Source organism: Rhinatrema bivittatum, chromosome 14, assembly GCF_901001135.1.
Source record: "Rhinatrema bivittatum chromosome 14, aRhiBiv1.1, whole genome shotgun sequence".
NCBI classification, from domain to species: domain Eukaryota; kingdom Metazoa; phylum Chordata; class Amphibia; order Gymnophiona; family Rhinatrematidae; genus Rhinatrema; species Rhinatrema bivittatum.
The window spans coordinates 15,416,589-15,488,677 of record NC_042628.1 but is presented as its reverse complement, the minus strand read 5'-3'; positions in this window follow the sequence as shown (position 1 = coordinate 15,488,677).

Genomic DNA, 72,089 nt, shown 5'->3' with positions numbered 1-72,089 from the left:
TCTAAACTCCCTTTCCATGATCTGTAGGCAAATCTGACATATTTTTAAATATGTAAGATAAGGCTACCAGCTTTCCTCCCACAATTTTTATCCTAACTCCTTCCAGATTGTTATACTTCTTTTTTCAAATCAGGCAATATTTATTCTGCTTGCTACTGAGTCTGGCACTGGATTGGGATTATGCAGAATAAGGAAAGGCAAATGAGTTCAAATTGCACTCCACCCTCCACAATCAACTCAGCTGAGTCTGCCCAGACCTAATAACTACTGCAGATCTGTTTGTCTGAACATGGCGGTCAAGACAAATTTGACAGTGAGAGCATTGACAATGGGTTTTCATTTCTAACAGCTGCAACAGCTGGAACAGCTGTGGCCTGAAAGCATCATGCCATGAAAAGAAAAAAACGTCACCACCAACGCACAAACTTCAGATGAGAAGCAGCGCGTGGTGGAAATCTGAGCCAGGCTGAAGTGGCATAGAGTCAGCTGCTTCCAACATACAGCAATAATGGTATTTAAATTAGGAAGTCAATTAACATCTTTTCAGGGAAAAACCAAATTAGAACTTGATCTGGCTGAGACACAACTTTAGTCGTTCTGTGGTTGGCGCAATTTTCTCAGCACCAGATATCACCCGTGTCATCTCTTTATTCTATTCATAGATGCCACTCAATTTCAATATATGCACAAGAAATAAAAAGTTCAGTTTCATTTTAAGTTTGGAAAGTTGGAACAGTCCATGCATCCAAAGCTGGATAATACGTTTCCAAACTGCAAAAAAAAAAAAAAAAACATTTAAAAACATTTATATTTATTTTCTCCCCTCTAATTTTAGACTACTTTCTGAAGGGTAGGAGGTTTTCATGCACGTGGTGTGTCTGTGTGTGTATATATCTCTCTCTCACCAATAACTTGCCCGTTCAGTATCTCATTGACCCCAAATTTTCAGGACATGTGGGGGAGGGGTGTGCCAGAAGAAGCTGAACTTGGGTATTTTTTTTTTCTGGATGCACGTAGGCGTGCACGGCCTGAGAAAGTGGGCTGCATTAGTTTGGCGGGGAACATGTGGCTTTTTTAAAACAAATTTTTTGGAAGTAAAATGACCGTTATCTTACACTTGGTATTAGAGTAGGCTTCTATCCTTTTTCTGTCTTTGTTTCTCCAGCTGATTTCTTCTGCTTCCTTGGGCTTACAGCTCATTTGGAACCTCCATTCCCAGTTACCCAGGAATTTTACTCTGATCGCTTCCTCTCTGACCTCCCGTCTAGCCCAAGCAGTGACGGCGCCCTGGCAGAGGGGCATGGGCCTCACTTCCCTCCATTAGTCAGCTCAGACGGGCTCTTCTGAAAGCCAATAGCCGCCACGCTGGAGCGACAGTAGGGATTATTTTCCTCTCGGTGGGACTGTGATCACTGCTTCGCCACATCCCTAGCCCTTACCAGGCCCCCAGGAGTGGAAAAGCTCAGTCCAGGAACCAGATCAAAGTTTCCCTGGATTTCAGGTTAGCCACTGAAACTCTTTTATTTTTCCCGACCTTTATAAAGCGCCTCCATCGTAATGCAAATTTACAGCAGGGTTTCCAACCTACTCAACCCGTGCCAGGAAGGGAAATATTCAAACAGGCTGCGCGTGCCTTGTACCTGAAAACTGTAGGCCGAATTTTCAAAGCGAACTCAGGCGCGTAAGTCCGCTATGAGAATTTTGCTCCTTGTCTCAGGAGGCGTGTAATGATCTGTGTGTATATTTATGTGAATACTTTCCAAAACTGGAAAATATGCGCTTAAAAAATCCTTTCCCCACCCTGACTCTGTCCCTGCCTACCCCGGAACCCCTCTCACAAGTGCGAGTAAAACTTCGTGCAGAGTCGGGTTTTTGCCTACCCTTTTACCCGCACATTCCCCCAGTTGATTTTTTTTTTAAAAGCCTGACTAAAGCGGGGTTTTTATGCACGTACAGGGGTTTGAAAAATCAAACCCAACAAGGGCTTTTGAAAATCCTTTGAAGAAAGCTGCATTAATCATCTACAAACAATGGAGGTGGAACACTTCAGGAGGTCCCGAAGATACAGCTCTAATCTTTGTCTAGAAAAAAAAAAAATCTGAGTAGTATGCTGTAATTTTCTTCAGCCTTTAATTAATCAGTCTCCTAATTCTTTCAGCGTTCTGATTAGGGAAATGCACCCTTTTGCCTTTTACTATTAAAAAAAAACAAAACTGATCTATAAAAAAAAACACTCAGCTGGCTAACATAACTGCAGACACACAATGCAAAATACAAGAGGGGAGAGGGGTGCGGCTGTGTGCAGCTCTCCTCGCGCTTCTACCAGCAGACAGATTGGAACCGGGTCTGGAGCACAATCCCTGGCTGCTGATATTTTTTTGGCATTTTACCTGCTTTGCGTTGTGATTTTTGCCTCCGCTTACAAGGGAACATTAAATAACATGAAGCCATGTCTCATCGGTCTGCAGGGGGAAATATTAAACACAGAAGCTAAGTTACTAAACATTTCTGGAGCTTTAATTGCCGAATTTAAACTAGGATCTTTGTCCTCTGTAAAGTTTACATTAACTGAGAGATAAAACAATGAATAGAATTTTGGGCCGTTGTCGCTCCTCATCGTTGGTCATTGATGCAGTGTTCTGAGCTGACCGTACGATCAGGCTTTGTGGACCAGGTCCACAAAATTGTCCCTCCGCTCCCTGGAACTCTTCTTGCACCCTTGGTCCCCTGGCCACTTCGTGCAGTGGTGGTAGGAGCACCCCCCCCCCCCCCCCCAGAGCTCCTGCTTTAGCCGATACCATTTTCAGAAATGCACAGGCCGAGCCCAGGCGCACCTTGGTGCCTACCATGTGAAAAAGGCAAAGATGTGTCTGATTTTGAAAATGTTGCCAGCTGGAGCAGGAGCCCTGTTGGTGGTCCTGCCATCACTGGATCACCAAGGCTTTCAAGTAGGGGGGGGGTCAGTGGTCCAGAGATGGGAAAGTGGGGCCCAGGCATTGGGGGTGGCAGAATGGGTATGGGCTTGAGGACTGGTGGCGGGACCAGGACTAGAACAACTTTATATTATTTTTTTTAAATGGTAGCCACTTCACAGTGTGGAGAGGAGTGGAGGATGGACATGAGATAAAAATACTACATATATAATAACATTTATTCATATAAATAAAAAAAACCCAACAAATATAAATTTCAAAGTGCCATATATACCCCTTAGTTGGAATCAGGGCAGTGAGAGCAGGCAATTCTATTTCTTTGTCAGAAGATGGCAGCAGCAATATGAATCCTGGGTCTGCACAGAGAGCTATTTCTCTGTTTAAGCCAACCTGTGGCCTCCTAGTGTCTGATTGGTGCTAGCTATGCTGATTGGCTGTTAGAGAGAGCCAATGAGCATGCATCTTAGTCTTGCATGCTGAGACAGAGAAGAGCCGCTGAAGCTGCCTTGCAGGCACTATTGACTTTCTTCAGATAATTCAATCACATAAGTGGGAGATCTTAAGGTTTGTTGATTATGCGGGTGAGTTGTCAATTATGAGGCAAAAACCTAATTATGTGGTTTCTTCAGCCTCAGAATCTCAGGAGCCTAGGGGGCACCAGCACCGACGCTCATGCAAAATCATAAAAGCATAGAAAATGACAGCAGAAAATGAACAAATGGTCCATCCAGTCTGTCCAGCAAGCTTATGGTAGCATCTGCCACGCCATACAGGTCACCCCTATACCCTTGTTGGTTGTTATCTGAGTCCAATTTACCTCCTGCCGTTGAAGCAGAGAGCAATGCTGGAGTTACATCAGAAGTATCAGGCTTATTGGTTAAGGGTAGTAACCGCCACACTAGCAAGTTACCCCCATGCACTCTTTTCCTCATTTCCATCCTCTAACCTTTAGGAATCCACAGTGTTTATCCCATGCCCCTTTCAAATCTTTCACTGTTTTAGTCTTCACCACCTCCTCCTGTTGGTTCTGAGTCGTCCTCACTGGAGTTTCATTTTGTGACCCCTAGTTCTACCGATTTCTTTCTAATGGAAAAGGTTTGTTGATTGTGCATCATTAAAACCTTTCAGGTATCTGAAGTTCTGTATCATATCCCCTCTTTACCTCCTCTCATCCAGGGTATACATATTTAAGTTCTTCAATCTCTCCTCATAAGTCTTTTGATGGAGACTCCCCACCATTTTGGTGGCCCTTCTCTGGACCGCCTCCATCCTGTCTCTGTCCCTTTTGAGATAAGGTCTCCAGAGCTGAACACAGTACTCCAGGTGAGACTTCACCAATGACCTGTACAAGCGTGTTATCTCACCTCCTTTTTCTTATTCCTCTCTCTATGCAGCCCAGCGTTCTTCTGGCTTTAGCTACCGCCTCGTCACACTGCCTCGACGTCTTCAGATCACTAGACACTATCACCCCAAGGTCCCTCTCCTGCTCTGTGCACAACAGCCCTTCACTCCCCCCCATCACATACAGCTCTTTTGGATTGCCACCCCCCAGCTGTAGGACTCTGCACTTCTTGGCATTGAATCCCATCCGCCATATCTGCGATCACTGTTCAAGCTTCCTTAAATCACGTCTCATTCTCTCCGCTCCTTACTTAGCAAATGCAATTTCGCAACAACTATACTTTGTTTTAGTTTTTAGAATTGCAATTATTATGGTGGTGGAAAAGGATGCCTTGGGCTGGCTATTACTACCTTTTATTTTATTCAAACAAAATGAAAAATAAAATGAATTTTATTAATTTTTCAATTGTTTTCTATTGTTTTATTACAGTTAAACCTCACCAACACTTACCTCCAGGATTAAGAATGAAAAAATAGCAGCCTGGGTAGGGTTGCTTTTGGAACGCTCACCCCCTCTGTGTGGGGGGGAAGGATGGAGCCACACATTGTGGCCGTGCAATCAGGCTGCAGCATGGCCTGCTGGGACTTCTGGGTTTGCCTTTTCTTAGCTGCCACATCGGGCAGATGGGCAAAGAAATATAACGGAGGGGACTGGATAGTGCACAGCTGGCCACTCGTGCCTCTGTCCTCCCGCCACACTGCTGCAGGTCTGTCTTGGTGCCCTCTTGACTTGGCGCCCTGGGCAGTCGGTCATCTTCATGAAAGTCCTGCCTAACTCCCTTTCTTTTTCCTGATAATTTTGCTTGTCCTTCCTTTGCCTGAAATTTTTGTAATTTGCAAACTGTTAACCTCTTTACATTTACCATTTTTGCTATCTTCTTAGAGAAGCTTATCCGTGATGACTCCTCTCCCCTTCATTAACCTGCCTTATAGAGAGGTTTGTTGACTTCTCTCATTGCTCCTTTAGAAGCATTAATTGTTCCTCTGTCCCCTTCAGATCCTTACTTCCTCAATGCTATCTTGAAATGAGCCCTCCAGGATCCCAGGACCATAATCCTAGTATGATTCAGCTCAGGTCTAATATTGAACCGTATGATACGATGATCATTAGACCCTAAATTTTCCCTTACCATGAACTCGGTGACACTGTCTCCATTTATCCTTGCCTCAAAGACTGCCTGTAACTACAAACTGAAATAATTCCTATGGGAAGTCAGGCTTGTTCTGAAATAATTGCTTTTAAACTCTCCCTGCTTCCTCCTGTTAGCCCCTTAAAATTTTCTCACTTTCATAAAACAAATTGTGTTTGCCTTTATTAGCAAGAAGTTCAGCCTCCACAGTGCAGAAAGAGAGCTGTGATCAATGCATCTTTCATTTTTTATTCTACAGAAGAGAGACAATTATTTCTAAAATAGACTGTGCATCAAAACTACCAGGGACTGAATGTTCTCCACCATTTCAACAAACCAGCTTTTTCTCGATACAAATAGTTAGAGGTCGATATTCAAAGGCTTATCTGGTGACTTTTCAAGTTACCCAGACAAAACCTGAGATATTTCTCCCCCACTGTCCTGCTACTTTTTGTCCCGTTAACTCTTTACCGGCACAAAAGTTAGCCAGGTAAAAAGAAACAGTGGTAGAACCGTTCCCAGAGCATGGCTACATTTTAGCTGCTGAGCGCTGATATTCAGTGAAAAAAAAAAAAATGCCTGCCACATAGTTACAGCGAGAACTTTATAGGGACGTGCTTTCGTTGGAATACAAACAGGAAATTTCCTTTATTTCGAAAATGAAGCAAAAAAAAAAAACGATAGGATACTTTGATTGATATTGATGAAACTGTAAGATTTTGCACCTTTATTTTTGTTTATTATGTGTGAGTAAAAGGTACCCAAAGAGTTTGTCCCCAAGTGGACAATCTGAAAATTATCCTGTGTTATGCAGCTAAAAGACCCCGCATAGACTGATATGGGGGTTAAACGATGGCATAAAATATGCATGTTAGCGGTATGCCTACTATGCACGTTAAGGTGAATTTTTAAAAATTTCTGTGCTTAAAAATTAGCATACATGCACGTAAGCAGCCTCTACTTCCATATTCCGTATTTTATAAACATCACAATAAGCGTGTATTTTACTTTCACGTACACATACTCACACAAAAAAGGGGCAGTCTAGGGGGGTTCCTGGAGTGGGGCTAACACTTATATTCATAAGTTGCTATTTTATAAGACACACGTACATTTGCCAACCTACTTGCATATTTACACCTGCTAATTATCTGTCGTAAGTGATGTTAAATGCATTTATTATGTAGAAATGACTGGGTGGGAGGTCTGGGTGAACTAGGGGGGGAGTTCAGGGTGAGGAACCAGGAAGGTCTTGATGACTTGGAGGACTGGATGAACTAGTGGACTCATTGGTAAACTGGTTAATTTCTTGATTGTGCGCATGTTTTAAAATTGCCTGACTTGTGCAAGTAAGTCCTACTTTTTCCGTGCATATATTTTTAAAATAGATAGGAAACGTACAAACGTTCAATGCATTGATATACATAGTTTCAATGCATTGTATGTATTTGCACATAAGCCTACATACGCGCCTATTTTGTGATGTAAATATTTGAGTATTTATAATGCACACATGTGATACATGCAGGTTATAAAATACTGTGGTAAAACTATGTGCAGCCATGTAAGCTGCCATGCCCTGCACAGCTGTTTGAAAGTTGTCATCGTTATGTTTACTATTGTACCGTGCTCCTCGTTCCCATGTAACCAAAGGCATTAGGGATATGCAATCTTTTGAATTGAATTTGGACATTTGAATGAAAATTTTGATTTTATTGTGATTCAATTTTATGGAAGACATTAACAATTGCACCAGCCTCAATCTGCTGGCACCATTTCCAATAGCAGTAGTAGTGGAGCAGGAATAACCTAGGATCGCTCTTGCCTTGGAAAAAAAAAAAAATCAACTACATGGTAAAAGCATCCAGGGATGGAGGAGGCCCTGGCTATTTTCTTTTTGGCTGAGGACTCATTATTTATTTTCGCTTTGTTTTCCATTTTCTTTTTTTTTTTTAAATTTGCGTTTGTTTTATTCTTTGGTAAGGAAGCTCTGGTTTCCTTACCAGCAGGAATCTACCTAACTAGTTGGGGAGGTTCAGAGCTATTCAGTAAAAAAAAGAGATGTTTGTGTTACTTCTCCCATTTGGGAGCTGCGGCTGTTTATCGCCACCAGGAACCATCTTAGGCCTAGATTCATCAAAATGCTATCATTTTCGCATGGATAACGTCCGTGATGAGAAATAGCGGCACGGCTATGATAATTTTAGAATGACTGCACCATGTGTTATGTTAGCACTTTGCATATTATAATGTGAGTTAAAGTTTTTACACCCCATGATACTTGTTGAAGTGGAGAGAGAGAGAGAGAGACTCTTTATAAGGCCAGTTCATAGTAGTCAACTATTTAAATCACTATAGGAGGGCCAGCTAGTATTCGCCTGCACCCAGGGGCACGCAAGAAGAGAAATGGACCCTATGAGGATTGGGATTTACGATCTGATAAAAAGTATTGGAATTTTATTCTAACCACTCCACAATGGGGGAGGGCGGAGGAGCTGGGATAAAACTGGAAGCTTGAAGGAGGAGTAAGCTTTCTTCAAAAGCTGAGTAACTGGAGAAGAGGTCAGGATATGGATTTCTAAGGAACTGAATTCCAGTAAATTTAAAGACTTTGCTGGAAGAGTGAGGTCACAAGTTTATGCATCTTTCTGCTGCCTACATGTCGATTGACTTTATTTAAGACTCGGATTTGAGAGCTGCAAATATTCTTCAGTCATCTAACCACATTGCTTCTCAGTGTGCTTTTTGGGATGCAAAAGACCGGGACTGTCATGAGTGCTGAGTTCAGAGAAGGAAAAAGGGCTTGTGCTGGGGGCTAATGCAGAAGGGCCTTGAGGTTAAGCCTCTCCCCCACAGGGAGATCTGGATGAGGAGAACTGAGAGCAGACACGGTCCATCTCTCTTCTTGTGTGCCCCTGGGCGCAGTCTGAGGCATCCATCCAGTCCAGGGATTACACTTTTTTGTTTTAAAGAAAGGGTGAAACAAGAAACAAAATGAAAGAAAAAAAATGTCTGTGCTGACTCCTAAAAAGTTTGCATGCACTTCACTGACTTAGGAGATTTTGGTTCTATTTTTACCTTGGGTATGAAGTATGTAAGCCTTAGAAAAATTACTTCTCACTATATTAGGACCTGTTTTAATAGAAAGGGAGGAAGACATTCCTTTAGAAACAGGACTCAGAAAATGCATGCATAGCTGCAATAAAACATTCAAAATGCTTAAAGTTACAATGTCCCCTTCTTATTTGTAGCTTCTCGTGCACGAGTCTAGCGTGGCATTGCTTGGGTAGCTCACTTCACTGGCCTAAAATGACATTCTTAGAAAATACTATAAAAAATTAAAAAAAAACAAATATTGGCCTTCTAATTTAGAAAAGTGGCAGTCATATTTCTATATGATAACACAGACAATCTGGTCTCCTAAGTACCTATAATGAGGTTATAGAGAGCCAGAAAGTCTAGTAATTTAGCCAATTTAAGTCTGGGAAACCAAATGCAATGTTTACTGAATGCATGCAGAGGCATAAATGTACAGATAATCTGTTTTTGTACTCAGTTATTTTGCTGTGAATTCTGATGCAACATCTGTAACATTTATCAGTAGTAGGGATGTGCTGCTTGCTTTTCATCTCAGTTAGAATGCACTAATTTTTTGTGACCTGGCTTGGCCACTGTTGGAAACAGGATACTGGGCTTGTTGGACCTTTTCTCTGAACCAGTATGACAAGTCTTATGTTCTTATCCCAAAACCCGACCCCTACTTTCTCTCTCTCTCCATCCCCAGTTATGTTATTGTCCCCATCCCCTACCCATTCAAACACCTCTCCCTACTTCCCCACTGTCTCTTTAGTAACATCCTCCTCTCCCTGTCCCCCAGCACTGGTCACTGCAAGGAGGATGCAGACAGCACATCGGGCTATCCTCCTCCTCCTCTACTGGCCAGGCCTGACTGTCGCTTTCAAGTGTGGAGCTGTATAATCAAATCTAAAACCAGGCTGTATGCAGTTAAAATCAGGCAATGGGAGATAAAGTGATTTGCTCAAGGTCACCAGGGATGTCACTGTATTGGAGGTGGAATATGAACCCTTGTTTTTCAGATTCTTAGCCCATTGCTCTAAACACTAGACCAGTCTTTCTCCATCAGAAATCCGTGATAATTACAAAGTAGATAACAGTTGAGATTTGCCCAGGCAAGGGAATCCTCTGTTTTCTTTTGCTTAACAAATTGCACTAAAGTCGCCAAGCTACATAAATCAGTAACTTGCAATCCGATTAGTTTTCATGTTATCCCTGGGGTAAGAGTGAGCGGGGCAGTAATCTGAGGAACTATTTCTTTACAGAAATGGTAATGGCCACCTGGAACCCCCCCTCCTCATGGCGGCGATGGGAGCCGAGTTAAGCAAACATGGGACAAGCACAGGGCACCTCTGAGGAAGGAAGCAGCGATGGCCTTTGTCTGCTGACATGTTTTAGGTTTCCATGTAAAGCTCAGAACAGAACGTGCAACGCATTACAGCAGGTGATTACGTTCTGCAACATTTAGCCTATCATTAATTCTCTTCTAGAACACCAGTGATAGAAATAGCTTTTTAGACCCGAATCGGTCAATTGAACTGGCTGGTTCCTGATTTCTGGCAAGTAAGCACAAACCAGAACTGAACGTATAAAAAGTAAAAGCAGGGTCTCCGGCTGGCCAGTCACTCACTGGCAGTTTCGTCTGCTTCGGCGCAGGAGACTGCGGGAGCTTGGCTTAGATATAAACACGTTCCTAAACCCATAATTGCAGCTCGCAGAGCCAAATTACCAGCCGCTGGCACACCATCACTTTGTTTATGCAGCACGATTTAGGTGGCCGTCTAGAGATCACTAAGGCCCAGAGAGATCTCCGTAAAAAAAAAAAAGGGGGACATTTTGCCCTGGCGGCCATGCATGGATGGGGCACCCAAAGTACTGTAGTGTTGTACCCTAATCAACATGACCGTTGTCATTTTATGAAGAAGAAAAGCAATTCAGTCGAAGGGAGAAGGTGTTTTCTAATGTTTTGGCATGTTCTGGATGGGGATTTTTGTTCTGTTTTTATGATGTTGTATTTAATGATTTAGATTGTTATGTAGCTTGTGTTAATAGGATCATCACTGTAATCCACAGTGAGGGTGGGTTCACCCATAAAAAGGCATGAGTAAACTGACATTACATTTCATTTTGACCTTCCAGAAACTGTTCGTGCTTTGCAGCTTGCTAAATCATTGCCTCATTTTTTTTTTTACTGTATAAAGCTTTTCCATACAGAGGTTTTAGTACTGTTTATGTCTCCATTAAAAAAAAAACCAAAAAAAAACCATTTTCTCTCACTTGAGGTGGTTTCATAAATTCTGCTTGAAAAAATTGTGATGCTACAGCAGCTTTTTGAGAGATCTACATTTTGCTGTTATCACTGCACATAATTTTTGTAGAGAGTCTTTTTGGTACATATCCATTATATTCTATACAGCCTTGCTGAATTACAGTAAGTGAGAGAATATTGAAATAGGGTGGTATAGTAGTAAGTGAAGTGTGAAATGTTGACGACTTCTTGCACCGATGCCCTCATTAAGAGCAGGTTCTTCCCTGCTCTTTTCTATAGGGGACCAATATCATTAGAGTGACTTTGCATGTCTGAAAAAGGATAATGAGATGTATGCTTGCTTTAATGAAGATGATGTGTGTTTTTATTCCATGACTCGGAGCCGGCTCAGACCAACATGCTTCACTATCGGCCCTGTTAACCAAAGTGCAGTGTACGTACCACTGGGAAAACTGCTGCAGGATTTGCTAAACTGTAGGACGGAGTAGTTTTCCATGTATTGCTGTGGCTGGGAACTTCAAATATTTCTGTCCGCAGCAATGTGCTGTGGCAGGCCCCCATCCCATGGCTCACCATGTTTGAAAGGGGGTGGCTCAGCTGTGCGCACCTGCCTGCTAAATTAGGCTCCCGCCTACGCGCGCATATGTTATGAAACTGCCCCGTCTCTCGGCATGTGCCGACGCGTAAGTGTACACGTTGTTGTCCCTATTTTGCCGGTTTTCTGGCACGTTAAGATTTTGTTTTTACGGCTGAGGCAAAACAGGGAGGTGAGATTCAGCTACAAGCCATCTGTTTTAATACGGGCGCCGAGCAGCATCTGTGAAGTTTTTGATGACAACATTGTGCACGAAATATCAAAGCCCTTCGGTGCTTGAAAGTGCCGCAATGGGACTGAAGCGTGCGTCTAAACATGGCAGAAGCCAGGAGCATTCTGGAGGGGGTAATATTTTATTCCTGGTCAGCAGTACCTTCTGATTTGTTCTAACAGTTTCATCTTTCCAGCACAAGGAAGCGGTACTGACATGACACAAACACCGTTTGACAGGTGTAGTCCACGTTAGTAACAACTGTATTAGGCTGCTGCGCGATGAAGCGCGATAGTTCCGTCGGGGGCTGCGGTATTTCAGGAGATTAATACACTACAGTCAGAAAAATAAAATAAGAAAAAGGAAAGTGAGGTGCTTAGAGAAAAAGAACAGGTACTTTAATTCAAATGACATTATATTTCTTTGAGGTTTATCAGAGTTTATTACGTAATTTCTCATCTTCAAGCATAATTTGACAACATTTGCGTTAATCACTTCACATGGATTACTCTACACCTAGGGGACCTTTGTTTTTGGTTTTTATTTCATTTTTCCTGGGGATGTTATTGGTGCCGAGTCACTTTTTCTACCGATTTCCTCTGGGGAAAAATAAAATAAAAACTGAAAATGAAGATCCCAATCCACAACTTATTTTATCTATCGCAAGCCATATCCCCTGGGAGTTTTCCAGCTCTGACAAACTCTTACATCATTCACTGCAACAGTACAAAACCTGAATGGAGCTGGTCTAGCTGTACTGAGAAAGGACTTTTTCCCTTTCAGTGCCTATGGACAAAAATCTTTTTTGACCAAGGCCCTGAATTTTTTTTGTTGTTGTTGTTTTGTTTCCTTTTGGACCCAGTGGTTTCTTGCTTTGATTTCCAGCTCAGTCAGAGTCTGCCTGCATTGAGCCTCCATTAGCAAATCCTACTTTATATTCCCATTCCTAACTCTGATCAGCTATCACATGGCGATCGTCCTCAGCTAGAGGCCACGAACCAGGACGCCATCCAGGACCTGGCTAAGATGGTAACTTTGAAACAAGCCCGCGGGCACACGTGCGCGCATTATGGGGGTAATTTTCAAAGGAGTTACGCATGTAAATGTGACATACTATTGTAGCAATTTTCAAAAGCTATTTACTCGAGTAAAGTGCACTTACTTGAGTAAATCCTATGGACAATTCAATGGCATATATTGTAGCAATTTTGAAAAGCCCACTTACTTGAGTAAAGTGTATTTACTCGAGCAAAAACCAGTTTTGCTCGAGTAAATGCTTTTGAAAATCTGGCCCAAATGCTAGCTCGCACCCAGAGATGCGGCCATTTTATAACATACGCATGGTGTAAACATGCGCATGGTGTAAAATAGGCCGTACGCGTGCACATGTGCGTACAATTTTAAGTAAGCACGCGCCTGGCACACAAATGCCACTTCTGCTGCATAAGTGGGGGGGGGGGGGGGGGGGAGGTAGGGGGCCACACACACGATGACGCAATTACCAGTTTTCCCAGTTGGTTCCCAGTTTGCTCAGGTAAGGGATAGGACTTCCCAACCGCTCTAGTTAAATAGCCTCCTTTCCCCCCCTTAAAACCCCGCTGACTTGCCTAAATTATTTTGTTTGAAAGCTTACACCTCAGCCATAGCAGAAGTAAAATTACGTGGCAGAGGACCATTTACAGGCTCATCTCTTGGTCAGGCCCTGACATAGCCATGCCCTGTCCAGACCATGGCCCTTCTTCTAAACGTTTTATTTTCGCCCCCGCAGCATACTCGGGCCGCTTTTTAAAATCCGCTCGGCGCACGCCGGCCCCCGCTTGTGCACGTTTCTCCCGGTTTTGGCGCACGCCGGGCTTTTAAAATTCACCTATAAGTCTGGCCACTAGTTGTCACCATTGAGAAACGGCCAAGAACATTTCCTCAGTTCTTAAAGGAGATGCGCGTGCCTGTTTTTTGGTTTTATTACATCCACGTTTCTTTTTAATTGTAATTTCTTTAATTTGTTATTGAATAAAGTTCAACAAACAAGTTGTGGATGATGATTTCTTAGTGGACATTTTTTGACTAATTTTTCAGAGTTAAATGGACTAAATACTTCATGTTATTGTTACCAATTTGGACGAATAGGCTTGCAATCTTACGTTCTGGCCATGTCCTCCCTCCACTCTTATTACTCAGTGTAGCAGTATTTCCAAGGGTTGTAGCATGTCCGAGTGCGTCACTTCAGACGGCGGTGGGGCAAAATTCCCAATACACAAATCAGTTGGCAATTGCCAACACCATACATAGCTATTCAGCGCCAAGTTCATTTTGAGAACTCAGGTGAAAATCGGCTCTTACATTTTAAATAAATACCTTTGAAAAATCTGGGTCATAAAATAGGAAAAAATTGTTTCAGTGACTTCAATCAATGTTTCTGAATTATTATAAAGTTATGGGTGAATTTTAAAAGCCCAGCATGTGCCAAAGCGTTGCACTGGTGGACGTTACGTGGGATTTTAAAAGGCGCCCGAGTACGCGCGAACCTCCCCATATGCACACAAATAAGATGTTGGGGGAAAAAAAGGGGGCGGGGCATGGGCATTCCAGGACTTTAACATGAAATGCGTGTGTAAGTAATTTATGCGCACAAGCGCGTGCCGGGATCCCTTGCCGCGTAACTTTACTACTGCTCTGGACGGCATGTAAGTAATAACATTTTAAAATATGGGCTAGTCAGTGGGGGCTTAAGGGTTGGCCCTAACAGGGTAAAAGGGAAGCTATTTAACTAGAGGGGTTAGGAAGTCCTATCTATTACCTGGGAAACTGGTAATGGCGTTGGCTTGCGTGCCTTATAAAATTAGAGGTGGCATTTGGGCGCACGTGTGCACGTCCATATAAACTTTTGTGCAGACGTCCGTGCGTTCAGGCTATTTTATGCATATGTGCATATACGTGCGTATGTTATAAAATGGCTGCATCCTTTTGCGCCCAAGCAGCTGTTTAAATGTTTCCTTCCCTGCATCTAAGGCTACTATGAAAATACATTTTTTTTTTTTGGAACCAGACAGGGATTGGGTTTTCTTAAGGAGATATTTTTGTCCCTTGAATGATTTATTTTTAAATATGAGTTTTTTCTTCTGTATCACACTCGACTCAGAAAAAGAGGAAAAGCTTTGGATAAAGCCCCAAGTTTTCCAGCTAGGGGCTCATTTTCTTCTCAGTTTTCCTTGATACACCAGGGATATTGCAACCGTTTCTTTAGGTCTGAACAACTGGAAGAATTTTTGACTCATAAACGTACACAGACCATTCTATCACTTTTAGCTATGCCTGGGTTCTGTGTGGATTTCATTTTTTGTTTTTCTCCCACAGGGTTATTGCCTTTTGCTGTGAATTAATAGTAATAATTATTGTTTTTCCTTCACTGCTTGTCTTGTGAATATTTTTAGTACAAGATTTAGATTTTTTTTTATTTCTTATGTAGGTTTTTTTTTCCCTAAGCTTTGATGTGTATGTGTTTTTGATAGAGATGTATTATCTTCAGTAATGAGATGTAAAATTTAATGCATATTAAATATATAGAATATAAACAATAATTATTTTTCTTGTTTACTGCATGTGCTACTTGAAACATTTTGTTTTTCAAAAAAAAGTAGAAAAAAAATCTTAAACAGAAAACTAACAAGCATCAGACAGGCCAGAAAAATATGAGTCCCTGATACCATATACAGTGTATTCTATACATCTGAGAAACTATAATATATTCCCAGCAGTGACTGTTAATCTAAAATTCACAAACGCCGCAATTAACTGACTACTAGTTCAACTGAGAGCATGCGAAGTGGTAGCTCAGTACCTTGGAGATGTTTTCCCCAGGCGGCTATGAGGAGCAGGATAGAATTATGCTGGCATATGGAAATATATCGATCGTTCATTAATCCTAGAAAGATACTGCCATAGGGAATCAATCCTGTAACAACACAAAATTGTTGCTGCAGGTGAATGTTGTAATCGGTGCTTATCCACCAGTCATGGGTTTTGTCTTGGCGGCAGAAGATGAAAGGTCCCACAACATCCATTGCCCACTCCATTTTTTCGTTTTCCTTTTTACGTTCTTTTTTTCACCTTTTTGTGTGTTTTTTTTCATATACTCTCCTTCATTTTCAGTTTGTTTGAAAAGAAACAAGTCTCTTGTTTTGCCCATTAGTTGTAACAAATGCACATCCCTAATCCTTAACTCACCATCATCGTAGATATTAACAATTGAAATAGGCAAGGTAAGTAAATTACAAAGGGGTGCGGGTAAAGATATGCCAAGAACGATCAGATTTTCCAAATTCATGAACCTGTGGAATAGTTGACCAGGTTCAACACGTATGTGTGAAAATGGGCTTTGAATTTGCCTGTTGCAGAGTTTGATGCAGTTTTGCAAATTACTGTGGTTTGCATTGGATTTACAAAAATAATAACATCTTTGCCAAACTAATTCAATGATTAAACAAACCAGTTTGTATCTGGTTTAGTTCCTCACATCCCAACATGTTTTTCAGTCTTATCTATTTATTTATTTATTTAATTCTTTTCTATGCCGACATTCATGACACATGTCATATCATATCGGTTTTGGAAATACTTTGAGAACTTTATGTTGCGGAAATGGACCCTTGGGTCAAGGGGGAGTTGGCACAATCTGCAGGGAGGAGCCCTGCAGATCCCCATTGTTGGCAGGTAGGGCTGGCTGAAGCAGAGGCCCAATTGGAGCTTCACCAATACCAGCCCTTGTTCCCCTTAGGTTGAGCTCTTGGGTGCCGGGGCCAGCTGGACATGTGCGGGCCTCTGTGGAGGTGAAGATTTGTTGCATAGAAGATGGGCCGCTTGGCAATAGTGATCATAATATGATCAAATTTGATTTAATGACTGGAAAAGGGACAGTGTGCAAATCCAAGGCTCTCGTGCTAAACTTTCAAAAGGGAAACTTTGATAAAATGAGAAAAATTGTTAGAAAAAAACTGAAAGGAGCAGCTACAAAAGTAAAAAATGTCCAAGAGGCGTGGTCATTGTTAAAAATACCATTCTAGAAGCACAGTCCAGATGTATTCCACACATTAAGAAAGGTGGAAAGAAGGCAAAACGATTACCGGCATGGTTAAAAGGGGAGGTGAAAGAAGCTATTTTAGCCAAAAGATCTTCATTCAAAAATTGGAAGAAGGATCCAACAGAAGAAAATAGGATAAAGCATAAACGTTGGCAAGTTAAATGTAAGACATTGATAAGACAGGCTAAGAGAGAATTTGAAAAGAAGTTGGCTGTAGAGGCAAAAACTCACAGTAAAAACTTTTTTAAATATATCCGAAGCAGAAAGCCTGTGAGGGAGTCAGTTGGACCGTTAGATGATCGAGGGGTTAAAGGGGCACTTAGAGAAGATAAGGCCATCGCGGAAAGATTAAATGATTTCTTTGCTTCGGTGTTTACTGAAGAGGATGTTGGGGAGGTACCCGTAATGGAGAAGGTTTTCATGGGTAATGATTCAGATGGACTGAATCAAATCACGGTGAACCTAGAAGATGTGGTAGGCCTGATTGACAAACTGAAGAGTAGTAAATCACCTGGACCGGATGGTATACACCCCAGAGTTCTGAAGGAACTAAAAAATGAAATTTCAGACCTATTAGTAACTTATCATTAAAATCATCCATTGTACCTGAAGACTGGAGGATAGCAAATGTAACCGCAATATTTAAAAAGGGCTCCAGGGGCGATCCGGGAAACTACAGACCGGTTAGCCTGACTTCAGTGCCAGGAAAAATAGTGGAAAGTGTTCTAAACATCAAAATCACAGAACATATAGAAAGACATGGTTTAATGGAACAAAGTCAGCATGGCTTTACCCAGGGCAAGTCTTGCCTCACAAATCTGCTTCACTTTTTTGAAGGAGTTAATAAACATGTGGATAAAGGTGAACCGGTAGATATAGTATACTTGGATTTTCAGAAAGCGTTTGACAAAGTTCCTCATGAGAGGCTTCTAGGAAAAGTAAAAAGTCATGGGATAGGTGGCGATGTCCTTTCGTGGATTGCAAACTGGCTAAAAGACAGGAAACAGAGAGTAGGATTAAATGGGCAATTTTCTCAGTGGAAGGGAGTGGACAGTGGAGTGCCTCAGGGATCTGTATTGGGACCCTTACTGTTCAATATATTTATAAATGATCTGGAAAGAAATACGACGAGTGAGATAATCAAATTTGCAGATGACACAAAATTGTGCAGAGTAGCTAAATCACAAGCAGATTGTGATAAATTGCAGGAAGACCTTGTGAGACTGGAAAATTGGGCATCCAAATGGCAGATGAAATTTAATGTGGATAAGTGCAAGGTGATGCATATAGGGAAAAATAACCCATGCTATAATTACACGATGTTGGGTTCCATATTAGGTGCTACAACCCAAGAAAGAGATCTAGGTGTCATAGTGGATAACACATTGAAATCGTCGGTTCAGTGTGCTGCGGCAGTCAAAAAAGCAAACAGAATGTTGGGAATTATTAGAAAAGGAATGATGAATAAAACGGAAAATGTCATAATGCCTCTGTATCGCTCCATGGTGAGACCGCACCTTGAATACTGTGTACAATTCTGGTCGCCGCATCTCAAAAAAGATATAATTGCGATGGAGAAGGTACAGAGAAGGGCTACCAAAATGATAAGGGGAATGGAACAACTCCCCTATGAGGAAAGACTAAAGAGGTTAGGACTTTTCAGCTTGGAGAAGAGACGACTGAGGGGGGATATGATAGAGGTGTTTAAAATCATGAGAGGTCTAGAACGGGTAGATGTGAATCGGTTATTTACTCTTTCGGATAGTAGAAGGACTAGGAGACACTCCATGAAGTTAGCATGGGGCACATTTAAAACTAATCGGAGAAAGTTCTTTTTTACTCAACGCACAATTAAACTCTGGAATTTGTTGCCAGAGAATGTGGTTAGTGCAGTTAGTATAGCTGTGTTTAAAAAAGGATTGGATAAGTTCTTGGAGGAGAAGTCCATTACCTGCTATTAAGTTCACTTAGAGAATAGCCACTGCCATTAGCAATGGTTACATGGAATAGACTTAGTTTTTGGGTACTTGCCAGGTTCTTATGGCCTGGATTGGCCACTGTTGGAAACAGGATGCTGGGCTTGATGGACCCTTGGTCTGACCCAGTATGGCATTTTCTTATGTTCTTATGTTCTTATGTAGCAGGCCAGCACAGTAAGAGAAAGTGGTCAGAACAGGTGGCAGGCAATCAGAGTCAGATTCAGGCTGTGGTCAGAGACAAGTGTTGATCTCTCAGAACCGAGGTTCAGGCAGTGGTCTGGACAAGCGGAGTTCAATCAATAACGATAAACAGGTAGTGGTCAGTGGCAGGCGGAGGTCAAGCAGTGTCAAGGTCCAATCTGAGGTCAAGCCAGAAGCACAATCCAAAGAGAGAAGGAACGAAGAGGAGGAAGAAAGACGAGGGACCACAGGAGCAAGACGAGATGCTGAAGATAGACGAAGGGGAGACTGACCACAAAGATACGAACTGAGAACACAAACCAGACTGCCAAGGAACCAGGAATAAGACACCAGAACTCAGGAACAAGACACAGAAGAATCAGGAATCAGGAAACTGAAAGCAGGACGGCAGAGGCAATGCACTTCTCCAATGGGTCGACCTATTGCCGAGGTGAGGAAGTCAAGGTTTAGAGGCTTTTTATAGACCTTAACTGGCTGATGTCATCAATGGGACCACAGAATTTCCCACCACAGTTGCTTTAAATTTCTGCTTGAGGCGTGTGCGCCTGAGGAGGTCAGCACCAGGCAGGAGCTAGTAGTGGCATTGGCCACACAGAAGAGAGTGGCAGCGTCCGGAGGCCTGGTGGTTTTGGACTGGTGGCCTCCCGCTGTGTTGAGATGTTGGCAAGCAAAGCCCTTGGGGGGGTCCTGGCAGGAGGTGATGTGGCTGGGGTAAATCAGCAAACTTCCAAACACAACAGATTATAGGTTCAGGTTAGAGAAGGTTGATAGTGAACAAATGTTGGATCAGATCAGCTCTGTAGAAAACCAATTTTCAGCAAATACTGATGATGCTAAGTGGGAGGGGGAAAAATGGTTGTGGTAACTTTCAAACTGGCGCACAGGTGCACACCTGTGCATGTGGAGCAGCCGTGCCCAGGGACACCTCTATTTTATAACTTCCGCATGTACTGTACCTGCATGCAAGTTATAAAATAGCCTGGCCGCTCACACATGCGCACCTAATTTTAATTGGGTGTGCGCATGGGCACACAAATGTCATTTCTACCACATAAGTAGGGGGATTTTCTAAGGGGGTGCACACCCACGCCATTCCCAGTTTATTAATTCATCCCCCAGTTCACCCAGTTAACAACTAGATTCTCCAACCCCCCCCCCCCTGTTTGATAGCCTATACTCCCCCCAGTTACCCCAGACCCTTTTAAACCCCTCAGAAATAGCTTGATCCTTTTATTTTATAACTCACACATCATCCATATATTAGAAGTTAAGTTACGTGGCAGGGAATTTTCCTTAGGGGTGAAAATGTGAATACATATTTCATTAAATTGTGGTTTATCTGTGGCAAAAAAAAAAGAACGTTTAAGTAGTAACAACGAATCCCAGTGAACTCTTGCTTGCATGAAAGTAATGCCAGCTAATGCTGTAGAAACTGTGAAAAAAAGTTTCCATGAATTTGATGAAATCCATAATTATATACCCATCTTCCCATCAGCTGAGGCCTTTATTTAGCACGTTCCCCTCTAATCATCTAGAAGTGCCTATCTGCAGTTCAGGCGCCTGGTGCTGAAGTCAAAAAATGAACGTAACCAATTCCTCTTACTCTCTTCTCAACCGGCAACCGACCAAACTGCTCAAGAAATAAAATATATATGCCAGGCTTTCTATCCCTCCTCATTGGCCTAAGCACAGCATCGAGAGAGGTTAATTGACAATTTAATGAAATATGCCGCAGTGTTTTCTGTGACACATTGTGTTAAATCGAGTTAAATGGGAGCTATTTTTTTTCTCATTGGGAACAATGACTTCTGCTGGTGTAATAAATTGTGTTATACTCTGCCAACTCAGTCACTAAACAGCCTCGCCAATTTTAAATTAGCCCTTGTTGCTGCTGTAGGAAGTGCAGAGTAGCAAAAGGGGGCTTGCTTTCTGTGTGTTTTACACCCAAGATACTACACTGTTGTTTGCAGGTGCCTATGGGGTATTGAACCAAAAATAATTCCTGGGAGTCTGTCTAGAAGACCCCAGTTCTCAAACCTAACTCCATTTATAGAATGATTTCTTATTTGGAGGGAAATTTTCCTAAGCCGTTTCCCTGGATAAGTGTTGATTTACCTGGGTAAAAGGGCCATTTGATCACCCGTAACCCAGATGATAGGACATGAGGTGCTCTACAGTGCACATATATTGAGCTGCATTAGGCAGAGGCGTTCCCACGGGCAACGTTTAGGTCGAGGGAGAAATTAATTAATGCCCATTGATTGTATTTTCAAATCTATGGGGGTAATTCTCAAATGGGTTTACATGCCCAACAAAAGCATCCATTGTAGCAATTATCAAAAGCCGATTTACGTGATTAGAGGTGAATTTTAAAAGCCAGGCGCGTGCCAAAATCACGAGATGGGCCCGCGTGCAGCCTATGCGTGTATCCACCTGATTTTAGAAGGCACGCACAAGTCCCGATACGCGAATATCTCGCATCGGAGAAAAAAGGGTCAGAATGTGGGCAGGGCGTGGGTGTTCCGAGGCAGGCCCAATAGATGTGCGCACAAGTATCTACGTCCTGGGCATGTACCCAGGAATATTTGAGCATAAAGTTACTTCTCCTATGGAGGAGGTGTAAGAGTAAATAAAAAAATTTGCAGGCGTCTATGAAGTGTTTGAGGGGTCTAGAATAACTGGAGGGAGTGCAGTCTAAAGAACCAGGGTGGTTTGGAGGGTCTAGCTGTAGACTGGGCAAACTGGTGGAGGAACTGGTAACATAGAAACATAGAAATGATGACAGAAAAAGACAAATGGTCCATCCAACCGGCCCAGCAAGCTTCCAAAGGTAGTTATTTACCGTGCTGTGCAGGTTACCCCCATGTATCAGTCAGTTTTGCTTGATGTGCTTTGCTTATGGACTTGGCTTCAAAAGCAATCACGTGTTTTTTTCCTTAATGTCTGCGCATCAGTACTCCAGACTATAAAAGCATCATGGCTCATGTTGATTGTCTCTGAATCCAAATTATTCTTTCCTTTCACTCCCCACCCCCCTCCTTTGAAGCAGAGAGCGATGTTGTAGTTGCGTCAAAAGCATCAAGGCTTATTGGTTAAGGGTAGTAATCCCATGCCTTCTGTTAACAGTAGCAATTGCTGCTCTGTGCTGGTTACCCCCCATGCTTAGTTCCCCAGACCGTAAAAGTCGGGGCCCTCATTGGTTATGTCTGAATCCAATTCCCCCTTTTCTCCCTGCCATTAAAGCAGAGAAGAATGTTGGAGTTGCATCAAAAGTATCAAGACTTATTGGTTAAGGCTAGTAACCAAGTTACCCCCATGCACAGTTTCTTTGTTTCCTGTAGGACTTGGCCGTAGAAGCAGTCCTGTGCTTTTTCCCTCGTATCCCAGATCATGGAAATCAGGTTGTCGTCTGAATCCAATTCCTCTTTTCCCCCTGCCATCAAAGCGGGGAGCAATGTTGCACTTGCATTAAAAGCATCAACGCATACGGGCGATTTCGGAGCGGCCTCGGAGGGAACGGAGGCAGGCTGAGCGGCTCGGTGCATGCAGGCTGCCCAAAATCGGCAGCCTTGCGCGCGCCGATCCAGGATTTTATAAGATACGCGCGGCTATGCGCGTATCTTATAAAATCCAGCGTACTTTTGTTCGCGCCTGCTGCGCGAACAAAAGTACGTGATCGCGCTCTTTTTTAAAATCTACCCCATATTGTTTAAGGGTAATAATCTCCATGCCTTCTGCTAAGGTGAAACTGGTCATGGTATGGATACGCAGCTATTATAAAATTCCTTCACTTGTGCAGCTCATAGCTGACGTTATGCAGCTGTGTGCACATGCTGTACAATTAGGAACACACATTCATGTGCCAGGGCTATTGTACAACATGCGTGCTGGATATAAATTGCTGCATATCTGGCTGCATGCCCATGTAAGAACATAAGAACATGCCATAATGGGTCAGACCAAGGGTCCATCAAGCCCAGCATCCTGTTTCCAACAGTGGCCAATCCACATGCATATGTGTGCTCGTAGGCCCATTCATTCTTCTTTTGTTTTTTTCTCTTCAAACAAAATGAAATAAAACAGGACATTTTGCTGAAATTATCTGTTTCATTAAAAATGAAAGCACATCCCTACTCTTTGAGATCTGCCGGTTAATTCCTTGGCTGCTATCAGAGACAGGATACTGGGATTGATGGAAATGCTCTGACCCAGCATGGCACACTCTAATAATTCTAAGATTTCACAGTGTCTTCTCCTTGAGAGGATAACTTTAAAACGTGCTCGTGCATTTTATATCGTGTGTACAAATGCATGTGCATGATGTAAAATATGCAAAAACTACCCTACAACATTTATGCATACTTAAGAGATACGCGGAAAGTATTTTCAACATAGCCAGATAAGTTTCGACTTATCCACCAAAGTCAGAAAAGGCATTGCCTATACAATTAAGTAGCACTTTCAATGACTTATCCGGCTATGTAAGACAGCTGGATAAGTTTGAAGAAAGCACTACTTAGCCAGATAAGTAAGAAAGCTGGATAAGTAGCATTTGAAGACTTATCCGGCCATCTTACTTAGCCAGATAAGTAACACTTTTTAAGACTTAGGCGGATAAGTGTTACGCTTCTACTACATGCTTGTATTTGTACTTCTAATTTTAAACATTTATGTGTGGAGATTTCACAAGCATATTTTTCTTAGCACTTGGCTTTTACCGATGCAAAACCATGAATTTTAATGTTACACGAGAAGGAAATTACCAGTTTCACTAATATGCCCACCAGTTTGCCCAGTCATCTCTGGTCCTCGAGACTCTCCTGGTTCTTCAGCCTGAACTTCTCCCAGTTTACCCACACCCCTCACCTGTCATTATCTGGCAATAAATGCCAGATAATTAGCTGGTGTAAATATATGCAAGTTACAGACTTACGTGCATGGCTTTTACAGGTTCTAAAATAGCAACTTATACATGTAAATGTTGACCCTGACTGGGAATGCCCTTGGACTGCCCCTTTTTTGCACATGTAATTTTGCTTGTGCATGCTTTCCTTGCACATATATGTTTGGGTTTATGCTATTTTACATGGGTAAGTGCTAATTTTTATATGCACAACGTTTTGAAAATTCACCTATGGGGTGGATTTATTAACAATGGTTACAATTTGAAAATGCCTAAAATACATTTCAGTATGGTGTTACATACATACCAGTAACAATTCAGGAAAGATGATTCAAAGACCTGGGCTCAAGTATCTATAGGTTCATATAGAGAGGGGAAACAGCCAAGGATCAAATTGAGCTCACTACAATTACCATAATGAGATGGGAGACTTCAGGAAATGGAGTCTTGCAGAACAATTATTATAGTTAACCGAGCACTCAAAGGAAATTTCGAGTATGAACATGGCATTGGTTGAGGAGGAAGCAGAGGGCATGCCCCTCTACAACTCCATGAAAGAGACTCAAATGTATGGAATACATAATTGAGCCTACCACTGCAACATGCAAAATAGTGGTGGAATTAGAGGAGAGGAACTGGGACTTGAAAAGTATTGCTGATTAAATTGCTAATGGGCTTTTCAGAAAACTTAATCTTGAATGCAACACCACAGCGTGATGTCTGGAATTTGATGTGTCTAGATGGCTTGTATGAAAGCAGATCTTTTAAGGATAAACATGAACTAAAAAAATCTGAAGCAAGGAAGGAATTTATCATTCTGCCAATATTTACAAGTCAAGGCTACAGGACTGTCTCAAAATGTGCTCAGATTTCACAGTTTTCAAAGCCATTTAACCAGGTGAAATGCAAGCTACCTGGGTGAATTGGCTGTCTGAAAGTTGCCCTCCATCATTCTGGCTGTGTGCATACTGTTCCATTACACATTTACATTTAGCTGGACTGTGAGGAGGCATTCTGAGAGGCAGGTTTAGGTCAGCGAAGGAAAATAATGCACATAGTTTGGATTTCAATTTAAATAAATAAATAAATGTGTAACCCCATTGTTCAGGGACTGCCTGGAATAAGGGAGCACACTGATGTCTCCAGGGACGCTTTTACTCCCAGATTTTGTTCTTCTCACATTTGCCCTGGGTGCTGGGGTTCAATCTGGCGTGGAGGAAGATTCAACCTCTGGGGGCTCTTGGCTCACTCGGGCAGGTACCAGAACACAGTCTCTCAGTCTCTCATTGGTTGCTCGCATAGGTGTACTCGCTATTCTGATATCCTTGCTTGAGGGCACATTTAACTCTGAAGAAAGACGCTGGACACTCCTGTGGGGTGTTCATTCAATAAAAGATTTACTGCAATCAAAACACTTGAAGCGCAATCCATAAAAACAATTCTCCAATTTATCTTCACAAAAAAGTAAACAGTCCAAAGGTACCTCTTTTATAAGCTAAGTCAGTGTCCTTTAGGATGGCAAGCACTAAGTAAAGATACACCACTCCTGAGTGATAGAGAGTTGGTTTCTAGTGGGGTTGGGATTTCCTGTCTCTTTGTCTGCTGGAAACAGCTGGATATCTGGTGGTAGAAAGTCCCAAAAAGTGCTCAAAATCCAAAATCTCTACTTTTTCAGTGGGCAGGAACAAGTGTCAAAAAACGTCTCCAAAAACAACAGGAACAAAACTCTCTAGAAAATACTTCTCTCTTCTTCTCTATCAAGTCAACGCTGTCCCTCTCTTATCCCCGACCTCTCAAAGCAGGGGTGACAATTCTCCTTAGATGGGAGCAGGATCACAAAAAAAGAGCAATACTTGCAGAAAAACAAACAGCTCTCTCAAAAACTCCTCTTCCACTCCTCCAAGACAATCCTTCCAAACCTGGGGAATACTGGCAAGGGAACATAAGAACATAAGAAAATGCCATACTGGGTCAGACCAAGGGTCCATCAAGCCCAGCATCCTGTTTCCAACAGGGGCCAATCCAGGCCACAAGAACCTGGCAAGTACCCAAAAACTAAGTCTATTCCATGTAACCATTGCTAATGGCAGTGACTATTCTCTAGGTGAACTTAATAGCAGGTAATGGACTTCTCCTCCAAGAACTTATCCAATCCTTTTTTAAACACAGCTATACTAACTGCACTAACCACATCCTCTGGCAACAAATTCCAGAGTTTAATTGTGCGTTGAGTAAAAAAGACTTTCTCCGATTAGTTTTAAATGTGCCCCATGCTAACTTCATGGAGTGCCCCCTAGTCTTTCTACTATCCGAAAGAGCCGAAAAGTTAACTATAGCTCCTGAGTTGTCGCTAACTTTTCGGCAAATAACACAGCTTGCATTATTTTTTGCAAGCTACATTATTGGATTTTCACGGAATTTGCTATACATGAATAGCTTTGCATGCATTTGACAATTTTATGTATTCATAGGAGTTCATTACAATAGGGGTGGGGGGTTTTTGGAGAATAAGTGATATTGCTAATATTGACATGATATGGGTATATCATGAGATGAATTGCATTTTTCGCCTATTATAACCTATCCCAGCTTAATAAATATATCCATAGTCAAGTCTGTCTGGCAAGCTATATGCCTCTTCTGTTCATCTGATTGGTGCAGTGGGTTGGTGGTGATGGTGGGGAGCAGTCTGTAAAGACCACCGAGACCTAAGAAGCTGGAAGTTTAGCTAAAAATTGTGCTAGTGTTAGTGGTTGATTATTGTGGAACCTTGTGTTTGTAAAGGGACTGGAGGATGGAGAATGAAGGTCAATGGAAGAAGCTGACAAAAACCTGTCAGGTAAAAAATGACATCCTGCAGGCTATCACAGTCTGTGGCTGGCAGCTGGGATATACCCTTGGTAATTTGGACAACAATGGGATAGTAACTTTTAAACCGGCTCACAAGCACGCATGTGTGTACATTCATCAGCTTGCGCCCAGGGATGCAACTATTTTATAACATACGCACATAAATGCGGGCATGTTATAAACTAGTCTGGCCACATGCACACGTGCGCTGAATTTTAAATAGGTGCATGCCTATGCATACAAATTTGGTTGCATAGAAAATAGGCATCTCAGGAGACGGTTTTAAAAAGTACGTTTATAACTTGCTTATTGATAACTCACATAGCTCATATCATTGTTTTTGAAACAGGTAAATTTGACCGCATAACAACATGGCATTCAAATGGGTTGTTTTCCACATGCTTAAGAGTCCACACTTAACTACGCGGTTAGGTCCCTTACTGGAAATGCACTCATTAACATGAAGTCCAGTTGCCTCCGACTACATCCTGATGACCCCTGTTGTTGGAATTCCTACGCCACAACTTTTTCTAGGTATAAAAGCCACTATAACTTGGCATGAGGAGAGGAAACTCTTCCCCCTTTTAATGCAGGACAGGCTTCCGATTGCAATGGTCACTTTTATATGTTAACCACAATAGATCAAATGTAGAGCAAATACGCATAAGTATCCTTAGTCTTCAAATGAAACTTCAGTCAATGTTGTAGGTGCCAAGCAACTCAATTGCTTAATAGGCAGTTGTTTAGAAGTAAGACAAACGTTGGTCCCCTGACACGGACTGTGTTTCGCTACTCCAGCTGCGTCAGGAGGGACAAGAGCCCAAAACTATGAATAAATAGAGAGAGAGGTAAAGGCAAGGATCCAGAACGATACAAATAGGCTACATCATGTACACTCAAGACAGTATATGAAAGACAATGTAAGGGACCTGAAGGAGACAAAGAAAGTAATCAAGAAAACAAAAAGTCAGGCGGAAGCAAGGATTGCCAAAGAGGTAAAGCAAGGTGACAAAACATTTTTCAGATATATCAGAGAAAGAAGAAAGGTCCGAAGTGGTATAGTGAAATTGAAAGGTGAAAAGGATCAATGTGTGGAGAGAGATGAAGAAATGTCGGAAATATAAAACAAATACTTCAGTTCAGTGTTCACTAAAGAAGGCCCTGGAGAAGGACCGTCGCTTGTTAACAAGACTGTGGATGGGAGTGGGGATGGACAAAACTCCGTTTACAGAAGAGAATGTATGGGAAGATCTAGGAAAACTGAAAGTGGACAAGGCCATGGGGCCGGATGAAGTTCAACCTAGGATATAGAGGGAGCTCAGAGATGTGTTGGCGGGTCCACTGCAAGACCTGTTCAATAGATCCCTGGAAATGGGAATGGTTTTCAGTGATTGGAGAAGAGCGGTGGTGGTTCTGCTTCACAAGTGTGGTAGCAGAGGGGAGGTTGAAAACTAGAGGCCGGTTAGCCTCACCTCGGTGGTGGGAAAATTAATGCAGATTCTGATGAAGGAAAGGATAGTGAACTATCTACAGTCAGGAGGATTGCTGGACCTGAGACAACTTGGATTCACCAGGGGAAGGTCCTGTCAGACACATCTGATTTATTTTTTTTATTGTGTGATTAGAGAATTGGATCGAGGAAGAGCGCTCAATGTGATATACTTGGATTTCAGCAAAGCCTTTGATATTGTCCCGCATCAGAGGCTTGTGAATAAAATGAGAGGCTTGGGAGTGAGCGCCAAGGTGGTGGCATGGAATAAAAACTGGTTGACTGATAGGAGACCACGTGTAATGGTAAATGGAACCTACTCTGAAGAGAGAACCGTGTTAAGCAGAGTGTTATTGTTCTGTGTTACTTGATGGTGTCTCTTTACTTCTCTGGCACCAGCATCCCTGGTTTTTCTACTGTTTGGTCTTGCTACTATTCTGCATCACTTGCCATTATTTCATTACTTCCCCGGCATTGGCAGTCCTGGTTTTATAATTTATTTTTTCTATTTTTCTTCTCTCTCTGCTATTGTCCTGGGTTACTTGCATTTCGCTTACGTGTTTATCATCGGTCTGACCCCCATTTGATCTTTGCACTGGCTGACTGGTGCTCCTTACCTTTTAGGGCTTATCTGATTTTTTGAACTCCTTATTTAATGTTTGTGAGACCCTGGGGAATACTAGTAGCATTTTGAGCTGCCTTGACTCTTGCACATGGTATGTACTGCCTTCAAGATTGGTGTCCCTTTTCATTCTAATTTGTTACCTACCACACATTATTATTTATCTGTGTTTATTTCTTTCAGTTATTTGGAGACGCCAAGATTTGTCAATATTGTGTTACATGGTTTATTTACTAGCTATGTTCCCTTAAGTTGTTTTTCATATACGTCCTGAGCATACATGATGTAGCTTATTTGTTTGTGTATTGCTCTGGATCCTTGTCTTTACTGCTCTATCTATTTGGGCTCTTGACCCTCCCAACTCAGCTGGAGTGGCGAAACACAGTCCATGTCAGGAGACCAACATATGTGTTACTTCTATACAACTGCCAATTAAACAATTGTGTTGCTTGGCACCTACTACATTGAGTGAAGTTTCATTTGAAGTCTAAGGATCCTTTTGCATATTTGCATTACACTAGATCTATTGTGTTTGCTCCATTGTTGTACAGCTCCTCTTCACCTTCAATTTTGCTGTGCACTGTTATATTTTTAAATTTTTGTTTTATTTTTAGTGCATTGCACTATGTGATGTAGGTTTCCACCATGACAATTTGTCCTCTCACTGTTAATGTGTTTTGGGGTTTTTTTAAACACTGATGTAAAAAAAAAAAAACTCAATAAAGATAAATATACCTGATTTTTTGTTTATTCAACAAAGTTTTGAAAGAGCTTTTTACAGCAAACCAAAGTTTTTGACTCTTCTATAATTCATATTATATGAGTATGCTTTTATCCACTATGTGGATATAAGGTTAGATAAAATATTCCTCTTGTTTTTTCTCCAATGTTCTGCAATCTTTTATTTAAAAAAAAAAACAAAAAACAAACGACTATCCTCATGAATCAAACATTTACCCACCTAGCACCTACTCACACACAAACACACACACACACACACACACACACAATCTTTTCAATTGAAAAATATGACCCAAGTGCTCCTGTCTGGCTCCTCAGTAACATGCAACGTGATAAGAAATTACTTAACAGTATGTCTCTAAGGTTTATTGCATTTCTGACTGCAAATTCAGTCTTACAGCTTAGTGGCTGCACTACAGCTTACAGAAGAAACGGGAATGAAAGCAATTAGTTCATTAGTGCTACAACTAATGTTTTACAGTATTAGTGTAGAGTAGGAAGATATTAGCCTCAGACTTAGGGGCTTGTGCTAAAAATCACTGGGGTAGATTTTCAAAGGGTTACGCGCGTAAGCCCCGAAAACCTACCCCTGCACGCGCCAAGCCTATTTTGCATAGGCTCGGCGGTGCGCGCAGGCCCCGGGACGCGCGTATGTCCCGGGGCTTTGAAAAAGGGGCAGTCCGGGGGCGGGGCGGCGGTCTGGGGGCGGTCCCGAGTCCTTTGGCGCAGCGGCCGTGCCAGAGGTTTGCGTGCTGGCAGCCGGCCGGCGTACGCAAGATATGCCTGCAAGAGGCAGGCATAAAAAATAAAATAAGGTGAGGGGAGATTTAGGTAGGGCTGGGGGGTGGGTTAGATAGGGGAAGGTGGGGGGGACCAAAAGAAAAGTTCCCTCCGAGGCCGCTCCGATTTCAGAGCGGCCTTGGCGGGAACGGGGAAAGCCATCGGGGCTCCCCTCGGGCTCGGCGAGCGCAAGGTGCAGAAGTGTGCACCCCCCTTGCGCGTGCCGACCCTGGATTTTATAACATGCGCGCGCATGTTATAAAATTGGGTGTACATTTGTGCGCGCCGGGTAGCGTGCACAAATGTACCCCGTGCGCGTAAGATTTAAAATCTGGCCCATTTAGCATACATGTGTTAAAAAGTTAAATTTGCATGTTAAAACTTCACGTAATGAGTGATTAATAACATTTATTGTGGGTGTAGAAAGATGTCTCTGATACATACTCATGCTATTATCATGCACAGAAACCAGAAAATGTATTGGCTAAATAGTGTGACCAAGTTACTTAATGACCAGAAGCTAATTAGTTTGATCACTCAAAGCCAAGCATAGCCAGTTCTCTTTTCCTCTTCACTCCTCAATGCCTGCTTCCAAAGATTATACAAGTTAAGGGCCAGATCTTAAAATCTACGCCCGATTTTATAACATGCGCGCGCCACTGCGTGCATGTTATAAAATCCAGGCTTGGTGTGCGCAAGGGGTTGCACACATGTGCACCTTGCTGGCGCTGAGCCCGAGGGGAGCCCTGATGGCTTTCCCCGTTCCCGCCAAGGCCGCTCCGAAATTGGAGCGGCCTTGGAGGGAACTTTTTTTCCGGCCCTTCCCCCCACCTTCCCCTCCCTTCCCCTATCTAACCCACCCCCCCCCCACCCCTAACTAAATCCCTCCCCTACCTTTGCTCCAAAAGTTACCCCTGCCCGAGGCAGGCGTAACTTGCACGCGCTGGCCGGCTGCGCAGGGGTAGGTTTTCAGGGGGTTACGAGCGTAACCCCCTGAAAACCTACCCCTAAGCTTGGAACATGGGGAGGAGAAATGAGAAAGCTACAAAACTCCAGAAAGGAGGTAAAAGGAGGGCAGGGTTTTCTAGGAGAGCAGAAAAGTGACATGAGTGCATTTATAATCAGCATTAAATAATGATCTCCAAAGATCAGTGTGAGCAGCAGATTTATTTATTTAACAAGTTTTTATATACCGATGAACGTTGGGAACATCTCATCGGTTCACATAAAACAGAACTTAGCAACAAGCGCTTTACAGATGTGGCTGAGGAGAGAAGGGAGCATGAACGGAGGTCATCCTGAGAGAAATCTGTGTTTACCCTGACTCAAAAGGGCACTGATATCTGACCAGTCCCCCCTCTACAACTATACTATAGGTACCAAAGTGGCTGGACCACAGCCTGCTGGTGCCTCAGAGTTCATAGAAAAAAACCTGTGCAGTCAGGACCAAAACAACTGGTGACCTCATTGAGGTATTTGAAGCTCAGACTGCTGTTGGGCCTCAGGCCTCCAAATCCCTGCAGTGCATTTTCTGGTTTCAGTGCATGACAATAGCCTGAGTACGCTATCAGAGACTTTTTTTTTTTTTCACCTCACTTACACTGGATACTGTGACCAAGTTGCTTAATGACGAGAAGCTAAATAATCTGAACACTCAGAGCCAAGCATGCTCAGTTCTCTATTTTTTTTTTCTTTGCTCCCCCGTGCCTGCTTCCCAAGATTTTACAAGTATGCTTGGAACATGGAGGCTCTTTGTCGGTCCTAAAGGGAGAAACCGGAAAGCTACTAGACGCCGGCGAGGAGGTAAAAGGAGGATAGAGCTTTTCAGGAGAGCCGGAAAAGTGACACGAGTGCGTTTATCACCATCTGTCTTCAGCATTAGTAAGGGTCTTCAAACATCGGTGTCTAAGGACTCTTCAAAGGAAGCAAATTAAATGCTCCAGCAATTGGCTGATAGCCTACTTTACTCAATCATTTTCTCACTTCCTTTTAGATAGGTGTGGAATCCCTCAATCCAGAGCCCCACATAGCAAAGGAACATGTGCAGATCTGACAAATGCTTGAAAATTTGTTTTGCTATTTATTTAAAAATAGAACTCTATAGAGCCCCAGTGCCATGGTCTTCCATCCCCTGGTCCAAGGTAGCTCCTACTCTGGGGAACTCCATTGGCTCCTCCCGAGCTATTTAATATTCTAAATTGGGGGTAAAGCAACTCCGGTCCTGGAGTGCCACAAACAGGTCAGGTTTTCAGGACAGCCTCAATTACTTTGCATGAGTTATATTAAGAGAATGGAGGCAGTGCATGCAAATATATCTCATGCATATTCATTGTGGATATCCTGAAAAGCAGACCTGTTTGTGGCACTCCAGGACTGCACCTGCCTAATTGCTCCCCAATTATGTTTTTCAGAGTTAGAACCTGGCTATGCTGTGCAGCTTGTTTCTGACCCAATACAAAATACTTGCCTGAAGGACTTAACCTAGATTGTTGTAAGCAAATCAACTCACATAACAAAACACTGAACACAGTATGATGGGTACTAGAAGGTTCCAGAATTGTGCAGTGACTTTTCAGCCATAGGAATAATTCAGGGGTTTATCTTTATTTTGTCATTTTTTAAAATTAATATAGTAATCATTGATTGCAATATTATATGCAGATAACAAGTATCTCTGTGCCAGACTGCATCAGAAGGTAGTAGGTGCATGCTAAATAGCCTTAAGTGTTGCAAAAAAAAACCCCAAAACCAAAAACCCTCCATTATTTGGAACTGAAGTATCAAAAGGAAACGTAACATCCACATCTGACACAGGGCAGAATGGGTGCTTGAGTTAAAATCAGGATGGAAAAAAAAAATCCCTCAGAATGTCTGTATCTTATCTATATTCATTTTTCGTTGCACTTGTTTTCAGAGATCTTTGTCTTCTAAGAGAGATCAGCTTTTCCAGGGACAGCTGGGAACTGAGATGGCTTATTGTCAAATCTCAAATGTCAATGACTAATGTTGATTTACATGCAGATTGCCTCTCCACTTTGTGTCAGAAACCTTCTCATTTGCTTCTAAAGGAACAAATCAATGAGAAGGCGATAAAGCAGCTCTAATCTTGTGGACAATTCAGAAAGGAGAGGAATCGGTCTTATAGTAATTCCATTAGTGATAGAGCATTGGCTCTTCTCTCGCCCTTGCCATTTGCCGCACTGTATGCGCTATTAAAAAACAAAAGTATGGCTGGGAAGATTTCGCTGGGGTATATATATATATATATAAGCAGCAGTGCATTTCCCCGTCTTAGACTTTGAGAAAGGATGAGGCATCCAAAATGCTGCCGTGCCCCTGAACTTGTTTTGGTACAAGGTTGCAGCTTTTGAAATCTCGCAGAGATTTTTAATTTGGGGGGGGAGGGGGGTTGTTTTTTGGTTTAACATTTCTTTTTCTGTTCATTTCCCGATCCAAAACAAATTAACCCCCCCCCAAAAAAAAAGGTCCTCCCTGAGGCCTACCCGGCTGGGGCCCTTCCTAGACCCCTCTGACCTCCCCTCTCAGCCCTGAAAGAAAATTGTATGTCCTAAGCTATCCCTGGTCCCCTAGCACCTCCTGCTAACACGGACTGGGGCCTGGGACCTTTCCGGCCCCCACTGAGCCCCTTCCATGGTGTCAACAAGATGAAAAATATTATGAGCGATGCCCACTCACTCATGCCCTGTCTCCCACACATTTAAAAATAGTGGCGACGGCCCTGAGGCTGGGGCCCAAATAAAATCACTTTCATACCCGTCTCAGGCTGCGAGTGCCATTTTTAAGTCTCCGGGAGGCCACGGAAGGAGGTAAAAGAGGACCAGGAGGTCCCTGGCCACGGAAAATGGTTTTTGGGGGTAGGAGGGGGGGGGGGTCAGAGGAGACTCAGGAGGGCCCCATGTTTTTCTTTCAGCTGCGGAAGGGGGGGGGGGGTTGCAGGGGCATGAGGAGGCCCCAGCTGGGCCTGGCTCAGCCAAGCTGAGTAGACCCAGGCCCCATGGCTGTCCTGGGGCATGAGTGTGGTTGAAGGGCCTCGGGGAGGCACCTTTACTTATTTATTTACTTGTTTGAAACAAAAATACCCCACGATTTTTTGGGTATTTTCATGCAAAGCCATTTTCGATTCATTCAATTTGGAACAAACTGAAAAAGTTCTTTCCCAGTTCGGATGTGCTATTCCTTTAAAACAAACGCGCACATCCCAAATACTGACCATTGGCCTTGTCTGGAATTTAGCCTTTAATAGATTATAGCATTCGTCTTAAGCTGCATTCCCAAGCAAAGCCAATTGAGAGAAGACCTGATCCCCGTAAGCCATGGACCACTACAGGTCTAGCACCAGCCAAGGTCTGAGGCTCTGTCTTGGGCACCCAAATGGCATCAAGAAGAAATCATCTGCTTGCCACATTTCCTTCACCCGCCAGATGGGAGAGGAGTTGGCACTGGGCTGTCTATCTCAGGAAAAGTAGTGCAATCTTCAAACCTGACTCCCCTGACCCTTTCCCCCATTGATGCCATAGGGAAACTACAGCAGGACCACTATAAGAAGCACGGATTTGCATATGTGCTATTTAAAAAATGTCGAGAGTATACACATAATTTCCATTTTGCTTGTACATTTTACTGGGGAACAAAGGGGCAAGCCAGGGGCTATTTACTGGGGAACAAAGGGGCAAGCCAGATGCTATTTTGTGAACCTTAAAAATGCTCACTTAAATAAGGGTTCATGTGTAAATATATGCGAGCGAAAAAAGGGGCGTACCAGGGGCATTCTGGCATAGGGCCAGCATTTACAGGTGTAAGTTGCAATTTTATAAAAGAGTCTTGCACGTGCAGATTTGGCAACTGGCGCACCCCATCTCACTCGTGGCAGAAGAATGAAGCATTGCGTGTGTGTAGAGAGAGAGGAGAAAGTTTGTTCACCCTCCTCTCCATCATTACTAATCCACAGCAATCACAGGATGACTGGAAATCAAAAATTCCCATGTATAGAGAGTGGGGAATTTAAAAATCCGTATTAGTTTTAATTGTTAACTGTGATTTGATATACCTGCTGTTTTGAAATTTTTTTATTGTTTGGGAAGTTTAAAAATAATTTATATAATTTTTAAATTATTAGATGTATATGTCAGTTATTTTGAAATGTTCTTTTAATTAGTATGGTTTTACTATTATTGATATTTTATATTTCTGTTTATTTGATGTTTTATGAGGAATGGCAAGTTTTCTGTTTTTCCATTGTTGCATTGCATACAGAGTCTGGCTTCTTGCAGTTTCCAGTTCAGTTTTTGCCTGCATGTTTGTATTTATATTTTTGGTCTCTGTATTTGGCGAGAGTCTGTGTTTTTCATGTGACCGAGATTAGGTATTTTGCTAGCATATAGTTTCTATATAGGGATCTATAGTAGCCTGAATTGTTCTGTTTATTAATAGGAGGTGTATTGGTGTTTTAGGGCGTGATGTAATATTTGCAGTGTTGCCTTTTCATAGGAAAGGTGGTTACTGTTTGAGTCTGGTAGTTAGGGTAGAGCAAATTTCGTATAGATTCTGAGTAGGGTTTTTTTTTCAGGATTTTGTTTTATACAATATTCCTGGTACTAGAAAGATTCTTTTGTTGCTACTACTGAGGTGACAACTGAATTTGAATATTACTTTTTTTTATGGTGCGTGGTAAGGGGAAATGTCTTTGTTTTATGCTCTGCACCCCTTTGTTGGGGGAGTTTCTGTAACGCAGGATAGTGTAGAACGCGAGATGCAGGTTTTATATTGAAACTTATCCCACTCCTATGAAGAAGAATTTTTGATTGATGCGCTTGAATAATTTTAGTAGTTGTACTTAATGGATGAAACTGGCCAGGGCCTTTTCTTGTTAGGTAGAAGGTTCTTCTGTCTAGAGATGCCACCGACCTGCGTGCCTAGCACCTTGCGATAATGGTGCAAAATGTTTGCAGCAGCTCATTTTGCTTTATGAGCAAGGGAGGGGGTCCTGTCTGCACATAGGTTCTGGAAACAGCCATTGGACCTCCGCCAAGATCGAACTAATAGGGTAGTTTCCCTGTTAAATTTGTTAAATATTATTGTTACTTTCAATGTTCCTTGTAATAATGTTCAATGGTTGATTGTTATTGTTCAATGTTCTATGTAAAAAAAACCCAGGTCTAACCTCCCAGACCAGGGCAACCTTTTCGTTACTTGTAAACCGGATTGATTTGTATTGCATACAGGAATTCCGGTATATAAAAAAATTAAAATAAATAAATAAATTTTCTTTAAAAATAATAATCATTTTAAAAAATACTATAATGGCAGGTGAGGCTGGGAGGGAAATATGTGCCCCAAACCTCTCTCCACATCTCCCTTTTAGTGATGTGGGCCTGACTCAAACATCCCTCTTTCCCCACCAGTCTCTCACTCTCTGTCATTGCTCCACAACCCATCCCAACTAGTCCTCTTCTCTCCCAACACCAGTCCATCCCCACAAGTCTCTCTTTCTCTCTCACCACCAGTCCAGCCCCATCAGTCGCTCTGTCTCCCTCCACCAGTTCATCCCTGCCAGTCGCTTTCTCTCTCACCAGTCCAATCCCATCAGTTGCTGTCTCCCTCCACCAGTTCATTCCTGCCAGTCGCTCTCTGTCTCGCTCCACCAGTCCAGCCCTGCCAGTCGCTTTCTCTCTCACCACCAGTCCAGCCCCATCAGTCGCTCTGTCTCCCTCCACCAGTCCAGCCCTGCCAGTCGCGCTCTGTCTCCCTCCACCAGTCCAGCCCTGCCAGTCGCTCTGTTTCTCTCTCTTCACAGTTCATCCCCACCAGTCTGTTTCTTTCTCCCTTCACAGTCCATCTCTGCCAATCTGTCTCTGTATTCCACCCCACCAGTCTCTCTCTCTGCTTCCTTCCACCAGTCCATTCCCTCCAGTTGTGCCAGATGCAAACAGATCAAGCTGTGTGGCTGACTGTGGTTACTTCATACTGTAAGTTATTGAATATTATTATATGTATTCAGTTTATATCAGTAAGCATTATTTAATATATTATGAATAAGTCTGGTGTGTATACCATTATTCCTGTGTTATTACATTAATAACTTTTGTATATACGGCACATAACTGCAGGTAAAAGAAACACGTGGAGTCAGCGAAAATTTTGGAGGTTGAAAAGGGGTCCATGTTCCCAAAAAGGTTGGGAACCCCTGTTCAAGATTTTATCATTCTAAGGGCTGGATTTTCCAATGTCGCAAGGAATAGCGAATCCCGCTGTAACGGGGGGGTGGGCCTGCGAAAGCCGGCAGCGACCGCACCACCGCGGTGTTATCGCCGCCGGCTTTCGCACCCAATAGCACCACCGTGAAAGGTGGCGCCATTGGGCGCGGTACTGGCGGCGATAAGGGGTTTTTTCCTTTTCGCCGCCAGCGAGGTTTCCGCAGCGTCCGCCCCGACGCCACCCCGGCTCCTCCTCTTCCGGTCCCGACGCTGCCCCTATCTAGCTATCGCATGCGAAAAGCGACTTTTCGCGTGCAAAAAGTCCCTTTTTGCGTGCAATAGGGGTAGAAAACGACCCCCTACGTCTCTTCATTCTAGTTTTCTCTGCAACATGGTTTCTGTTTAAAGTATCATTAGACTTTGAAAACAATAAAGATAGCTCAAAGTATAATGCAACATTTTTTTGGCATTGAGAAAAATGTGCAGGTGAATTTTTATATCAGGTGCAGGTGTAATTCTTTGTGACCTGAGAGTTTTAAAAAACATGGTTTGTTTTTTTTAGATTTGCACACATTTTTATTTAGAGAGCGTTCGGCTCTCCCAGTCTCCCCCCCCCCCCCCCACCCCCTTCACTTCCTCCAAAAAAAAAAAAAAAAGAATAAAAATTATTTGTACTCTGTATAATTGTTGACATTCAGGACTGGAGGAACATTGCTTCAAACATATCCATTAAACATATTCTACATGTTAGCAAGGTCAGAGAAGTTGTTACATTGGAGTACTATTTATATTTATTTTCTGACAAAGCTGAGAGATTGCAGCTGCTTTGGCAGAAGGTGGTGCTGTTATCAGGTCCTTTAACGCAATAATTAACCATCTATCAAAGGCTTGCGGTGCAGATCTCCGGTAGTTGTGCTGGATTATCCTGCAGGAAACCGGAGTCCTCGTAGCCTCCGATGGTACATCTGCAGTTCTCAGTGTCTTTTCCTTGCTTGTCCAGCCTAATAAAAGGTCTCACAGCCTACAGGGCATCCTGCGAAAAGCTTAAGTTGTTAAGAGCTGGCATAGATATGAGTTAACAGAATGATGTGCAGCTATCAGCAGCTGATAGATCCCAAGCTGTTTCCCATTACTAGAAATAATGGATGAAAAAGGAGAGAGCTATATTTTCATGCCCTGTGAATAATGTATCCATGTAAATGCCCATGATGGAAACAACGAGCAAAACATTTTCATGCGAGGTGATTTTAAATTGCCAAAGTAGAACTTGTTATCAAAGCACACACAGAGATAAAGGTCAACAAACAAAAAAATTGTAAAAGCTGATACCTCTATTTTGGAGCAAATTAATACGGGCCGGATTTTAAAAAGGCTACGTGCGCCGGGCCTAAGAAAAAGTGGTTAGTAAGAAGCATAGGGAGCAATAGGGTGAAGTTGATGTTAAGAGATGAATAATAGTGGATAATTCGTCGCACCTAGATCGGGGGTACCCGAGTCGGATGGTAGATGGGGACCTCGAGGACACGGTCGGGACGGACCGGAAGTCCTCGGGAAAGGAAAGTGCATGTAGTTGGGCGTGGGCAGCCTAGAGGAATGGCCCCGTGGCTCTGGCACGGCAGGGGGCCAGAAAGATGGTGGCGGACTGGCTTAACGCGGCGGACGCCGGCTTTGACGCCCAGATTACAGTATGTTAATATATGTTAATGACGTTAATAAATGCTGCGGCCTTGTTTTCACCAGAAATGGAGTCTGTGTAATATGTTGGGTGGTCCGGGAGAGGGAAAAGGGGGAACGGACACGGAAGTGCAGGCTGCCAATGTTAAAGAAAACTGTAGGGGGAAAAGGGCGGGGGAGGTAGGGGAAGGGAAGGTGAAGTGGGGGGGGGGGGTAGGGAACGGGGGAAGGCAGCGCGGCTCGGAACGTGCTCGGCGCGTTCAAGGTGCACAATTGTGCACCCCCTCGCTCGCACCGACCCCGGATTTTATAACATGCGCACGCATATTATAAAATTGGGCGTACATGTGTGCGTGTTGGGTAGCGCGTGCACATGTACGCCCGCGTGCAACCTTTTAAAATCTACCCCAATATTTTTTGGCTGGCTTTTGGGAGTTACTCTCTCTTCATGATCAAACAAAATGAGACTGTAAAGGCCGAGGATATGTTTAGGAAACATCACAGTACTGAATCACTACTAGTTTCTAGCTTCGACACAATGAGACGGGGTTTCCATCAAGGCTCAGCCTTCCTCCTATGTCTCTTTGACATCTCCTCAGCCTTTGACACGGTGGACCACTCTCTCCTGCTAAGCAGGCTGTTCTCCTTCGGTCTTAGTGGCTACGTCCTCTCCTGGTTCACTCCCTACCTCGCTAATAGGACTCAGAAATTCCACAACTCTGACATCCGGGGTTCCCCTCTCTATGGCTCTCTTCAGTCTCTACCTAGCCTTGGAGTTCATTATAAGCTTTATGCTGATGATATCCAATTCTTCTTTCCCCTGAAGGAAACATGGACCCTAACGAAATCATTTCTCTCCCACAGCTTGAAAGCCATTTAAAAATGTCTGCATGGTAACAAATCAGCACTAAGACTGAAATCATGCTTTTATGATGAAACCAAATCCAAAACACTCCAGACCACTTCTCATTTGATTCCCACTGCATTACAATCCCTCAAATTGCCTATAATTTAGGAGTTACTATTGACCCCTCCCTTTCTTTTTTCGTGATCACATAAAAAAATGTTACCAATTCATCTTTTTACAAACTGCACCTACTTCGCCACCTGAAACCTCTTCTGGAACACTCTGAAATCCAATCTGTCCTGCAGTCTCTACTTTTCTCTGGTTTAGATTACTGTAACTCTCTCTTAATAGGTCTCCCAGGGTACGCTACACGGCCCCTACAGATCACACAAAAGTCGGCAGCAAGATTTCTAACTGGCACTCCCATATTTAAACACATTACTCCAGGCCTTGAAAGATTACGCTGGCTCCCAATCTCTCACCACACACAATACAAGCTTACTATGATTGTTCACTCATCTTTATACAACATGCACTCCCCCCTGGATTTCCTCATTACTGAAAGTCCACACCCCTCCATGGTCCCTTAGGTTGACAAACCCAATGCTACTCAATGTTCCATCTCTGAAGTTGGCCCGTCTCGATGAAACCAGACATTGGGCCTTCTCCTTGGCAGGTCCACTCCTGTGGAATAACCTACCAAAGGAAATGAGATACCTCTGCGAAAGAGTCTTCTTTAAAAAAGCATTAAAGACCCACCTCTTTAAGAATGCTTTCCCAACATGAATCAACACTGTATACTCCCCAGTGCTGCTCCCTTCTGGAATTCACTTACTCCCCTTGAACAGCCTATAAATCCTCCCTGCGATCCGCGAGTGCTCATGTCATCCTCTGTTTGATATGATTCATAATGTCGTAACTACACATTAGCGCCTTCTCTGGCTAAATGTTACTGGATAGCTGCTAGTTCCATGTAAGCCCTGATTCTTATCACTATTTTACCGACTAGTTGATATGTATATCTGTTGTTTCCATGTGTATCCATGCTATATGATGTCTGGCTTTACTCATATTGTTGAATTATCTAACAATTACTTTTATTAGTTCGCTACTGTATGTGTTCTTAATGTACCCTGCTCTGAATGTAAAAAGGGAGGGGTAATAAACGGCAGTGGAAGGATTAAAAGGATGCAGATTTAGATTTAAATTTATGAATCGCCTAATAGCAAAAAGGTCTAGGCGATGCACATTTAAAGACTTATTGGACACGGTGCAATTGAAACTTAACTTTATGTCTGGAATTAAATAAAAATCAGCAGTGAGCCTAGGACTTGCAGTGACTGCTTGCTGAATCACTTAGAAGGTCACAGGGAATCCCCTATGTTTTAAAGTCCTGCGAAAATGATATTTTGAGAATATGATTCCAGTCAATTTCACACAGCTCCAGCTTCTTTTTCCAACAATGGCAGTATCATTATGCTATTTAAACAAAACGTAATAGTATTTTACTCAGCCCTTGTGTGCTTGCAAGACCTCACATGACAGCTCCGTGAAACCGATGCGTTCTCTCAAAAGTAAGAAGTTTATAAATAGTAGTTACACGATTGCTGTACCACAGGAAATTTCCCTTCTAGGTGATATTTGACCTAGGGCACATGAAAACCAGCAACGGAGGATATTTGCTTGGAATATTTATTATTCTGTCTTCCAGTAACTCATTACTAAATGTGCTCTGCATTTTTTTCACTTTCTCTTCCTGTAAATCAGGAAAACAAGACAGTCCAAAGTGTCATACGTTTCAATGGTGACTCAGATTAGTTGGCTTTCTAGCCTATCCAGGTTTTAGAAGGTGTGTCATGTCTGCCTCTGTGGGGAAGTAGCCTGAACTCAGGGACTTTGAAATGGGAACTTAAAATATTTTGTAGGAGGTTGTGAGTGTGTGTGGGTGAATGGGAGCCAGCCTGGGATGTGTGTGTTTGTGTATATGTGTGAATGGGAGCCTGTTTGGGAAATTTTGAATATTATATTCGTTAACTGCTTTGAAATATGTATTCTTTATATGAATATGATTTTATCATTATGATTGCTGTTTTATTTTTCTTGATTTTTTTGTTTAATGTTTTATGAATAGTATTGTTTCTGTTTTTCCATTGTTGTTCTGCATATATAAGCTGACTTGTTGTGAGTTCCAGCTCATTTCTTCCCTGCACATTTCTATTTATTCTTACTAGTTTCTTTATTCTGTATTTGGTCAGGGTCTATGTGTTCTGCATGTGTGATCGAAATGAGGTATTTTGCTGGCATTTAGTTTCCGTGTAGGGATCTATAGCAGTCTGATTTGTTCTGTTTCACTAATAGGAGGTGTTTTGGTATTCTAGGGCCTGATGTAATCTGTTGTGTAGACTTTTCATAGATAAGGTTGTTACTATTTGACTGCTGACATTTAAGGTTGTTTTGGTATGAGATTTATCTATCTATTTATTTATTTATTTGCTGTATTTATAATCCACCTATAATGAATCATGCTAAGCAGAGTACAAACATGATTAAAAAAAACAACAAACAATACAGCAAATCAATATCATCATAAAACATCAATAAATGAAACTAAAAAAAATTAAAAAAAACCCATAAAATTAAGTTATCCAGTTAAAAATGTTTCTTATTTACAGTACTATATTATAATGGTAATTCTGTTTATTCATGGCTTTCTGAGGGCCAAGCCCACACCCAACATGCATTATAAAAGGTCTAATTCCATAGGAGCTCCAAGTCTTTTTTTCAGAGCTTTCTGGGTGGCACCACAGCAGTGCATGTAAATGTAATATGCACGTTGTAAGTGATATTTTTGCCTCAGAACACTGTACTGTTGAATGCTCTTTTTCATGTAAAATATGTGCGTGTTTGTGGTGGTGGTGGGGTGGTCATGTGTGCAAAGCTGTAAGGTTTGCCTAGCGAACCTAATATCCTTCCACTGACCATGGGTTTCTTGAAGGTGGGAGAGGGCAGTGGTTCGTACCAGTTATTAAAAATATAGATTGCTGGAAGGAGCTTGGCTTTTCTTTGACAGGTCCGGGACAGACTAAATGAATCTGGATGGAAGGAGGTGAACATCACAATAATTGTTCGAATAGGGCAGCAAATAAAGCTAGCACCAGCCCTTTGTCTGTGTTATATTTTGGGCATTTTAATGTACATTATTTTTCACTGAGCTGATAGATAATGAACTGTTTATCATACTTTTGTGTCTCATTATCTCATTAGAATATATTTAGCATTAACACTAATGCAAACTAGTTTATGTGTATTAACCGTGCTGTTAACCTATGTTAAATGCCTGTGTTAACACCAGCATTTGCATTACCATTAATGCAGCTTAATGTTTTGGCTTCTAAATCTTATTTCTGAAGGGCGTCATCAACAATTTTAATTTAATTTGAAAGAGAGTGCAAGTGTTTAACACTGTTTTTATTACAGCTCCTCCTACCATTATGAATGTAATTAAATCTTGGTGTTCTTCTGATTGTCACCAGAAACCCATGCCAATGCCACTCTGATCCTTCTTAGAGTATCTAAAACAGTTTATAAACCAGTGGAAAATTGAAGTCAGTAAAAGAGAACTTGAAAAACTTGGGGCAAAGCCAAGATAAATAGTGCGCATCTCCTTCTTACATTATGAAAATATAGAAAGCACAAAACCTTAGCAGAGAAAAGAAACAATATCTAGACGTACAAACAAGAGGAAGGGATAAAACCAGAAAACAAGCACATTAGCATTTGTGGGATTTCTTTGTGAAGAAAGTTTAAGTCTGGGATTAGGGACCATCACGCCCTTCCCATCCTGATCACCCCCCCCCCCCCCCCGCATGTTCTTACTTTCAATTAAAACACGAAACAGTAATGCAAATAACTGCAAATAATTGGATGTAAAGGCCGCAGCTTTATTTAGCATAACAATATACAGAACAAGAAAACACGTACTCAAGCCATGGTCATGGACCCCAGGGCTGTGCCCTCAAGTCTTCACCACTCGCCGAGACAACCAAGCAAGGCGGCAATTTTCACCCACTGGCCCCTTGCCTTGGTATCAAGTAAAGGGCCACCTGTTCGTCTTACGCCCTCCAATTCCACCATAGAGGTATTCCCTAGGCAGCTGACAGCGGGCCCGTTACCATGATGCAACACTTTCACCATCCATCGGAGCTTGCCATCGGCTCGGGCACCTGCCATAGGCACGAGGCAGGGTTTTTCTTGCCTCGTGCCCCCAACAAACAATCTCAGGGTACAGCATCACCGAATAGCAAATAGGTCCTCAACTTCCTCCTGCAGTGTATTATTGAATATGTCATAACCGATGTCGGACAGATGTGTTTGATCAGGCCAGAACAAGCCATCACATTGTGCATCTGCCCAGTCATGCAAAATATGCATCCCGACGAACCTTTGAGTCCATACGCCCACCTTTTTGCGACTCCTCCCTCATAGCTTCATATTGCCCCATTTTGGGCGCGGAATGATGTCTGACCAAAACAGAAAGGTATTTGGCCACCAGACAGCTATTTCGATAAGGTTGGTCTTCATCCTCTTAATTAGCTGTTTGCATGATAGACTGCCCAAATCATTACCCCCAAACAGTATAATTAATGAGTTAGGAAGAACCGATGAATCCCTGTGATACCTCAGGAGAGGTAATAATTGGTTCCAACACTTACCCCACTGGTCCATCCAGACTATGCACACTCCTGAAGGAGCCAAGGATAAGTGGGGCCCATAAAGCCGATTGCTTGCCCTCCTGTCCCCCTATGTACAAAGGAGTGACCAACAACCCACATGGTACGAAGAAAATGTGATGCATCTGTAATGATATTAAACGTCATTAGTGATATTGTTTGCTCGATCAAGCCTCATATATGCATTGGCTGCAGAGAACTTCCAACGTCCTATTTGCTTTATTGTGTCCATCTGTAATCCTGCCTGTGCTGTGCTGGCATGCTCCAATTCTGAATGAGTGAGATGTGAACTTGCTGTGATTGAGACCCAATTTGTCTATTGCAAGACAAAGAACAGCAGAAAATTGGTATCGGGTGAGTGGAACCTCATTGGCGTTAATAAGCAAATGTGCCCCACCTTTGGGCCGAATGGCCAAGTAGCTCTCCATATTTTTTACTGGGCAGGTAACCAGAGAGCTGATGAATTTTAATGTGAGCGAGACCCCCTTACCGGCCTGGTCTGTCTTTGACTTGTGTATTGGTATGGAGATGGACGACGGTGCACATGTCACATACTCGAATTAGATGCCATTGAAGCCCGAGTCGCATTTGGATGAGGCCACCAGCTCGCTTATTCGTAATGCGCCAAAGAATGCCAATGAGAAAGCCAAGCGAAATAAGAAAGTCGCGAACTCTGACATGCATATGATTGGCAATAGCATGCACAATTTTACCAGCAGGTCATGCATAATTGGGAGGCGAGAATCATCAGTTGGTCCATCTTTTCCGGCACAACTTGTGAGCATCCTTTTTACTGCAAATGATTTGGTGGGGGTCGCTCCAGCCGAATGCCTTTGACTTAGATTGCAAAACTTGGTGGCTGTGGAACAGGCCCAACTATTGTTTAATAAAGTCATTGTTTTTCTTATCTTCTGGCCAAATATTAAGTCAGTTTAATATTTACAGGATCATGTGAAGTGGTACCAGCTCTTTCAGCATTTGATACTCACAATGCATGACTCCTCTTTAAGTCGATTATTATATCTGTCTTATATTTCTAAACTTGTGTGTGATCTTCCCAATACTAGTAAGGAGTAAGGAGCAAAAAGCAATTGGGGTTAAAAACTACATGTGCCTTCATTTTCAGACGATATAAATAATGCAATGTTATGTATTGTTGGACAACTAAACAAAAAGAAAAACCCAATGAAATCCATGTAGCTCCAGGTCCCTAGCAAGATCTCCCCCCTTGCTACCAGCAGCACTCACATAAAAACATTAACCCCCCCACCCCAAGTTTCCCCCTATTTCACCTTCCTCTACCCCAACCACTCACATGAGGTTTCACTCATCCAAATGGTGCAGGAGCAATCCCCAGTCTTTTGAAAATGGTGGTCTCCGGACCTGAGGACGGCACCGTTTTCTTGCACTGCCGTACAGCGTATGGGCTGGAGAAAATAAAAATGGCGCTGGCCTCAGGGCCAGCCAGCAACGTTTTCAAATAATCAGGACCAAATATGGCTCCTGCCCCTCTAAGTCACCTGGAACCAAGATAACAGTGCCCAGGAAGCAAGGAAGGAGGCTGCGGAATGAGGGTGAAAGGAGTCATCTAAGGAAGGATTTCTTTACAGAGAGGATAGTTAGGCGCATAGAGCAGCCTTCCAGTGGAGGGAGAGGAGACGAGAACGGGATCTGAATTCGATAAAGCGTGGGATAAGCTCAGGGGAGCTCTGAGGGAGGGGGGAGGGGGCCGCAGAGGTGGGTGGGCAGACGGCAGGCTGCTGGGAGCTTCTCTGCCGTCACGTTTCTATGGAACTCCATGGAAGGGGGTGAGCTGCATCAGGAAGGGGGAAGGCAGTGCTGGGCAGATTTTTTTGGCCAGCTCCTTCCATTTCTTTTTTTTTTGTTTCCTTTTCTTTCACTTTGGTGTTTATTTTGGTTGAAACAATTTAAATGAACATAGAAGGAAATTAAAAATGAATTTGAAAACCAGAAATGAAAAAAAAAAACAAAAACAAAAAAAATATTTTTTTCTCCCCTCCCCCCACCATGAAAAGCTTTTGATTGGTTATTTCTTTTTTTGTTGGGGACAGTACTCTCAGCTAAGGCTAGCAAGAGAACCAGGTCAGGCCAGAAAGGGGGATCCAGCCTTTGTTTGATTTCACCGTCTGCATAAAGATGGCGTCTGCTACATCTAAGGAGAGCAGGGCTCCATTTTCATGCATGCGACGGGCCAAGCTACCACTGATTCAGCATTTTTGTAATTGTTAGGCGCAAAGTAATCACTTTCTGTAAATGAACAGTTTGAATCCTATGATCATGGGCTGCTAACGTCATCTCATTTCTAAGGGCTATTACAGATTATCTTAGAACAAGATACTGGCAAAGACATGTCTCCTTTTGTCCCAGATGCTTTCACTTTGAAAGGGCCTTTCTTTACATCCGTTTGCATGGCTCAAGAAGATTTTCTTCCTTTTCTAATTATTGAATAAAAATATACTGAATGCTTGTAATTTATGCTAATCCAGTAATTCATGTTGTATTCTATTGTGAGCTGTCGTTTTCCATCACACCCTACAATAACTTTTTATTCCCCACAGACTCAAAGCTCAGATTGGCTACAGAAATAGATTTCACTGCTTTATTTTGAAGACATTTGTATATTGTACAGTTGAATATGCAAACTCCCTCATGCCATTGGAACAGAAAGTTTTAATAATTTATGCTTACTATGCAAACAGGGTCATGAAGAGCTTTATAACCGTAGCAATCATAAAAGAAAAAGGGCTGGGAAGATCAATTAGAATTTAATACAATCCCCAGGAGTGTGGTTTATATTGCCTCAGCTATGTCCTGCCTCTCCTTTAATACAGATAAGACTGCACTGGTTTTCCCCAGCTTGACAAAGTCCTTAACCATTCCCCACACTGAGCCTAACTCACAATTGTTACTGATGACTCATGAGTTGGAATATTCGCACCTGTTATAAGAAGGGAGGCAGGGCTGCTGCCGCTGAGATCCTGCGGTGTCTTCCTAAGGCTGAATCAGACACCTTTGTGCTGAATGTCAGCAGAAACTGAAGGCAAGACACATGACAAAATCTGATCCAAGGTGAGTCAGGCAAGAGCGAGCCAGTTTGCACCACCATCGGGTTAAGAGCTAGCTCAGCAAAGTGGGCAAAACTCCAAGCTGGCCAGCTTTAAGTGAAGGTAAGGACCACGCCAGGTCACAGTTGATTTTCCCATCTCTAATTAAAACCTCTTTATTATATAACCCATATACAGGATAAAGTAAAATACAAAACTTTACTTACTGTGTAGACTACCAGATTATTTTCTGCTTTTTCTTCTAGCTACCAAATATTACACACACACTAGTTGATACATAGCACTAGCTCTGACTTTAGCATGGCATGAGAACTGATTGTAATAGTGCACTGGAAGGCACCTTGATTGGGAAGGTCTAGAATTCCCTTCAAGTGTATTTCCTCCTGTGACCAGACTTCCAGCGTTGAGGCTTCTTCCTGGGCGACCCAGTACTGATGGCGGATCACTGAGGCAGGTCACCCTGAAGGGATGCACCAAAGGAGTTATTTAATGCCCCTTTGTGAGCAAGTTCATGAGCCCAGGATTCTGGGGTTTTAAGCTTTAGATTTATTTGTACTTTAGGTTTATCATAGCATTGCGTGTCTATGGGAGGGGCTGAGTTTCTTCCTTTATTGCAAGGGGGGGGGGGGGCACTGATTCTGCTCCTTTGTGGTCAAGGTTGATATGGAAGGCAAGTTGGATAACTTCCCGATTTGTTTTTTTTTGACTGCATTGACAGATTCTGAAATTGATTGTAGAAAGATTGATGTTATATTGAACAGAGGGTTTTCTCCTCATTGGATGCGAACCATTTTTTGCCACCTCTAAATGCTAATAGTTCTCTACCACCTGGTGAGTATAAGGAACAGGCGTGTGTCCTTTAAATAATGTCCCATCATTGAGAGAACGGCTGTGAGTGAAGGATGCAGAAGGAAGATTGAACAGATGGAAAGAATCAGACTTTTATTTTCATTTGGACAAATGCTGCCCTAAAATTGCAGCGGTTCCTCATGTGCCGCAGCTTGCTAAGGCATCAGCGACTTATTTTCATTCTGCATTTGCCTGTATGTACGTTAGCGGTGTACAATGGTTTTTGGTTTTTTTTGTTTCATTGATGGGGGGAAGTTCATTACGTTTATATTTTTTAAATTTGTGTTTTGTTTTGAGAAAAGGCAGCACCATGGCCCCCTTCCCCACCACAAAACTCCCAATTCTAAAAAATAAAACAGTCCTGCTCAGCCTTTTCCCCTTCCTCTCTCCCATCCTGGCCTGCTTCCCCATCTTTACCACAGTCGTAAGCGTCTTCATGGGGTAGAAGTGACCCTGCTGTGCCAGGACTTCAGGCTGGTGCCATTTTGTTGTATAGGGATATATCTGTAGCTCCCTACCGATGTATAGAGACAGAAGCGTGGGCAGTTTTTGGCTTCTTGTCCTTAGATTGCCCTGATTTTACGGCCCAAGCATGCTCAATGTGGTAGCCCTAGCTTTTCCTATTAGGGACCAATGTCATCAGAGAGACTCTGCATATCCAAAAAGGAAAAACGAGGCTGATTCATGGAGAAATGAGGTGGCCAACACATTCTGTGGCTCAGAGTAAGGTGGGCATGAAATGCTTCATTAAACACTCATTTTGGTCCTACTCAGTGCAGCTTCTCCTCCAGTATTGAAGAGCAAATACTTTCATTCACCAGCCTGCCCAAATAGTTATCCCCCTCAGCCCTCTTTCTAGCCCACAGTAACTAGATGAATTGTTTTTCATTTTTCTCTGTTTCAGCGCAAGCAAACATAACCATGCCTCTAAGAGCTTGCTGCAAGCACTAAAAATAACTGGGAAAGTTTGTCTATTATTAATTTGGAGCCAAGTTTGTCCTCATGATGCAAACAATGTACAACAGATCTTCCATTTCTCATCTGGCAACTAACACCAATTTTACATTATTGTTTTTCATAACTTTAATTTTCAAATACCTTGACATCAAGACTCTATAGACAATCCTTATGACTCCCTTAAGAACTACAAACACATTCTCTTGACTGTGTTCTTCAAGCAAAATATAATATACTTCAGAAATTACAGCTATTTAATAAAAAAAATGTTCAATATGACGTAAGGATGAAGAATGATGATTTAATTTATTCTTTTTTCTAAACTGCAAAATAAATTGTGTCTTGCAGACGAGATAGGCTTGTCTCTTTAATGATCATTTACTGCTGGCTAATGGGAAAAAAAATATATCCACATAAACCTTCCAGCACAATAATGACTTGCAGTAATCCACAGAGTAACTTTTATCTTCTAAAATAAATGTTTCAGCTAAAAAATGTTTTTCGGTTTTTTAGCATATACTGTATTCCTTATGTGCTCAGACCTTCAAATATGAAAATCCAGTATGGTCAATCATAGCATTCTATTTCCCAAACATTCTGAAGATGGGGATTCCATTGACCTTATTCTTGTGAAAGGCCACGGAAGATTCTCAGAAGGCCCTGACTCCAGTAGAGTCCACTACATCTTCATTCTCCTCCAACAAGTTTTATCCCTGGTGATGTGTGTACAAACAGAGCTGGAACTAGGCATTTTAGTGCTTAAGAACATAAGAATTGCCATACTGGGTCAGAGCAAAGTTCAATCAAGCCCAGTATCCTGTTTCCAACAGTGGCCAATCCAGGTCACAAGTACCTGGCAGGATCCAAGCTGCTTATCCCAGGGATAAGAAATGGATTTCTGCAACTCCACCTTAACAATGGTTTAAACCTTTTTAAAATGCAGCTACACTAATAGCTTTTACCGCATCCTCTGGCAATGAATTCCAGAGCTTAATGATGCATTGAATAAAAACATATTTTCTCTTATTAATTTTAAATGTATTACCCAGTAACTTCATTGTGTGTCCCCTGGTCTTTGTACTTTTTAAAAGAGTAAACAACTGATTAACGTTCACTCATTCCATTCCACTCATTATTTTAACCATATCTCCCCTCAGCCATCTCTTCTCTAAGCTGAAGAGCCTAACCTCTTTAGCCTTTCCTCATTGGGGACTCATTCTATCGCCTTTATCATCTTGGCCGCCCTTCTTTGTACCTTTTCTAATTCTGCTATATCTTTTTTGAGATGTGGTGATCAGTATAGCCCACAATACTCAAGATGAGGTCACACCATGGAGCGATATAGAGGCCTTATGATATTCTATGCTTTATTCTCCGTTCCTTTCCTAATAATCCCTAGCATTCTATTTGCTAAGGGGTGGTACGGGTCTGAGTTCAGTCTGGACAGGGAGGAAGAATAGTCTTCTGGGGCCACTCTTCACTCCCGGTGCTCACACTGGGAGGTAGAGGCACCTCCAACAGGAGCCAAACCGTCCAGAGAAGGAGCAGTGAAGGCAATAACAGCAACAAGGTTAAATAAATGGATTCATACCAAGGTACAGCCATACAGTTCACTAAAAAGGGTAGGAAAATCAGGACAAAATACTGTCTGGTGTTCAAATAAAATAGTCTTTACTGTAGCTTGGACACAATACCAAAAATCAAGAATAGCATAAACATGAAATAGCAAAGAAGTTTGTCCATCTTAGGTTTTACCTCCCTTCTCTTGCTCGATTATCCATGGAGAAAAACGGCTCCCCTTGCAATGTGGGAAAACTGGAATGGGGTTCCAGCATAAAGTCAACCACCAAACAGAAGAAAATCCCCAAGCACAAAACCTGCAGGGCAATTGTCCCCTCGTCCAAAAAACATCCAGCTTCAATTGAGCCAAGCTTTCACTTTTCTTCAGACTGGAAAAAACGCATCACACTGCCTCTTTGACTCTTTGAGTCCTTGCATCAAAAAATCTTCTTAGCCTTGCTTCTTCAGGACGCTCAGGCAACCAGATCCTTGCCCCAATTCTCTGGGAAACCGGGAATACCGCCCTTCCCTTTATCTTTAAAGATATCCTGCTAGGTGGCGCTGCCATTAAATGAAAAAAAAAAAAATGTGTCCCCCTTCCCCCGTTCTTCCAGTTCAATCCCCTCCTCCTGACATCTTATGGTTTTGTTTGCCGGAAGCAGAAGACCCCTCTGCTCTGCTCCCGGAGTCTGCACGGCTCTAATATAGTCAGCGCTTCTTAGCCGGATATCTTTACAGATATCTGGTTAAGTAGCAACGTTATATTCGGCCACAAAAAGGCGGGATAACCTTGGTCCCGCTCAGAAGCGGGTCTGAAGTCATCCAGATATACCGGATATTCAGCAAATAACTCAGGCCCTCCCTGGAATTCTCCTGAAATGCCCCCCCATCTTTATCCGGTTAAATTATAGCCAGATAGCTACTTATTCAGCTATAGTTTAGCCAGATAAGTGGCAGAGCACGCCACATTTGTCATTTAGACGGATAACCGGTGAGTTATCCGTCCAAATGGCTTCTGAATCTTGACCTCTACAAGTTTTTGCTTCTTTTCTAATTCTCTCTTTGCCCTCCTTACCAATGCTTTGCATCCGACTTGCCAGTGCTTGTGCTATTTCCTGTTTTCTTCATTCAGATCCGTTTTCCGTTTCTTGAAAGATGTTCTTTTAGCTGTTATAGCCGTGCCTCTTCTAATGCATGGAATACAAGACAAGAAATAGCAGGAAAGCAGGTGGGAAAAATGGAGAATGTCCTCTTATCTGCCACTCGCATCCTTGTATATGCATTCAATTTACAACTGAATGAAAGATTTCGCAGTTTGCTACAGTCAAGCAATGGCGGTTTTCTGCCAGCTCATGCCAGGGAACTGGCCTTAAACCTCTTGTTACCAACCTGTTCTCTTTTGAATTTGCTTCCCTTTTCTCATTGCAGATGAAGGCTGCTGCTGGATTGGACCCAGTACCTTTCTTTTTTTTTTATTTATTTATTTATTTATTTATTTATTTATTTTTTTTAAAGAAAATGACCCCTTTAGCAGGAGCTATTTCATGACCTGGAATACAGACACCTCTACAATCAGAATCTATCTGGCAGCCCTGCAGAAATGTTGCTTTAGGAAAAGAAGTCCCTTTCTTGGGAAATGCCGGCCCGGTGTTACCAGGGGTGCAAATCTTGCAATTGCCTGAGGTGAAATACACGGGAGGATGGCAGGCGGGACCCACCAAAGGGGAGTAGTAAGAGACCAATAAGGCTGACAGTGGACCCCATCCCACCAGCAGCAGAAGACAGAGGCCTGTGCTGCCACCAGAGGACCCCCATCCCACTGGCCGCGGAAGAAGACAGAGGCCTGTGCTGCCACCAGAGGACCCCATCCCACTGGCCGCGGAAGAAGACAGAGGCCTGTGCTGCCACCAGAGGACCCCATCCCACTGGCCGCAGAAGAAGACAGAGGCCTGTGCTGCCACCAGAGGACCCCATCCCACTGGCCGCGGAAGAAGACAGAGGCCTGCACTCTGGCTGAAGAAGAAGGAGCTCATTTTGTGACTCCTTCTCACTTGCCGGCTGGTCCCATGGTACTTAACACTCACAGTGCTAGCACTTCCTCTATGCTCACCTCGAGCAGCGTGAGAAGAGATACAGGAAGTGCTAACACTGCAAGTGTTGAATACCGCCGGGCCAGCCAGTACATGAGAAGGAACCGTAGGAAGGACTTCTACAGCATTTAAATACTGCATTGGGCACATAGGAGATGTGACCGTGCAAGCGTTAGCAAAACTGGCACTCATATTGAGCACCCGTTTTGAGCATGCACCTTATTGCATCAGCCTGTGAGTGTTTGATGTGTCTGATATTTTGAAATATTTTATTGCTATTTGGAAAATTTTTAAACTTTTTATATGAGTTTTTACTTATTGGATGTTATTCTCTTTGTCATCTGTTTGGCAATATTCTTTTTATTAGTATGGTTTATTATGATTGATTTCTATTTCCTGATTTTATTGTTTAATTTATGAGGATTGTTTCTCCATTGCTTCGTTGCATACAGTGTTTGGCTTGTTGCAGTTTTCGGTTCAGTTTCTATCTGTACATTTCTATGTATACTTTATGGTCTCTTTATTCTGTATCTGTTGAAGATCTGTCTGTGTTCTTCATGTGTAAGCGAGGTGAGGTATTCTGCTAGCATGTAGTTTCTATGTAGGAATTTAGAGCAGGCTAGTTCATTCTGCTTTTTTAATAGGAGATGTCTTAGGGCCTAGTGTAACATTTGTCTTTTCATAGATAGGGTTGTTTCTGTTTAAGGGCTTGCAGTTAATACTGTTTTGGTATTATAATTTTACTATATTGCTTTCACTCAAGGCTGTTCAAGGACCAAACCCACTCCAGGTTTTTTTGCAGGAGTTTCTGGGTGGAACCACAACAGTGCATGTTTTTCTGTACAACAAACTGGTGCCAGCTACAGGGCCCAGCTGGCACCAATTTTAGGTATCAGTAGGTGGGGGATCATTCCTGCACAATTTAGAAATTTTGGACCTGTGGATGAGGTAAAATAGTTTTGTGGGAGTGTGTCAATTTTGAAAGTTTGCCAGAGGAATCAGGGCTTTTTTTTTGTGTGTGGCAAAAGGGAGCCTGGGACAGAGCTCAAGACTGAGAGTTTCTATAGGGTGTTGGTTATTGGGGAAGTCAACAAAAATTTTGTGTTTAAAAAAAAACAGGACCGGGGGGAGGGTGCAGAACAGCAATTTTTCACACAGGGCAGAAAAAATGTTAGCTCTAGGCCTCGGGGAAATGTATTCTCACTATAGCAGATTGCCTGCAGGTGTAGGTTCAGGGCTGTGAGCAAAGCTGTCAGCTTTTATCAAGTGAATGGAAGACACGGAGACAGCGGAGTTGAGTTGTACAGAATCCTCTCTTTCGCAGACGGATTTCAAAGTTAAATTAGCCTTAGTTAGAGATGAATACAGACAGGTGTAACGATTAGCCTGGTAGAATCAAGAGTAAGATTGGTGTTAGAGAAAGCAGAAACACAAGAATCAAAAACTGGTACCTCTGCAACTGAATGGTAATACTTTCCTCTTTTAAACTCGATCGTAATGCTTCTTCCTCACTAACTTCTGCAAAAGAGACGTTGCTTTCAGAAACAGTCAGAACGGGTGTCTTAAGAGCTGAGTGAAACTGTTTTTCCTTTTCCACGGTCTAATACTGTGGATTGACTTCTGTCCCATGTAGAGGGCTCTGTGAATGTGGAAACGGGTTTCAGTTGCAAGGCTTTCCTCTTGCTTCTAATGACAACGGGAGTACTGGAGTCCTTTGATACAGAATATATCTTTTTAACTTGATAGCAGTGTTTCTCTCTTACTGCCTTCTGCTGATAGATATTGCCTTCAGAAGGAATTAAACCAGGTAGCTTTAGCAATTGATCATGATGTTCTTTTTTCAATGTCCGATGCTGCAGATTAACTATAGGGTGATCTAGAGATCTCTGTGAGTCCAAGACTGGAACAGGTTTTGCTTATAAGGCTTTTCCCCTGTGTCTAAATTCAACAGACAAACCGGAGTCTTCTGACACAGAAGGCACCTTTACCCTTGATGGTAGCATTTCTCTTTCACTGCCTTCTGAGGAGAGAGGTTACCTTTAAGAGGAGCACTGAGTGATTGCAAATCAGGTTCAACAGAATCTAGTCTAAACACAGTCTTAACTAGCTTGGTTTTTACCTTCTCATTATGGGGAAAGGAGACATCAGAAGTCTTTAACACAGATGGTAGCTTAGCTTGAAAATTACAAGGACCTACCTCTTCAGAGGTCAGTTGTACTGTGACTGGATCTTGCGTCTTAGAAATTGGTTTAGTAGCAGCGTGGTGAAAGCAGGTTACTTCAAAGCAGCTGTTTTCTACATAGCATTTTTCACATCTCCAAAAGAGGGTTGCAGAATTAAGAAGACTGCAGTGACGACATACCTGTTCACATGGTGGACTCGTGCCTGGCAAACCCTGCCCTCCCAGTAACAAGGGATGTGAGACAGTGCTCTAGGAACTGGAGCTTTTGGAGCAATAAATATTTGGTCAGAAATTAGTTGTAGGTACCTTACAATAAAGGCAATCCTATAGAGATGGAATTCACACATTTGCAACCCTTGCATTCCCATAAGACATGATTGGGGAATTTACACACAAAACATGCTGTGAATCCTGAGGGTCTATGAACTTGGTATTGACAGCAGGCCCAGTATAGAGATGAGGGTTCAAAAGAATTTTCAATGGGCTTACCAGGCAGGCAAGGAGATCTGAACTCACTCCCATGGGGATGGTATGGTGTCATTCTCTCATAAATGAGGGTCCGGCTAGGCCTGGGAAACCCCACAGGGCTGGCACCTTAAAAAATTAAAATACATATCTTTTAAATATCTCCCAAGGAGAGATTATGTTAATTCATTGAAAATTAATAAGCTGCAAGTTCCGGAATCAAATTTAATTCTCAGTATTCTCCAGCTTGCTTATCCTTAACCATTCATTTTGCCCAGCATGTTACTTCTCCCATATAATTTCAAACATCTCCACATGTTTATCTATTTCTAATTTTTCAGCTTCACAGTCTTTCAATTTACTCTCCATTCTGAACATATTCTCTGTTAAAAGAGCAAGATGACTTTGTGGGGATTGATCCAGATTTTCAATTGCACTCCACAAAGTCTCTAGGTCTTGAAAGATGAAATAGCCACAGCTGTATGAGGCTTTGGAGATCCCCACAGATAACATGATCTCCTGCAGAGATCCATTTCTGTGCTCTCCTGGGCACAACAACAACCAGCCCTCTGACCAGTCTCTCAGGGAAGACGGAGATCCTTCATTGCCAAGGCCTAAATTGTTTCCATCCAGGCTTGCCACGGCTCCTTCTAGGTCTGCTCCAGTGTCTCACCCTGCAGGAGGCTTCATTTATTTATTCATTACACTAATGAGTCGCCATATCAATCGAATGCCCAGAGCGACATGCAGTGATGTCATCCAACACCTAAAGTGGAGATGCCGAGGCACTGGAAGCTCATCTCGTGGCTAAGTCTGTTGATGGGGCCCTCAACCCCAGGGAAAGAAAAGTGTCATGCACAGGGGGAGATGGGACCTCACCTTCCCTCACCCAACTCCTTAGCAATACCATTCCAGGGTTTAATTGTCAAGGCTAAACAAAGCTGTCTAAGAGGGTCTTATACCACCTGGGATCAGGAACTGCAGGGGAAGTTTGCACACTCTCTTCTAGTGTCTTACCTATCAAAAAGGAACAAGGTAAGAAGCACATCTAGCACCAGCCTCTCTGAAAAACATCCCCATACCTTTCAATTAATTCTTTGTGAATCACTTGTATTTTCTGGCAATGTCATCTTTTACTTTGACAGGCTCATTCTGTTTGGATTTGAGGAAGGGGGAGTTAATTTGCAAAAAGTAGTCAAGAAATGTATTAAATTAACCTGATCAGGTATCACTTTATTTTTTGTTTGTTTTATTAACCTTTATTTCTGTGCATTCAAGTAGATGAATACGGCAACCGCGATGTACACGACGCATGGAAAATATGAACGTTCTCAAACAATTTATATGAATGAAAAGCCTCTAACTAGTGTCTGGAAAGAATATACGAGCAATGCGTTACACAGTGTGACATATCTGGGGCATCCCCACAGATACTTATCTGTAACTGCAGAATATCACGCTAATGCTGCTCTGCCCGGCAACCTGCTAGGGATGTGCATTCATTTGAAATGAAATGGAAAACCTGAAGGAAATTTCCCATTTTGTTTCTTTTCATTGTAAACCAAAACAAAAGAAAACGGAACTAAAATTTCTTTTGTTTTCCTTCATTTTGTTTTAAAAATTTAGGCCAACTCTGCCAGCACAAAAAGAAAAAATTAAAAAAATGTCCCAGTTCCTTCCTCAGTCTCTCCCTCAGCACAATCAGACCCTCTTGCTCCATGCATTAATCTTAAATCTCCATGGGCGGGAGTGATCCTCATTCCTCTCCGGTGTGGCGATTGCAAACGGCGCCAGCAGTCCGAGGCTGGAGCCACTGCCCTAACAAGCTGAAATTATCAGTGGCGCCAGTCTCGGTTTGCTGGTTCCATTTGCAATCACAGCACTGGCAGGGCAGGAGTGACCTAGGATCGCTTCTGTCCTGTGAAGGCTTAGGACTAATAAATGGAGTGAGAGGGTCCCGGGGAGAGGTGGCGATTGTAGGAGGATCTGAGATATGATTTTTTTTCTATTTTTATTTCTTTTTTTTTTTTTTTTTTTTTTAGTGGGGGTTTTTTTTTCCATTTCAAATAAAATGAAACGAAAAAAAAATGAAAAACATGAAACAAAAATTGAAATTAAATGAAAAAAAAAATGTCTGTGTATATCCCTATGACCTACTGTTGTAGCATCACGGTATTCAGCTTAGAGATATTCTTTATAGAGTCCACTGGTCATATACATTTCCCATATTCCATTTATGCTTTTAGTAACTAAGGGCCAGACGGAGGGCTTTCTGTTGTTGTTTTGTGCAGGAGATCATTGTTGACTACCGATCTACCACACTGTCATGATAAAGTTAATTTGTGGATGCTGTGCTGTACAGACGGCTACCACTAGGTGGTGTTGTGGGGAACAAATCTGTAAGTAAAAATGGGAATTACTGGGAGAAGTTGGCAGTGTGAATTCTGGGGTTTTAATAACAAAAGGTCCCGCTTTATTGAACTGCCTCCAGTCTCTTATGTGAGTGAATGGTCAATGCCCATGACATATACTAACTCACTTGAAAAGCTTACAGCATCAAGGCATTTGACATCTGTCTAACCGTGGACTGCTTGTTAGTGAGCATCGTCATTTAGTAGTGCATAGTAGCTCCAAGTGACTGCTAGGTTTCTAATAGTCATAGTAACTTACAACACTATAGCTTCTTAACTAAAGATGCAAGGTTTACACTTGCCTAAAGAAATACGGAATATTTAGTGGATGGCAAGGATCTCATTTTGGACATTTCTGTTTCAGCATTCAAACATTTATAGAATGACAAGAGTTTTTCTAAAGCATAATTATATGTCAGCCTGCCTGTATAAAACATCTATGTCAATAGCCCTTTATTGCAGTATTATAACTTGAGGCACCCATAGACATTACTATAAATATTATATCTCAAAGTGCCCATAGACAAAGCAAGCTTAGAAATGTGCTATCACGTATTTTCTTGGAGAACTACTATTGAAAATATCAATAAATATATATGTAAGAACCCGCTGGGTTCACTACAAAAAAAGTATGGCCTACTTGATAGGCCAGGTCAGTGTAGAGTAAAGATATGCATCACCTTTGCCACAACACCCCCACTAGAGGCTGCCGTACTGGTTTATTCCTACTTGAATAAAAGCAAATGGCCTCTAGTGTCTGAATGAATTTTTAGTTCAGAGTTAGAGTAGAAGGGGGGGGGGGGGGTTCTTTTTGGGTCTTCTAAATTTTCAGAGTAAAGGTCCAAAGCCTTGGCCTAGGACTCTTAAGACATAAGAGATTAATTTGTAATTTCAGGTTTACAGCTATGGTTGGTAAATTAGCTCTAAGCGATTTTTGAGTCATTTATTTTTTGAGTGGTGGGAGGAAGTTTTTTTTTTATCCAGCTTCCCTGCCCGTGAGAACAGGGATCGCTGCGAAGGACTGAAGTTGGCCTTCCCCTGCCTTAAGAGAAGGTGAGTTCATTCCGGTTTGCCCGGATAGGTTTCGCTTTTTATTCAAGGATAAAGCCAGGGGCCCTGTGGGATAGTTCAAGGGATTACAGATTCACCAATTTACTATTTTAAATGACTTTGTGGATATTTATTTGACAGACTTGTACCAGGTGCCATATTTGATCAGTAAAGTTTACGTTGAACACCATCACAGTGTCCTTTATTAGCACTCTAAAGAGGATTATGCGGATAACACCCTGGCCTTAGGAGGTTTATCCATCCCTCTACGGAAAAGACACCTAATGGGGAAAAGAAGAATATTAGCAGAGGCTTCAGCCCCAGTATTGAGCATGCCCCATTGACTCTCTGAAGATTACCTGTGTCAGGGGCTACATTTAGCAAATACTCCCTTGTTTTTCATTAAACATGGATTCTTTTTGATAAGATTGAACAATGGCAGGGTTTATCCAGTTTTCTAATACATTAGAGGGGAAATTTTTAAATGCTTAGGAACTTTTTATGCAGGTAAAAATAGAGGCAAGTCATCTGTATCTTGGTAAGTGGGATCTTAGCCTTCTGAAAGTTTGCGCATACTTTTGGCTGCATAGAAAAGAGGCACATTTCAGACATGTCTGAAAACTACATGCACAAAAGTAAAACAGGACTTACTTGCATAAGTCAACTGATTTTAAAACATGCGTGCATCAAGGAATTTATCAGTTCACCCAGTCCTTCTCCAGATCATTGAGACCTTCCTGGTTCTTCAGCCTGAACTCCCCCCAGTCAATACTACATAGTAAGCACATTTAATATCACTTTTATGCCCATGAAGGAGTAGCCTAGTGGTTAGGCATATGTGGTAATTTCTGCATGAGTAATGCTTTTAAAATCCACCTCTTAGTTAATAGGGCCCTATGATAGCTATTCTAGAAGCAATATAGGAATTATCTTAAAAATAATACCGTACATGAGCTTTTGAGACAACATTGATCTCTTCTTCAGACATTGGGAAAAAAAGGCCTTATAAAAATGAGAAGTACAATTGTTCCATAGGTACTAGAGATATAATACCTTTGCTTGGAAATGGCTTTACTGATGTTTGCTACTGAGACATTCTATTGTATGGTGTCAGTGTTTTTCTATTGTTCGCTACTGAGATGTTCTACTTTACTTGTGTCAGTGTTTCTTGTGATAGTCAATGAACTAAAATCTAGAAGTTTCCTGTTGCGTAGAGAAATAAAGATAACAGCTTATCCCAGACCGAAAACATATCATGTTGCTTTAACCGCACAAGGGGTTACCAACTGGCTTGCACATTATAACAACAGATGGCTAAGCTCTCTTAAGACTTGGGTACACAGTAAATCCACAAACAAAAAGAAAACAGAGAAAAGAAAAGGACGATAATGTGTTCTCAAATCTAATACTTGCCACAAATGGAAAGAGGCTTATTTTTTTTCCAGCCCCCCTTTTTTTTTTCTCTGCTTCAGTGGCATATTGTGTTTTATTCATATCCATCAGGACGTCTTTATGACAACAGTTCAAAGACATCAAATATTTAGAGTTGTAATCTTGATTCAAATTTAGAGGCATGGTTTGCTCTAAGTGAAGATTTGTATGTTTTCTCTAGTGTTTGGTTAATTGGTGTCCAGCACATAAGTGATTAAATCAATCTGACAGACAATATAATTGAAAAAGCTGCGGCATGTCAGTATGAGCAACCATAGCAGTGCGAGCGCCATGTATTCTAGTTCTCCAGTGAGTCCATTAGTACGCTACTACATTGCTATTAACCTTTCAATAAACAACATACTGTATCAGATCCACATGAACCATTGCATACCCCTCATGCAGAAATATTGTTGCATATTGATGGAATGATCCAGAACTATTATTTTGAAATGGCATCTCCATTAGCCATTAGACTCCTATATCTGGATTCTTTTTTTTTTTTTTTGTAGGCATAAATTAAGGGGGAAGTACCATATCAATCCTTGAAACATATTAGTGTTGATGCACTATATAATAACTGGACCATCTCGGAGGCAATAAAACATTTTGTCAAGTGAGAATTATGCTTAATTGAACATGGTACTTCCATATTGGTTATGCACTTTGTCCATCTCCCTCTTTAATGTCCTGTTGTTGCATTGATTTATTACTATGTAACAGGGCTGATCAATCCAGTTTTCGCTCACTCTAGGTAGGACGAAACCCTTGACAAATCAAACTTTGTGTCTTTAAAGGCATCCATAAATATTGTGCCACTACCAGTGTCATATTGTATTAATTGTCATTACTGACCTTGGTTTATATAGCAAACTCCATCTTAAGTGAAATGTGATGGCCCTTATAAATTTTTGTATTCCCTATTTTCATCTCGTAAGTTGGAACACATGAATAATATGGCTAGTCAAGATTTGCAGGACGAACATTCATGCTATTTACTAGTTTCAGTTATTATAAGCATTTTTTTTATTGCAAGATGCTTATGCAGAGTGGCTCCACTAAGATGTATCATCCCATTTCAAAAAATGTTTTATAACCAGAAGATGTTTTGGTATATCATTGGATTTAGCAGATTTCCAGTAGTCAATGTGCAATAACAGAAAAGGAGGGAAATAGGGATAGGCAGTGCATATCTGTGTGTACAGACCTCTACCAGAACCAGATTTCTATCAGAAGGAATATTCCATTGGCATGGGGAGGGAATGGAGATGTAGTTAGTGTGGGTGAGTAGAATTCCAATTGCCATCACTCTGGCATGTTGATTTTTAATCATCCAGCAGCCCCTCCACCTCCACCATTGTCTCCCAACAGCATATGCTGATTTTTTATTCATACAGCATGTGGTAATATTTTTTTATTTGTATTTTTTACTTATGCAAATTAAATCTGATTTACATTTTTTTTACTTATCTTCTTTCTTTAGTAGAGTCCATAGCTCATTTTGTCAATACTTAAAGCTGTTTAAGTCCAAGTAATTCAGGATTTAAAGACCAACACTTGAGTATACTCAAACCGCCCAACATTGCAATGTTTTGGCAAATTATGTTGCCTGCCTCAGAGGCTTCTTTGTGAGGGCTCCTCATAGCATCAATATGGTCATAGAAGATACTTCTTCACCCTGCTCAAGAAATCATCAACATGCAGATAATATAACATCTTGGGAAGACAGACCATAAAAGACTTGTATTTGAGGTGTGGTTCCTGGGGACTATCAGCCCAGAGGTTACTAGATAACAGCCAGTTCTGTAGACTTTCCTTGAGGGAAAAGTCTACATTAATTTCTCAGCTGTTGTGTTATGTCTCCCTTTCCTACATTTTTTAAATCAATGATTCAAAGCAATCTACAAGAGAAAGAGCAGCTGGGACAATGAAAAAAAAGCCAACCAAAGGAGGAAATTAATCATTTGTGGTAACAGGCTTTGGCAAGAAAGTATTTTTCAAGTGAGCACTTTTATTATCATCTAAAATACCATGAGTCATATTTTCTTGAAGCCTTCCCCTTTCAGAAAATCACTCAACAAACTCAAAGCAGAGTCCAATACAACCCGTTTCTTCACTACAGTTTAGAATCTTGGGTGTTCCTGTATTTCTAATCTCTGCTTTTCTGGGGTGGCACCACTGGATATTTTTTGCCTGGTCACTACCTCAGAACCTTTTAGAGCATGTTTCCTTTCCCCCTGGGGAAAAAGTGGAAGATGGAGGCTGCCTCGTGATATTAGAAAATTACCACCGAGTGGTTTTTGCCTTTGCCTACATCTGGCCATCGCTGGGGCATAAGGCTAACAGTCCACTTCCTACGATGATGCAACATTAGAAGCAGCAGTGTGAGGAATGTGCGGTGATTCTGGATTGTTTTCAATACAAAATGTAGATGACTGCTCCTGAGAAACCAGTACTAAAGGTTCTCAAAGACCACGAGCCAGGTATAATAAATGGTCTCCCAAATTCTGGTCCTTATTCAAAAAGGGTGTTTGTATTTTCCCATAGGCACAGAATAGGGAAAGCCATTTAGAATAAGGCCATTTGTCACTATGTAAAATTGCATAGTGCATCTGGCTCCAGGAACTTACTGCCCTAATGGCCTGTGTTATTTTTAGACAATATAAAAGTTAAGGGCAGAATTGTTAAGAGATTATCCTAAAAAAAACTTTATTTCATGTTTTGTGGTGTACAATATAGACTGTTTTTAACTGCTTTAAACAATTGTTTTTCAAAAAAGACCATATTTTTGGAAGGAGGTTGGCAGTTGATGATTATATAGAGATACTGGTTTTGATCACCTTGGGGGGAATCAGCCTGATATGAAACTACCAACTCTTTCTATTTCATATTTGTTTGATAATATTTTGGTCCATTTTTGGAAGGTTTTCAGAGGGTGTTTTTTGATATCATTTTGTTTGGAGTTGCACCTTCTAGTAGAGAGGTTTTGTTTTTGGTGTATTACATTAAGTGCCACTTATAGTGTTAGTAAACATGGAATCCTGGAAGCAGATCTTTAGTTTTTCAGAGGAACAAATAGCAGATGTTAAAAAAGAAACGTCGCTTTTTTCAGACTTACAAGCAACCAGTCAAGATGCACTTTGGGATGAATATATGCGTCTTAATAAGAGATGCATTAGAGCTGAATTACATGGAGCCACTTTAATTGAATATATTAAGCATCAGATTACACCGTGTGGATTGCATATCCAGAAAGAACTAATGCTTTTTGGTGATAATGCAGAATTTACAGGGACATGGGTAACCATTCTCAATAAATGCTCACTTGATTTGATGTTGCTTATAGTGGGCCAAGTAAAAATATATAAAGCTGAACTTTCATCTCAAATTCAGGGGGTTATGGAAAATATTAAAAATGAGTTGAATGAAACTCATTTTGACAAAACGTTAGTTGAATTTAAAGCCAATTTGAGCAATTTTGTGTTACTATCAAGAATGTTAAGATTAACAAATTTAAGAGAGATCAAAGAGAATATAATTTGGAGTTGGTGTATTCTTGGACTAGTAAGAGACATCAGACAATGCAACCCAAATGGGTAAGATTTGATGAAAGTTCTAGTGGGTCGGATGAGTTGGAAGAAAGTAGACAAATGAAGACTCATATGCAGATTACGGTAAAACTATGAGAGGAAGTACTTTTTCAGAAGCACATCCTCCAGGCCAGGGTATAAGAAAAATACACAGGAGATGGTACCACAGATATATCAAGAAGACTTGCTACCTCAGACACATATTACGCGTCAGCAATCCAAAAAGTACCATCAGTAGTAAATATGTCATCTGATGAGTTGATGACGGCCCAATTGGAAGTTCTAAATAGTGGACATTCTGAGTTTGATAGCAAGATAGCTATTCATCATTTTGTGTGGAAGTTACATTTACGATTATATTTTGATAAAAATCGTGGTTCCACTATCGATATTTCCATCATTCGACCACGTTCAAAATGGATACCACCAGGTCCATTAGACCCGCATATTTGCACCTTCAGACAATTGGTGTATCAAGGGCCCATTTGGGAAAACAAAAGTTTGCAAAATGGCCTCTTTATGGGTAGAAAGCTTTCAAATGTAGTCCGCTGTGTGTGAAAGTTTACTAAAATTCTACATTAATGAGAAGTTTTGCATGATAGTGCACTGCCGCAGCAAAAACCAACAGACGGAGATCTCAGTGAGGTGTAGCTTTCTTTTATAGCTGAGCCCCAGGCTCATTTCCATCTGTAGTAGTAAAATGTTTGCAAAGAAATGGATTGCTGCATCAGCTCCCTGGTCTGCCCCTTTTCCCTAGCAACGCCGCAGGCTTGGTGTAGGCTTTGCGCCGGCTTCACCACCATTAAGGCCTTTCTTTGCTCCTTCCATGGAGAACTGTTTTGTCCCCATCCTCGCTGCACTGCATGCTTCTCATTTATGTTACAAATCACTATAGATGTTCCTCCCCAAAAAGTACATTGTCATTAGCAAAATCAGTGAAGGATAAATGTTACAAACCATGGATATAAAAAAAAATAAATAATAATACACGAACAGTACAAAATAGATACGTTGATCAGTATTTTCATAGCGTCTCACCTAAACCTGATGTGCTTGGCGAATGTATTTCTCTCCTGTGCAAAGCTTGTAAAGCTTGGGGGGGGCGGGGGAGGGATGATATGTTTACCTGAAAACAAGAGTGTGGCATTTTTCACTCATTTACAATTCTAAAGTGAATTTGCTAGAAAAATGTGTTAATGTAGCACTCACACCTCTTCCCTTTCCCTCCCTCTCACTCATGAAAGGTTAAAACCTGCTATTTGTTTTTCTGAATTTTGCTTAAAACTCTGTAATATTTTGCCCAGCAGTTACGAGATAATTGGCAAACACTCATGGTACAAACAAAGTTAACTGTGAAACCAACAGATCCTTGTGCCCTGCCTGAATCAATTCCCCTCCCCCTTCTCAGAGAAAACCGTCATCATTTGCTGGAAGGCTAGAAATGCACTTTAATGCTTTGGGAAACTGTAGGAATTAAGGAGGGTTAAATTGGATCTTACTCATCTATTCATCTTATCCCCAGCCAGGGAACATAACAAATACTTAGAAGAAATACGTGCCTGGAACGCAATCAGTAAGGGCTGCTTTGCTGCCTCTGTGAATTATGCATGTTTATTGTAGATGTGAATCATATATATTGCAAAAGGGAGGAAACTGTGAAAGATTTGCTCTGCTGGCAAAGTACTCCAGCTCCCCCCCTTCCCCCCGTCCCATTTTTATCTCCATCCAGTCTACTCATCGACAGTCCTCGAGTGAGAGGCACAAAAACCAGTACAGGTGTGCTCTGAGGTCAGCCAGCGTGTGCGCGGCGGCCAGGTCACTGGGGCTGTGTGAACAGTGCCTCTTCCGTGTATCCAACCCTGGCCAATCTGGGGGATCCAGAGCTAAGGATGTGCCCTGTTGCTTTAAAATGACATGAAAGCATCCATGGTATGTTTCATTTTGTGTTTGTCTTCCCATCCAAAACAATAACAAAAAAAAGAAATGAAATATCATTTATGTTGTTTGAGTACTTGCACTATTTGCAAAATTCTCCAGATTGTGCACGTTAAACAAAAGATATGGATATTGTAAGAATATAGTGTGCCCTATAAAAATATAATGTACTGAGACAAAAGAAGTGAAGCAAATGATATACAGAGGAAAATGAATCAATGCCAATAAAACAATAGTAAAACAAAAATGGCATGAAACACAGGTTATTTTTTTTCCCATGTACACCCCTAGAAGGAGCTAGGTCTGGGAACTGAACCCGGCTCTCTCACATGGCAGGTAGCAGGGAGCTTGGGCTAGTGCAGGAATCCCAACAATTCTGCTAGGTTTTCAGTTGTGATTTCAATGTTACCATTTTAAAAAAAACCAAAACAAAACAGGGTGAGGAAATAAGGGAAGGAAAGTGATCAATCAGAACTTAGTAATAGCGACCTCATGCTAGCTCAGCGAAGGAAAATGTTAATTCAGTGGGGGAAGTTCTGAGTCTGCAGTAACAGTGATCCAGAGCACAGTGCGGGCAATGAAACATCACCCAGACAATACGCAAGTAGGCTCAAAAGGCAAATTCAATACTTTTAAACCCTTTCTTTGCTCCTTCCACGGAGAACTGTTTTCTCCCCATCCTCACTGCACTGCATGCTTCTCATTTATGTTACAAATCATTATAGATGTTCCCTCCAAAAAGTACATTGTCATAAGCAAAATCAGTGAAGGATAAATGTTACAAACCATGGATATAAATAAATGTATATAAATAAATAAATAAATAAATAAACAGAGCTAATCTCTCTCCCCCATACTTATCCAGTTCTCATCATGACCTGATAAAAAAAACAAAGAAACCACAGTCTAGACCCAATAAAAGCTGAAAGAAAAATAATGCCCCGCGGGGAAGAGCCTATAAGTGACATGTTTTGATCGAGCTGAATATTTTTATTGCCTACCATGACATTTTCAGAGTAACCAAAAAGAGGAGAAAATTGTGCATCTGAAAGGCGAGACAACTTACTGCTTCTCCTCCCACGTAAAAGAGGAGTTTGGTTCATTAGCCCCAAATTCCACACTTAAATGTAATGCCAAGAATTACGATGTCAGCATTCAAAGGGGTTGGTCCAGCCAAGTTTGAACTTAATTGGATGGTCTCCGAGTTATCGATTTTCTGCCTCAGCTTACCCAGCTAAAATTTACCTGGATAAAAAAGAAGATTACGGGGTAGCATTCCAGGGGCAGGGCTTAATCTTATCCAGCTAGCGCTGATATTCAGCGCTCTCCAGGTGACGTTATCTGGTCATGCTAGAGAGCTGTCCTAAACTTATCCAAGCAACTGACTTTAGCCAGCTATGTCCAGCAGAACGCATAATCCAATTATGCTGCACTGAATATGCAAGCAAAGCTATCCTGGTAACTTTAGCTGGTTAACCTTTCCTACTCCTTGTCTTACTCAATATGGATCTCCTCACTTTTAAATCCCTTTCTTAGATTTGTATGTTTTACAAAGAGCCAAGAAAGGTCAACAGAAAAGACAAAGTTATATTGTCTACTTGCATAAGTTGAGGACAGGTGTCACATTTGGTCCCACTGTAAAAACAAAAATGTCACTTATTACATCAAGCCACTTGATAGTTTCTGATGTTGCAAACTGGGTGGTACTCCACTGGCATGCCTTGCCAGATGCTCTGATAGTTTTATAATTAGTTTCTTAACATCCTGTGTATTGCCTGCTGCACTGTAAGTTCAGCTGGGTTGTTTTCATATTTCAAAATTTAGGATGTTATGCAGTGTAATATTGTTGAAATTTCATCAATATTTTGTTTGTTCATGTCAGCACACTGTAGCTTCTAAGTCAAAGCAGAGTTAGTTACCTTCAACATCAAAGCACCAGAGGGTCACTTACCAAACTGCCTTAAAAAAAAGCTGTAATAAGACCAGCTTTAAAGAAACCCAACCTATATAGACTGAACAAAACTGTCAAATAGCCATCCTTCCATTCCTAGACAAAATCATTGAAAAGATCTATACTGCTAAAATGATCTGACTTCCTGGGATCACAGACACCCTGAACCAATTCCAGCCTGGCTTCCCACCTCACCACAGCACTGAAATTGGGGTGGGCAGAGCAAACATTTTCATTTAGCTTTCTCTGTCATTTTGTTTGGACATTTTTTTCAGTCTTTTTTTTTGTTTTGTTTTCGGAAAAATAGTGCATGCTATTTCGTGATACCTAAAACAAAAAGAAGAACAAAATAAGACCCAGGGGGTCTTGGGAGAGACTGTGTCCTTCTCCCCCACCCCCCCCCGGCCACCCCTGTAGGTGACTGAAGTTCCCTCCAGAAAAGTAATATTTGGGGAAAATAACCCATTCACATGGCCCATCCCCAATCACTAACCCCATAATACCCACCCTAGCTCACCCTCCCAACACCTCCTCCCCAGACTTACTAAAATTGCCCTGGTGGTCTAGTGGGAGCCCAGAAGCAATCCCTCTGCTCCTGGATCAGGTAGCCACCATGTTCCAAAATGGTACGGCCCTTTGCCCCCTATCATGTGACGGGGCCACACAATGGCTGGGGGGGGGGGGGGAGGGGTTGTACAGCGTTGCATATGTCTAGTAGTGCTATAGAAGTGTTAAGTAGCAGTAATAATAATAGTTTTATTCTGCTGCTTCACCTCATTCTAATGAAATAGTGGATAACAATTAGAGTAACAGGATATTTCCAATCCTTTAAAAAAAAAGGGGGGTTTTTAGAGCTGCTTTCAACTGACTGTAGACAAAAAAGTAACATGAACTTGTAAATACGAAAACTGGCACAGATTATAGTTTGTTTTGTATGACAAACATGCATGCTTGCTTTTCTGTTGAACAATGAGAGTAACAACCAGCATGCATTGGCTGTGACTCCTCAAGCACACCCAGGCAGCATGGATTCTTGAATGGTGTCAAATGAGCCGGTTATAACTGCAACGAGGTCTTTCACCCTCAGTGATGCACTTGTGAAATTAAAATCCTAAAGGCTTTTCATGCAATAATTAAAAAAAATCAAAAACAATATTACCTGCTTAAAGAGAGTATAAAAATCCAATTAAGTTTTGAATTTTAATTTCCTTGCATGCCTGGGTTCGTCACTCTGTGAAAAGACTAAAAATGGAAATGGAAATCCAGTTCCTTATCTACATAATCCAGAGGCTAGAATAACCTGTCATGCTCACTTTGCCTATCGGTGATAAAATAAAGTAGAGTTTGAACTAAATTTGCTGCAACTGGGCTTATAATCAAGAATTAACATTTTTATATTTTGATCTTTGCTTAACTTTATTTATCTGTGTTACTATAAAGACATTAATTTGGTAAAAGAAAAGAAAATTTGCCTATAAATCTTCCAGCATAACAGAATATAATCTAGATATTCTTAGCAAACAGGAAATACACAATGGCCCATCCTGCACGGACTCGCACCCAGGGAATTGTGGCTCTGATTTCCCTAAGAAAAGAAGGACACGCAATGGGGCAATACCAGGACCGGAGCAGCCTCTCTGGATGGACCTGGGTGAGGAAGCCAGCCTAACCTTATTCATCCTTTGGATGTCAGATTGATATTCCTATAAGGGTCTCAGCATTAAGCACTGTAGCCTAACTGTATTCATCCTTTGGATGTCAGAGTGATAGTCATATGATGATCTCAGCACTAAGCACAGAAGCCTAACCATGTTCTTCCTTTGGATGTGTCATTCCTATGAGGGTCTTAGCACTAAGCACAGAAGCCTAACCATATTCATCCTTTGGATGTGTCATTCCTATGAGAGTCTCAGCACAAAGCATAGAAACCTAACCGGATTCATCCTTTGAATAAGTCAGAGTGATATTCATATGAGGGTCTCAGCACAAAGCACAGAAGCACTCTTGTTTATAGGTTAACATAGGCAGGAATGATTTTCAGGTACTTTTAAAAAGTGGAGTCTTTGTAGGCTGTGATGCCTTTTAAAGGACTAAAAAAAATCGTAGTCCATGAGCTCATGAGACTATACAGATGTCACGTTAAAAATTAATAAGAGAGATCATAATGATTTTATCTAGTAAAAGGACTTCTAGAAAATGCTCTCTGCACTGCCTCTTTAAATGTTTTTTGCTGGCCAAAATATTTTTTTAAAGGCTTTAAATTAAATGCATAACATTGATGCTGACTAGCCAATGAGAAGAACTCTACAGCTTCAAAGCCTTTTGTATGGCCCTCCTGTTCCTATTTGATGTTCATTGGTTGTCCAATTGGCTTGGCTTACTGAACCATCAAAACGTAGGCCATGATGGCAGATTATGATGACAAGGCCCCATCCTGTCTTCCTAGTCTCTGTTCCTCCTGCAAATCCCACTGTTCTCCAGGTTTACCATCATTTGCCCATCAGTAAATGTGCTTGCCCTATTCTTTCTTCATTCCTGGTACCATGTTTGGCCCCACCATCTCCACTGGGAAGTTGTTCCATGTATCTATCACCCTTTCTATGAGGCAAATCTTTATGTGTTTTGTCCCTAGGTGTAGCAGATGGTGGTTATGTCAGGTTGCAGAAAGCATTGGCTGTTGCTGAACATGGAGCACGACTGAATGTGGGCTCATCAATGACTTCCTAGTTACTTTAGGATGACGCTGGGTAGATTAAAGATTCTAAACCCCTCTATCTGAAGTTAGAAACCTTGGTAGTCTTTATGCTGCATTGATTCCCAGAAGTGTAGCAGTGGTTAATTTCAGGATTTCATGGCTACAATAGCAATTAATGCTCACAAAAAGTACTAGAAGTTACTGCCCCTCAGATAAGGAGAGGAAAATGACAAGATAAACAATTTTTGAAGCAGCAGTATATGTGATATCTTCACAAATCTAGTTCTAAGAAATCTATAATTGTGTGGCAATTTCAACGAGTCCATCTTATCACTTCATGACCTGTATGCCTATGTTACAGAAGCCCCAGGGGTGGGTGTGTGTGTGTGTGTGTGTGTGTATGTATGTATGTGTGTGAGTCTTGTAGTTATTCTGTGGGAGTCAGAGTAGGAGCAGGTGGGAGAAGCATGGCTAAATTGTAAGGGGCATGCATGTGGTGGGAAGTGACTGGAGGGTAAGGAGGATGTGTGTGTGTGTGTGTGTGTGTGTAAGGGGGGTGACACACACTCTATCCCCCTCTCACTCTCCACTCAATGTTCTCCCCTTCCCCTATCCCCTACTTCTCTCCCCCTTGCCACTCTATATCTCACCTCTCTTCAGAGTGACCTCCATTTACCACTATGGTTTGTTGTCTATCCCTCTACCAGTTTCTACTCCAGCCCATCAACTTAGAGTCAATCCCCAGGCTGCTTAGTTGTTTATGAGCTTTTTACATGGGACAATATCGAAAACTTTGCTGAAATTCAAGCATACCACATCCAGCACCTGTCCTGATCTAATTTTCTGAACATAGCATTGAAAAAAAATATATCAGATCTGTCTGCCATAATCTCCCTCAGACAAAACCTTGCTGCCTCAGATCCTGCAGCCCAGACTGGAATCCAAATGATTCACTATTTTTTTCCTTTAGAAGAGTGAATATTTATTTTCCCACTATCAAGCGTATCCAATCTGTAATTTCCAACTTTTCCCTATTAACATTTTTTTTTTTTTTTAAATATATAAAGGGGGCTCATCCAGCCTTCTCCAGTTCCACGGAACTACTCCCATCACCAA